The 72,089-nt window shown below is 43.6% G+C and overlaps 1 protein-coding gene across 1 annotated transcript; it reads right to left on the bottom strand.

Annotated features, from left to right (window-relative positions):
• Window positions 1-25,332: 25,332 nt before the first annotated feature.
• Window positions 25,333-47,330, bottom strand: LOC141048041 (uncharacterized). The gene is made up of 3 exons (XM_073543368.1): window positions 47,144-47,330; window positions 34,837-35,000; window positions 25,333-26,434 (listed from the first exon to the last, which is right to left on the bottom strand). The coding sequence occupies exons 1-3, from the start codon at window positions 47,328-47,330 to the stop codon at window positions 26,183-26,185; spliced, it is 603 nt and encodes a 200-aa protein (XP_073399469.1). The 3' UTR covers window positions 25,333-26,182.
• Window positions 47,331-72,089: the final 24,759 nt, after the last annotated feature.

Below are 72,089 nucleotides of genomic sequence, written 5' to 3'. Positions count from 1 at the left end.
CCCAGCCTATTTTGACCTTAATGACCTGGCCATTTTTTGCAATTCTGACCAGTGTCCCTTTATGAGGTAATAACTCTGGAACGCTTCAACGCATCCTAGCGATTCTGAGATTGTTTTTTCGTGACATATTGGGCTTCATGTTAGTGGTAAATTTAGGTCGATAATTTTTGAGTTTATTTTTGAAAAAATCAAATTTGGCGAAAATGTTGAAAATTTCTTAATTTTCAAATTTTGAATTTTTATTCTGTTAAACTAGAGAGTTATGTGACACAACATAGTTAATAAATAACATTTCCCACATGTCTACTTCAGCACAATTTTGGAAGTAAAATATTTTTTTGTTAGGAAGTTATAAGGGTTAAAAGTTGACCAGTGATTTCTCATTTTTACAACAAAATTTACAAAACCATTTTTTTTTTAGGGACCACCTCACATTTGAAGACACTTTGAGGGGTCTATATGGCAGAAAATACCGAAAAGTGACACCATTCTAAAAACTGCACCCCACAAGCTACTCAAAACCACATTCAAGAAGATTATTAACCATTCAGATGTTTCACAGCAGCTAAGGGAATGTGGAAGGAAAAAATGGACATTTTAATTTTTCCAACACAAATTTCCTTTCAGCATCAATTTTTTCATTTTCACATGGGCAACAGGATAAAGTGGATCCTAAAATTTGTTGGGCAATTTCCCCTGAGTACACCGATACCTCATATGTGGTCATAAACCACTGTTTGGGTGCACGGCAGGGCCCGGAAGGGAAGGAGCGCCATTTGACACTTTGAATGGAAAATTAGCTCCAATCGTTATCGGACACCATGTCGCGTTTGGAGAGCCCCTGTGTGCCTAAACATTGGAGCTCCCCCACAGGTGACACCATTTTGGAAACGAGACCCCTTAAGGAACTTATCTAGATGTGTAGTGAGCACTTTGAACCCCCAAGTGCCTCACAAAAGTTTATAACATAGAGCAGTGAAAATAAAAAATCATTTTTTTTCCTCAAAAATGATTTTTTAGCATGCTATTTTTTATTTTCACAAGGGTAACAGGAGAAATTGGACCACAAAAGTTGTTGTCCAGATTGTCTTGAGTACGCTGGTACCCCATATGTGGGGGGGGCGCTGTTTGGGTGCACGGCAGAGCGCAGAAGGGAATGAGCGCCATTGGACTTTTTGAAATGAAAATTAGCTCCAATCATTAGCGGACACCATGTCATGTTTGGAGATCCCCTGTGTGCCTAAACTTTGGAGCTCCCCCACAAATGACCCCATTTTAGAAACTAGACCCCCCTAAGAAACTTATCTAGATGCATAGTGAGCACTTTGAACCCCCAGGTGATTCACAGAAGTTTATAATGCAGAGCAGTGAAAATAAAACTTTTTTTTTTTTTCCAAAAAAAAAAAATTTTTAGTCGGCAATTTTTTATTTTCACAATGGTACCAGGATAAATTGGACCCCAAAAGTTGTTTTCCAGTTTGTCCTGAGTACGCTGGTACCCCATATGTGGGAGGGGACCACTGTTTGGGCACACGTCGGGGCTCGGAAGGGAAGTAGTGACATTTTGAAATGCTGACTTTGATGGAATGGTCTGCGGGCGTCATGTTACATTTGCTGAGCCCCTGTGTGCCTAAACAGTAGAAACGCCCCACAAGTGACCCCATTTTGGAAACTAGACCCCCCAAGGAACTTATCTAGATGTGTGGTGAGCACCTTGAACCCCCAAGTGCTTCACAGAAGATTGTAACGCAGAGCCATGAAAATAAAAAATCTTTTTTTTTTTCCTCCAAAAAATGAATTTTTAGCTCGCAATTTCTTATTTTCGTAAGGGTAACTGTTGTGAGTTCATTTTCCCCTTCACTACTGAGGCCCGAGGAACTCCCTCTTCTGGTAAAGAAAGGTAGTGAGCCTGATTATCAAACACCTGAGCCTGATGATGACTGGCTGAGTGGAGTTACTGACTGGATATAAGGCTGCCGACACCCTTCTGCCCTGCTGGTGATTTCTCTGTGGGATCCTTGGAGACCAGTCTGAATTCCTGCTCTTCTAAAGCTGTTTTCTGCTCGGCTTTTTGCATTTGTGCTTTGACTTTGTTTTGCTTTGTTTTTCTGGATTTCTGCCATTCCCTGCTGGGGTGTGCTAAATTCGTTTAGCTCTGTCTTCTGAAGATACCTGAAGATAGCCTAACCCCCTCTTCGAGCCTAACCCCCTTTTCGAGCCAAAAATATTTCTTTACTTTATTAGCTATGCCTACCTATGGGGGTGATAATCGGGCGGTTCATTTACTTTTTATTTCATTTTGATCACTGTGAGAGTGATCAAAATGAAATAATGGAATTTGCAGCCGGCAGATTCGGGCGGGTGCACTGCGCATGCGCCCGCCATTTTCAAAGATGGCGGCGCCCATGAACCGGTCCTGCCGGACACCGGGAGCGACATGGGGACTTAGAAGGTGCCGGGGTGGTGAGAGTGGGTGAGGGGGGATCGGAAGCTGGTGGAGGGAATGGGAGGGGGGGCAGATGATGACAGCGGCAGCAGATCGCCGCTGTCATTCAGTGGCGGGGGGCGATCGCCGGTGGGGGGGTCGAATCATTGTCTCCAGCCATGGCCGATGCTATTGCAGCATCGGCCATGGCTGGATTGTAATATATCAATCGCTCTGATTGGCTGTTTCACTTTTAACAGCCAATCAGAGCGATCGTAGCCACGTGGGGGCGAAGCCACGCCCCCTGTGAATTACAAAGCCCCCTGTATCTGCGGGTCAGGTGACCTTTCATTGACCCCGGTCACCAGACCCGCAGGGGGGCTTTGAATTGATGACACAGGGTATGCGTCATAGGTCTGATTGGCACCGACTTTCATGATGCATACGCTGTGTCACAGGTCGGGAAGGGGTTAAACCTTTATGTATCTTTTCCCCTTTCACCTCCAATATTTTCCTGGTCTGATTGAAGTGTATGAAAGTATATAGCGTTAATTAAATTCCCAGTTTCTAATCCCCCTCCCCCTCTTCTAAACTGTAGTGCTTTTCCCAAACCATTGTTCTATTCCCATTTCCATGTTAATGAGATGTGATTGACACTGGGGATGTCTATAAGAGGTTTTCCAGTTGGTAATAACAGTCCATATCATAGTATTATTATTGTTATTGTTAGTTATTCCATGGTGTTTTACATGTGAAAAAGGGTAAATATAGACAAGTGCAACAAACATGAGCAATACAAGACACAAGTACAGGAAGAGGGGTCCCTGCCTGCAAGGGCTCAGTCTACAGGGGATGGGTGAGGATACACTGAGGGAAGAGCTGGTCACGCGGCGGTGCAGTAGACTGAGGATCACTGCAGGTAGTAGGCTTGTCGGAAGAGGTGGGTCTTCAGGTTCTTTTTGAAGGTTTCCATGACGAGAGTCTATGTTGGGGTAGAGAATTCCAGAGTATGGGGATGGGAGGATCAAAGGTTGCATGTGGGTAAGTACCAGGAGACCATGTCACAGATATATGGAGGAGACAGGTTGTGGATGGCTTTGTATGTCATAGTTGGGGTTTTGAACTGGAGCCTCTGGGCGATAGGAAGCCAAGGATGTGCTTGACATAGGGGAGAGGCTGGGGAATAATGGGGAGACAGGTGGATTAGTCAGGCAGCAGAATGTAGCATGGATTGGAGTGGTGTTAGAGGGGAGGCCAGAAAGTAGGTTGTAGTAGTCGAGGTGGGAGATAAGGGTGTGCACTGTTGCTTTTGTGGTTTTATGGTCAAGTAATGCACCGATCAGGAAAATATTTTTGACTTTGAGACAGCAGGAGGAGGCTAGGATTTGGATATGTGGCTTGAAAGAGAGGGCAGAGTCGAGGATCACACCAAGCATGCAGAACTGGGGAAAGTGAGCAGCCATTGACATTGATGGATAGATGGGATAGAGGGGTAGACTGAGATGGGGGAAATTAAACAGTGGGGAATAAAAACAATATATCAAAATAGACAATTTATTTACGATATATATTTTTAGCATATATTTAATTATCGAAAACCTCTCTGGAACAAGTGGATGGCAAACCATCCGGTATAGAAACCACTATATACTCTGGGTATGGTGGAAGATGAAACAGGCAGGGTGTAGAAATAAAAGAATATTAAATATTATATGTATAGTAAGAAACCACACAAAATAAAATAGGAACTGATCAAAAAATGGCCTTTTATTAAGATATAGCACAACAATAAGTGTACACTTAAAATTAAATTAAAAGGCACCCCAAATGTGTACATGGTATTAGAAGAACATAATAAGCTATATAATAAAGCTTTCCTAATAACCATGCTGAACTGGCTCAATAATTGACAGGTAAATTAAATACATACAATAACCCAAAACACAAAAATATAGTGCAATGTGTTGCAAAAAATGTTGACACAAAAACCAACTTTATATAGTGCAATTGTGGTATCTCTCAAAGGTGGCAGTGAATGACTGAGTGATAAAATGGGACACCACACAATGGAAAATCACACACTAAAAAACCAATTAATTACCTAGTGAGCCAGCTAATGGTGCCAATGTAACGTGCCCCGATGCGCGTTTCGGCGTTGCTCTCCTTCGTCAGGGGGTGGGGTGGGAATATTTGATCTTTTATTTCTACACCCTGCCTGTGTCATCTTCCACCATACCCAGAGTATATAGTGGTTTTGAGATGGGGGGGGGGGGGGGGGAAGATTATGAATTCTGTTTTGTGTATGTTCAGTTTTAGAAAACAAAGAGCTGAAATGGCGGACAAACAATGTGTGGGATTTTGGTCAGTAAGGAGGAGAGGTCAGGTCCAGATATGTAGATCTGCGTGTCGTCAGCATAGAGATGATACTGAAAACCATGGAATTCTATGAGCTGTCGCAGACCGAAAGTGTAGATGGAGAAGATTAGGGATCCTAGAACTGAGCCTTGAACACCGACAGACGGCGAGGTGAGGAGGTGGTGTGGGAGAGGTAGACACTGAATGTTTGGACTGTTAGATATGATGAGATCCAGAATAGGAACAAGCCTGTGATGCCCAGAGATGAATCTGGAGCAGGAGGGAATGGTCCAGTGTCGAAAGCATAAGACAGGTCCGGGAGGAGGAGAACAGAGTAGTGTCGATTTGCTCTTGGCGGTTAGTAGGTCATTGACTTTAGTAAGGGCAGTTTCAGTTGAGTGATGCAGTCGGAAGCCTGATTGTAAGTGGTCAGAGGGAGCAGGAGGAGAGGTGGGAGGACAGTTTAAGATGGACATGCTGTTCCAGTAGTTTTGAGGCATAAGGGAGAAGAGATAGCAGGCGATGGCTAGACAGAGGATGGATCAAGTGATGTCTTTTTGAGGATGGGTGTGATCAAGGCATGTTTGAAGAATGAGGGGAAGACACTATTTGTAAGTGAGAGGTTGAGTAGGTGTGTTAGAGTAGGGATGAAGACTGTGGCAAGGTTAAGGATGAAGTGGGACGGGAGTGAGTCAACCGTGCAAGTGGTGAGGTGTGATCTTGAAAGGAGGGTGGAGACCTGATCTTCTGTCATAGTGGAGAAGTTGGTTTTTGAGGAACAGGGCTGAGCAGCTAAGAGGGGCATTGGGGGCTGCGGGCCAAAACTTTCTCTGATTGTATCAATCTTCTGCTTTAAAGAAGGCAAAGTCTTCAGCGGTAATGAGAGAGGTGCTGGGGGATGAAGTAGAGAATTTATAGTGTTTAAGAGCTATTTAGGGTTGTGAGACAGGGAGGATATGAGGGATGACAAGTAAGTTTGCTTTGCAGCAGTGAGCGTGGACTTGAAGCTGGTGAGGGTCTGCTTATATGTGGTTAAGTGCTTGGCAGAGTGGGATTTCTTCCATCTCAGCCCAGCAACCCTGGAATCCAATCTCTGTTCTTTGGTCAGGTTGGTCAGCCAGGGCTGCCTGTTTGTATGAGTTTTGCTATGTTTGAGGGGGGTGGCTGAATCAAGTGCTGCTGTTATTGTGGTGTTATAAAAGGTGGCAGCAACATCTGTCATGAAGTGAAGCTATGTCTGTAAGAGGGCCGAGGGTCTCGGAGGCATTGTAAATTGAGGTGTGTGAGATTTCTGTGAGGGTGAGTGAGCTTGTGGAGTGGGGTTTGTGCACTAGTAGAGGAGAGGAAAGAGAATGTCAGTAAGTTGTGGTCAGACAGGAGGAGGGTTGAGTTAGTGAGATTAGTATGGGAGCAGAGGTGAGCGAAGATAAGGTCGAAGCGTATGTCCGTGGAGGACCATTGAGTGAGGCCAAAGGAGGCAGTGAGCGATAAAACTTTGGAGGCAGCTGGGGTGGAATCATCAATGGGGATGTTGAAGTCACCCATGATGGAGGGGATGTCAGCAGAAAGGAAATAAAGCAGCCAGGTGGTGAAGTGATCGAGAAAGATGGAGATAGCTAGTTCTGGGAGCAGTAGATGACAGCCAGTTGGAGGTTGGAAGGAGGTAGCTGCAGATGGAGTGGACCTCCAACGAGGGAAGAGTAGTAGAGGGTGGTAGAGGAATTGGGCTAAAGGAGCAGGTATCGGGGAGGAGCAAGACAACTCCTACACCACGTTTGTTGCTGGGGTGTGAAAAAGATGCAATCTGCCATAAGAGTGCAGCTGGAGAGGCTGTGTCAGAGGGGGTGAGCCAGGTTTCAGTGATACTAAGGAAAGAGTTTGTTGGTGATGAAGAGGTCATGGATAAACGACCGTTTATTGCAAAAAGATCGTGCATTCAATAGTGCTCCAGGTAAGGGGACCGGTGTAGTGGGGGCTGGATGAATGGGTATGAGGTGATATCATTGCAAAAATGTGTAGAGAATTGTGACAGGGTGTTAAAATGTGTGGGACTGTGGTGAGGAGGGGCCCGGATTTGGGGATACATTGCTAACAATGAGGAGTAGCAGACAGTGTTAGAATGTGGGAGCAGAATAGGACATGATGTAGCCGTGTGTGTCTGGAGAAAGATGATTGACTATAGAGGAACAGTTGTGAGGAGAAGGTGAGGTGGCTGAGGAGGATGGAGAGGGAAGTGACTAGTTCCTTACTAGGTGGGAGGATTACAGGAGAGGGCAACATGGAGAAGTATGAGGGTGAAACTGAAAAGAAACTGAAATATTGTAATGGTTATCTATTCAGTTACCTTACAATCAAATTCCAGTCCAATTCTAGTCTAATTCAGAGTAGTTCAATTAGAAATCTACAATTTGAAATTCAGAATTTGAAATAAGTCTGGGCAGATGCATGGTCCCAAATATATCTGCGAATATATCTGCATAAACACTCCATCTCGTAATGGAGGTTTAGATTGGAATTGATTTGAAAAGGAGTAGATGGTTGAAATCTTGTGTGCACACATTATCTACTGCTGACCATATATCTACATTTACATCTTTACATTGTAGTTATTTTTCGTTAAAAATGCAACATTGATAAAGTCCAAAATCCTTAGGAGATGGATTATCTACAGAAAAAAATAATTCTGATTCAACCATCTCACATTAGTTGGACAATTTGAAAAACTTCCCAAAATCTATCTTTGATACATATTAGGCCGGTTTCACATTTGCGCTTCAGGGCACAGCGACTGCCTGCGCACGGCCGCCGCTAAGCCCCGCCATCTGCCGCGCCTCCGCCAGTAGCTCCGCCTCCAAGCGCATGACGCTGCATGTGTCATGCGTCCCCAATTTGGAGTAGTGGAGGTTTGTCCTTTTGGTCTTGGATTAATTTGAGCACAAATGAGACATGATTGAACAATACTTTATATAGTCTCTTCCATCTTTTTCCAGTGGAATTTCTCTGAGAATGCGTAACCTTTTCTGTTGGCCTAAATGACCCAAACTTTTATGATTACAGTCATATGTTAAAGTTTGGGCACCGCTATTAATGTTAACCTTTTTTCTTTATAACAATTTTGGATTTTGCAACAGCTATTTCAGTTTCATATATCTAATAACTGATGGACTCAGTTATATTTCTGGATTCAAATGAGGTTTATTGGTACTAACAGAAAATGTGCAATCTGCATTTAAACAAAATTTGACTGGTGCAAAAGTATGGGCACCTGAACATAAAAGTGACATTAATATTTCGTAGATCCTCCTTTTGCAAAAATAACAGCCTCTAGTCGCTTCCTGTAGCTATTAATGAGTTCCTGGATGAAGGTATTTGTGACCATTCCTGTTTACAAAACAATTCCAGTTCAGTTAAGTTTGATGGTCGCCGAGCATGGACAGCCCGCTTCAAATCATCCCACAGATGTTCAATGATATTCAGGTCTGGGGACTGGGATGGCCATTCCAGAACATTGTAATTGTTCCTCTGCATGAATGCCTGAGTAGATTTGTAGCGGTGTTTTGGATCATTGTCTTGCCGAAATATCCATCCCCTGCGTAACTTCAACTTTGTCACTGATTCTTGCACATTATTGTCAAGAATCTGCTGATACTGAGTTGAATCCATGCGACCCTCAAATTTAACAAGATTCCCGATGCCGGCATTGGCCAGACAGCCCCAAAGCATGATGGAACCTCCACCAAATTTTACTGTGGGTAGCAAGTGTTTTTCTTGGAATGCTGTGTTTTTTAGTCTCCATGCATAACGCCTTTTTGTATGACCAAACAACTCCAATCTTTGTTTCATCAGTCCACAGTTATTAGATATATGAAACTGAAATAGCTGTTGCAAAAACCAAAATTGTTATAAAGAAAAAAGGTTAACATTAATAAGGGTGCCCAAACTTTAACATATGACTGTATATCTTGTGCACTCAACCTGTAGATATTTTGGTACAACCGGAACCAACTCCCCATTTAACTTATGACACAAAACCCCGTTTAAACAAACGTGAGGTTATGGATCCACTTGGGAAGCAACAAGAGATGTCTTTTTCTTCTGCAAAAGGGATATGCGGGTCTGAGCATGAACCTCTCGAGGTTTCAGCAGTTAAAGAACAAACACTTTTCTTGTCACGGCTGCCTCTTTGGCTAGAATATCTGCAGTTGCATTTCCAACAGATAATTCATCGTATTTTTTATGGGAAGCAACTTTGACAATAGAATCAAAAACAAATAATGGTTTTGCTATCTCAAATTGTTTACAGCGTGTCACTGTCTGCAAGAGTCTTATTAAAAGAATCTACAAAAGACTTTTTCCCAAACTGGCAAATCTGTCAGTGGGTGATGGTGATAGTGCGCCGACATATTCCGCAGCACTTTACATTTGCAGGGACTTGTACAGATAGGCGTTACAGCATAATAGACACACAGATCATAACAATAGACACATAGATCAAAACAGATACCAAGAGGAATGAAGGTCCTGCATCATTCTGATGACCATGAACCATGTATTGGGTGCTTCACATTATCTGACCTTGTATCTAGTACAGATTTGCTCACAATTAGGAGCCATCTATTATCAATGATCTTGGTACCAGACAACTTTCACCCAGAACAGATCAGCTGCAGAGACCACCATAGATCTACATAGATCTAACATGATCCGAGAAACTTCACTTCCTGCCATTGACATCACATCAGCTCCTCAATGCTGCTCCTATGTGGTCACTGGTTATTGTGAGGCTCATTAGTATAATCGGCGTTTCCCATCACTTCAGGTATCAACTTCTCCCTAAAAGCCAAAAATTTACTTCTGCATTAGGCTGTTCGCCCCTATTCTGAGGTTGGACAAAACCTTATCCCAGGAGTATGCCAGTGTTGATTCAGTAAATTTGTGTCAATTGATTGTTATACATTCTAATAAACATTTTTCTCCCTCACCCATGACAGCACCACGGAGAGAGGGGGTCCGCCCATCAAGGACAGGAACCTACAGACAAAAGAGCGGCACCTCTCCTCCGCCCCCAGTAGGGTTCCTGTCCTTGATGGGTGAACCACGGCAGCAGGAGCGCAGCACTTACCGGGGGCGAAGATCCGGGACCGTCCCGTCCGAGGTCAGAGCGGGGAGGCCCCTGTCGCGGCGGGGTCGGTTGCCGAAGCCGCTGCAGCTGAGGGGCTGTCCAGGGTGAGCGGGCGGGGAGGACCGGGCCGCTGCTCCGGGAGGAGTAGGGGCCGGGGGACGCCGGTATAGGGGCAGCGCCGGTTACAGAGGTGTACCAAGATGGCGCTGCCCCGGAAGTAGGAGGAGGAACTTCCGGGTCCCTGCGGCCGGCACATGCGCAGTGCGCACTCCCCGGGGGAGGCAGCGGTGCAGGCCGGGAACAGGTGACGCCAGGGCGGCTTATTCAAATTTGGAACGCTGAAGCAGCTTCAGGGCTGGAAGCATTCAGGCGTGATGGATAGTGACCAGCATGAGGAGCTACAGCAGCCTAAGCAGCAGCAACATAGGCAGCATCACCAGCACCGCCAAAAGGATAAAGACGGATGGGGGAGCCGGTGTAGCAGTCACTCCACGCAGCATTCAACTGCAAGGAGCAAGTCACCTGCCGTGGATCGCCCAGTGAGGGATTTGGATCCACTTCCAGAACCGGTACCTGCAACCGCGCAAGGGGGGTAAGTGGATCTTCGTGAATGTTCCCCATTGTAATAGACTTCTTTCCCTTATCAGGGAAAGAAGAGAGAAAAAACCAAGAACAGGGAATGCCCCACCTGTAGGAAACCATTACCAACGCCCTGGGAGAAAAAATTGTGTGACTCCTGTATACAGGAGGTCCTCGGCGGTGAAACCCCGGATCATGCCGCAGACCTAAGGGCGGTAATCCGCGCAGAAATTCAGAGTGCCCTTTCATCCAAAAAATGGGAAAGGAAGGAAGGGGGACGTGGTAATAGAGTCCCAATCAGAGAGCTTATCGTCAGGGGAAGTCACTTCCCATACTGCAAATACCGACTTGTCATCCTCCGAAGAGGAGACGGAAGGTCGTCATTGTTTCCCCCTTGACGAAGTGGATGCCTTAGTAAAAGCGGTAAGATCCACTATGGGGGTGGAAGACCCCCGGACTGATAGATCAGTCCAGGACATTATGTTCGGGGGACTGAGTCAAAAGAAACGGAGGGTATTTCCGTTAAATAAGAACGTCCAAGGCCTCATAGATAAAGAATGGGAAAAACCGGATAGGAAAAGCTCGACGGTTCCTTCCATCAAAAGGAAGTACCCATTTGAGGAGGAAGCATCCACATCATGGGATAAGGCCCCCAAACTAGATGTGGCGATAGCCAAAGCTTCAAGAAGGTTTGCACTCCCCTTTGAAGATATGGGTACCCTGAAAGACCCGTTAGATAAAAAAGCGGATACCCTACTTAAGGGCACCTGGGAATCAGCAGGGGGAAACATCAGGCCGGCGGTAGCGGCAACCTGTACCTCCAGAGCTCTTATGGTATGGATAGACCAATTGGAGAGACAGATAAGGGAAGGGGTTCCCAGAGATAAAATCCTGGAATCCATGCCAATGATAAGAGGGGCGGCAGCCTTCCTGGCCGACTCTTCGGCTGATTCGATAAGATTGTCATCTAAAACAGCAGCCTTGTCGAATGCAGCTAGACGAGCTTTATGGTTAAAATGTTGGCCTGGGGATCTCCAGACAAAAATAAAATTATGCGCCATTCCCTGTGAAGGAAAATTCCTCTTCGGGGAAACCTTGGATGACATCCTCGAAAAGGCAGGCGACAAAAAGGCTTCCCAAACCTAGGACCAGTGACCGCCACAGGCTTTAAACGGTCCTTTCGGAACAAAAAGTTCTTCCAGAGGAGACCCCCGAGAGACCAAAAATGGGAAGACAGAAGAAGGGACAGGGGGTTCATCTTCGGTAACTCGTCCCGGGATAAAAAACCCGCCAAGTGACTGTGGGCCCAGGGTGGGAGGGAGACTAAGTTTTTTCCTCCCAGCCTGGGAGAAAATATCCAACAATCCCTGGCTGATAAATCTTGTAAGATCAGGATTAAGGATAAACTTTTTTTATTCTCTCCCGCCGCAAAAATATATAATTACCCCGATTAAGGTCGTCAAACGAACAAGACGCCCTCGAAAAGGAGGTCCTGAGTATGTTGGACAAAAAAGTCCTACAGGAGGTTCCCCCACAGGAGAGGCAGGGGGTTCTACTCGCCTCTCTTCCTAGTAACCAAACCAGACGGCACCTTCCGCACCATCATAAATGTAAAAAAACTGAATTGCTATATCAAGAACGAAAAATTCAAGATGGAGTCGATCAAATCAACCATCAAAATTCTCTTTCCGCAATGCTTTATGGTGGTCTTAGACCTCAGCGATGCCTACTACCATGTCCCCATTCACAAAGAATCCAGACAATACCTCAGGCTAGCAGTCTCGATAGCAGGAGAAATTAGAGAATTCCAATACAGGGCCCTGCCATTTGGGATCTCAGTGGCTCCACGGGTCTTTACGAAATTGGTGGCAGAGATGATGGCTCACATAAGAGAACAGGATGTTCTGATAGTGTCTTATTTGGACGACTTTTTAATAGCGAGCAACTCAGGCCAGAAATGCACAGAACAGAGGGACAGAGTGATGAGCACTCTAAAAAAAACCTCGGGTGGCTTCTGAACCTGAATAAGTCAAGGCTGGAACCAAGGAGAGTCCAGGAGTTCCTAGGCCTGACACTGGATTCAAACATCCAAGTGTGTTACTTGCCAGATCACAAAAGGGTCAGAATCGTTCATATGGTACAAAAAGCGAGGCAAAACCCTTCTATGACACTAAGACGAGCAATGTCCCTGTTAGGGTCCCTCTCTGCTTGCTTGCCGGCGGTCCAGAGGGATCTGCAGTGGGATATCCTGACCAACCAGCGGGCTTTAGGAGACCACTTGGAACATCATATTACGCTAGATTCAAAAACTATTCATTCCCTAGCCTGGTGGGAGGACAAACAACTTGTCCAAAGGGATTCCCTGGGAGGCCAAGATCACACATGTAATTACCACCGACGCCAGTCCGGTGGGATGAGGAGCACACATGGGCACCAGTGTGGCTCAAGGAGGATGGAGAAGTCAAGAACTAAAAGCCTCCTCGAATCAAAAAGAACTGCTAGCAGTAAATTATGCCTTGAGTCACTTTTTGCCAGCATTAAAGGGCCATCATGTCCGGATATTCTCGGACAACCGAGTAACAGTGGCCTATATAAACCACCAGGGGGGAACCAGGTCCAGAACGCTAATGGAGGCATCCTCCGAGATATTCAGGTTAGCCGAGGAAAACTTACTGTCCCTATCGGTGCTACACATACGGGGGGTAGAGAACCAGACAGCAGACTTTGAGCCGTACCCAACTACATCAAGGGGAGTGGGCTCTAAATCAGTCCGTTTTTCAGAAGATTGTGGAAATGTGGGGAACCCCAGACATAGACTTATTTGCAGACCACAAAAACAAAAAAGTGGAAGCATTCTGTTCTCTAAATCCCAAAGGGAATCCTCAGACCCTGGACGCATGTATGCTCCCATGGACACGGGGACTACTGTATGCCTTCCCACCAACCATTCTCCTCCCGGCGGTGATAAGGAAAGTCAGGGAAGAGGGGGCTCGGGTAATACTTATAGCCCCTTTCTGGCCAAAAAGAACATGGTTTTCATGGCTCAGAATAATGTCAGTAACCGACCCCTGGGTTCTACCAGATCTCCCCGACCTTCTATCGCAGGGTCCTGTGCTACACCCCCAAGCAGTGAACCTCCATTTAACAGCATGGAATTTGAAAGGTCACTGGTGAGGGAAAAAGGATTTTCAGAAAATCTAATTTCCACGTTGCAAAAAAGTAGAAAACCAGTTACAATCAAAGCCTATGGTAGAACCTGGAGGAAATTCCTATCCAGTTCGGGGCAAAGGTTCAGGATGGAATACAAATGGATAAAATCCTGGAATTCCTCCAAAGGGGGTTAGAACAGGGACTAGTGACTAACACACTGAGGGTACAGGTAGCGGCCCTAGGCGCCCTCTATAATCAGGAGGTGGCGAGCGACCCTTGGGTATCACGGTTTGAGGGCCGCAGCCAGGTCTAGACCAATAGCTACCTAGAAAGTACCATCATGGGATCTGAACTTAGTGTTGTCAGCCCTAACAGGACCCCCATTCGAGCCTATCCAGTCAGCCCCACTAAAGACCCTATCATTAAAAACGATACTGCTAGTGGCCCTAACATCTGCTCGCAGAGGGAGTGACATTCAAGCCTTATCGGCAATACCCCCATTCATTAAAATTATGGAGGATAGAATTATATTGAAACCTGACCCTGCATATTTGCCCAAGGTAGCAACACACTTACATAGATCACAGGAGGTAGTCCTTCCTTCCTTCTGCCCAAACCCTACGAATAGAGGGGAGGAGAAATTTCACACACTAGATGTGAAGAGGTGCTTAGTGCACTACCTAGAGGCCACCAAGGGATGTAGGAAGGAAGGATCTCTCTTTGTGTGTTTCCAGGGACCTCGAAAGGGGCTCGGAGCGTCCAAAAGTACCCTGGCAAGATGGATAAGGGATGCGATTGCCCTGGCATACTCATGCAGCGGGAATACCATCCCGGAGGGTCTAAAAGCCCACTCTACGAGAGCAATGGCGACCTCATGGGCAGAAAGATCAGAGGTATCAATAGAACAGATCTGTAAGGCGGCCACCTGGTCAACACCTTCTACCTTTTTCAAACACTATCGCCTAGATCTAGCCTCTGCGTCTGACCTGACCTTCGGGAGAAGGGTCCTTCAGGCGGTGGTCCCTCCCTAAGCTACCAATCTCTGAAATTCTCTCCGTGGTGCTGTCATGGGTGAGGGAGAATAGCTTAGTTACTCACCGATAACGGTGTTTCTTGGAACCCATGACAGCACCCGCTTAATTCCCCCCCTTTTTTCACGTGTGCGGTTAGCACGATTTAATGTGTGTAGAGTGTTCTTAGACACGAGGCTTCTCTATAAGTATACAAATTATAATGTTAGTTAACAACAAAAGTATATACCCTCTGATGCTCTGTAACCAACTGGGGGCGGAGGAGAGGTGCCGCTCTTTTGTCTGTAGGTTCCTGTCCTTGATGGGCGGACCCCCTCTCTCCGTGGTGCTGTCATGGGTTCCGAGAAACACCGTTATCGGTGAGTAACTAAGCTATTTTTAATTAGTTTCAGTTTAGTGATCTGATCAGTTTTCACCAGTGGAGATATCTGGCAGTAAGTGTTCCATTGTTATGTAGTGCTCCCAGTGGAATGATTTAGTATTGCAGTATCCAGTGACATGTCATGGATGTCCATAATGGTTATCCTTCCAAAAAGTCTTAGAAAATTTCCACTTCTGATGCAAGATTGTGTGATGCTTTTATGCATGGATCAATCTGGATTGTTGACTTCCGTCCCAAGATTCAGGTTCTGTTATAATCCTAAATTAAAGCTGTTGGCTGTCCTGCATCTATTACCAATTCCTCATCAACTGCCAAGTTAGTCTGAGTTGACAAGTTGAAATATAATCAAGCAAAAAATGGCACTCAGCTTGGTATTATGGTGACAACATTTATTCCAGGAGTAGTACACGGTAGTAAACATTTTGGTCAGATAAGTGACCTTCGTCAGTGTACTAGATAAACATGTGTAAATGTGAACGAGAACAGCAAAAATCCAATAATTGGTATCATCATAGCAAATGTCTCTTGCTTCCTGGATGATCATGAACACATGAGTTGAGACTCGGCAAGAAGCTGAATGAAGGTAATACTTACAAGCTGTATGAGCTCATTGATCACCCCAGCTTTGTCCTCATGCAGTCCAAGGACCAGATCACAGTGGGCAATGCAGCCAGGAAGGACCACATTGGGAGGAAAGCATCTGATGCGCATCGGAGGCCATGGGATACTTGGTACCGAGCCTATTGACTACTGCAATGGACATTGAAGTTGAGGTGGGAGATAATAATGGTGTGCACTAGTGTTTTTGTGGTTTCAGGAATGCGTGGATCCAGGAAATATTTTTGAGTTTGAGGCGGCAGGAGCAGGAAAGGGCTTGGATATGTGGTTTGAAAGAGAGGGCAGAGTCGAGGATCACCCCAAGGCACCGAGCTTGCGGGACTGGGGAAAGAGCAGCCATTGACATTGATGGATAGGTCTGGTGGAGGGGTTGAGTGGAATGGGGGGAAAGATGATGAATTCTGTTTTGTCCATGTTCAGTTTGAGAAAGCAAACAGAAAATAATGCTGAAATGGTAGACATTGTGGGATTTTGGTCTATAAGGAGGTGAAGTCAGGTCCAGATCGGTCGATCTGCGTGTCATTGTCGTAGCAGTAGTACTATAAGCCGTGGGACTTTATGAGCTGTCCCAGGCCGAAGGTGTAGATGGAGAAGAGTAGGGGTCCGAGGACTGAGCCTTCAGGAACACCGACAGACGGGGCAAGGTGAGGAGGTGGTGGTCTGTGAGAGGGAGACACTAAATGTTCAGTCCGTTAGGTGTGATGAGATCCAGGATAGGGCCAAGTCTGTGATGCCAAGAGATGAGAGAATCTGCAGCAGCAGGTAATGGCCCACGGTGTCGAAGGCAGAAGACAGGTCCAGGAGAAGGACAGACTAGTGTCGCTTGCTCTTGGCGGCTAGTGGGTTGTTAGGGCAGTTTCAGTTGAGTGATGCGGTCAGAAGCCAGATTGTAACTGGTCAGAGGGAGCAGGAGGAGAGGTGGGAGGACAGTTCAAGATATACATGCTGCTTCAGTATTTTTGAGGCGTAAGGGAGAAGGGATATTGGGCAATAGTTAGACACAGAGGATGTCTCGAGGGAGGGCTTTTTGAGGATGGGTGTGATTGATGCTTGTTTGAAGGATGAGGGAAAGACACCATTTTGTAAGTGAGAGGTTGAAGAGGTGTGTTAGAGTTGGGATGAAGACTGTGGCAAAGTTAGGGATGAGGTGGTACGGGAGCAGGTCAAGCGCACAAGTGGTGAGGGGTGATCTTGACAGTAGGGTGAAGAGCTGATCTTCTGTCATGGTGGAGAAGCTGGTTTTGGATGAACAGGACTAAGCGGCTAAGAGGGGCATTGGGGGCTGTTGGCCAAAGTTTTCTCTGATTGTATCGATCTTCTGCTTAAAGCAGGAGGCAAAGTCTTCAGCAGAAATGAGAGGAGATGGAGGAGGTGCTGTGGGATGGAGTAGAGAAATGAAAATGTTGAAAAGCTGTTTAGGGAGACAGTGAGGATGAGGGATACAAAGTAAGTTTGTTTTGCGGCAGAGAGCGTGTACTTGAAGCTGGTGAGGGACTGCTTGTATGGGGTTAAGTGCTAAGCAGAACTGTATTTGTTCCATCTCCGCTCAGCAACCCTGGAAGCCTGTCTCAGTTCTTTGGTCAGGCTGGTCAGCCAGGGTTGCCTGATTGTACCTGTTTTGCTACTTGTGAGGGGGTGGCTGAATCAAGTGCTGCTGTTATTGTGGTGTTATAAAAGGTGGCAGCAGCATCTGTGTCATGAAGGGAAGCTATGTCTGTGAGAGGGAGAAGGGACTCAGTGATTGTAGATCGAGGTGTTTGAGATTTTTTCAAGGGTGAGCAAGTTTGTGGAGTGGGGGTTGTGCAGTCAGAGGAAAGGGGACAATGTCAGTAGGTTGTGGTCAGACAGGGGGAGGGGTGAGATTAATGAGGGAACAGAGATGGGTGAAGATAAGGTCCAGTGTGTGACCATCTTTGTGACTCGCCACAGAGGACCATTGAGTGAGGCCAAAGGAGGCAGTCAGTGATAAAAGTTTAGAGACAGCTGAGGTGGAAGTGTCAATGGGGATGTTTAAGTTGCCCATGATGATGGTGGGGATGTCAGCAGAGAGAAAATGGAGTAGCCAGGGGGTGACGTGGTCAAGAAAGGTGGAGATGGCTAGTTATGGGGGGCGGTAGATGACAGCCAGATGGAGATTGGAGGGGGAATGGATGCGGACGGAGAGCACCTCGAACGAGGGAAGAGTGGCGGATGGTGGAAGTTGAATTGGGGTAAAGGAGCAGGTATCAGACAGGAGCAAGCCAACTCCTCCACCACATTTGTTGCTGGAGTGAGGGGTGTGAGAGATGGAATCTGCCATAGGAAATCGCAGCTGGAGAGGCTGTCAGGAGTGAGCCAGGTTTCAGTGATGGCAAGGAAGGAGAGTTTGGTGATAAAGGTCATGGATAAACGACAGCTTATTGCAGACAGAGCGTGCGTTCCATAAGGTGCCAGGTACGAGGACCGGGGGAGTGGAGGCTGGATGAATAGGTATGAGGTTATCATGGTTGCAAAAACGTGTAGAGGATCGAGGCTGGATGTTAGAAATGAGGGTGGGGATGTGTTGAGGGTGAGTATTTGGGGATACGTCGCCAGCCATGATTAGTAGCAGACAGAGCATTAGAAGGTGGGAGCAGGATAGGACATGATGTGGCTGTGTGTCTGGAGATAAAGGATTGTAAATGGAGGAACAGTTCTGAGGAGAAGGTTAGGTGGCTGAGGAAGATGGAGGGGAAAATGACTAGATTCTTACTAGGTGGGGGGATTACAGGAGATTGGACAAAATAGAGAAGTTTTGGGGGTGAAAGTGAGAAGAAACCAAAACATTGTTGTGGTTATCTATTCTGTTACCTTTTAAGTCAAATTCCAGTCCAATTCTAGTCTTATTCACAGTAGTGTAACTAGAAAGCTGTAATTTGAAAGATGGATTTTGAAATTCTCATTATCTAATGATCAGGCTTTCTGAAAGGTAGTGACCACATAAGAGCTTTCTAGAATGACGCTGTAGCTTGTGGCTGTGGTTTTAATAATGATTCACTATAATAAGGACACAGAATACTCAAGTATGAAAATCTTTATTTCAATTCAAAACAAACAGAATACAGAATTTCATTTTAAGTGAGCAGCAAACCCCATGTAATGAGTCCATGTACTAGCCCACACACTATACATTTTAATGCTACATAATTTGAAATACACACAAACTTCACACAAATTCTCATGAAGCTTAAAGATGTAATTTGTTCAATCATGACACTTTTTAGCTACTTGCACAATGTATGCTAGATAACTGAAAAAAAATAAATGATGCTCCAAAATCAGATAAAGATGCAATTTCCATAAGATAGAGAAGGGAACTGTCACAATTCAAATTAAAAACTGGATGTAATCACATTTAAAAGGAATCTCCACTTTTTATCACAAGATATTGTCTCGCTAAAAAAATGGAGAACCTGTGACAACTGTTCCACTTTCCGAACAATCATTTATATAGAAATGCTTTTTTTTTTTTTTTTTTTTTTTTTTTCGTCAAGTTAAATAAAAAGATAAATAAAAAAGTGAATACTGTGTTCATGTATTGTGTATATTCAGCCAGCAGGGGAAAGTGATTTCTCATTCAAACCATGATAGAGCCATTTCTTGTTTTTATATTGAGCCCCTTGCTTTAAAAAGTGCTGAAGAATTTCCCATACAGGTGATGTCAAATGGCTTCCCACAGCTCCTGAAGGTGACAGAACCAGGAATCAGGATTTTATACCCCAAACTAATGGGATGTTGTAAAGACTGAGTAAGTCATTACCTTTCTTGTGGAAATCAATTTTGTAGTTTTAGAGAAATCCAGTTTACATTGCATGCTAATGAGCTGCAAGTGCAGCGGTGCTGGAGAATGCACTTGCAGCTCTCTTGATCTCTCGTCTACTCCCTGCCTCCTGTCCTTGGCTTTCAGGTCAGTGACCTGTATGTCTGACGGGAGGTGGGCAGGGAATAGGGAAAGAGGCAGGAGAGCTGTAATTGCAGGGACTTAAAATAGCAGCAAAAACAGATTTCTACCAGAAAGGGGAGGATTTTCTCAAACAAAGTGCCTTTACTTAAATAGTTACATAGTAACATAGTTATTAAGGTTGAAGGGAGACTTTAAGTCCATCTAGTTCAACCCATATCCTATCCTAACTTGGCCTAACATGTTGATCCAGAGGAAGGCAAAAAAAACCCATGTGGCAACAGTAGGCTTCACATTGGGGAAAAAAATTCCTTCCCGACTCCACATACGGCAATCAGACTAGCTCCCTGGATCAACGCAATATTAAGTAGACTAGTGTATATACCCTGTAATATTATACTTTTCAAGAAAGGCATCCAGTCCCTTCTTAAATTTTAGTAGTGAATCACTCATTACAACATCATATGGCAGAGAGTTCCATAGTCTCACTGCTCTTACAGTAAAGAATCCACGTCTGTGAGTATGCTTAAACCTTCTTTCCTCCAGACGTAGAGGATGCCCCCTTGTCCCCGTCACAGGTCTAAGAGTAAAAAGATCATTAGAAAGGTCTTTGTATTGTCCCCGCATATATTTATACATTGTAATAAGATCACCCCTAAGCCTTCGATTCTCCAAACTAAATAACCCCAAGTGTAATAACCTGTCTTGGTATTGCAGACCCCCTAGTTCCCTAATAACCTTGGTCGCTCTTCTCTGCACCCGCTCCAGTTAAGCTATGTCTTTTTTATACACCGGAGACCAGAACTGTACACAGTATTCTAAGTGTGGTCGCACTAGTGACTTATATAGAGGTAAAATTATGTTCTCCTCATGAGCATCTATGCCTCTTTTAATGCATCCCATTATTTTATTTGCCTTTGCAGCAGCTGCTTGACTCTGGCCACTAAATGTGAGTTTGTCGTCCACCCATACACCCAGGTCTTTTTCAGTGACTGTTTTGCCCAGTGTTTTACAATTAAGCACATAATTATACAACTTGTTCGTTCTACCCAAGTGCATGACCTTACATTTATCCCCATTAAAGCTCATTTGCCATTTATCAGCCCAAGCTTCTAGTTTACATAAATCCTCCTGTAATATAAAATTGTCCTCCTCTGTATTAATTACCCTGCAGAGTTTAGTGTCATCTGCAAATATTGAAATTCTACTCTCTATGCCCCCTACAAGGTCATTAATAAATATGTTAAAAAGAAGCGGGCCCAAAACTGACCCCTGTGGTACCCCACTGCTAACCATGACCCAGTCCGAGTGTGCTCCATTAATAACCACCCTTTGTTTCCTATCCCTGACCCAGCTCTTAACCCACCTACACATATTTTCCCCTATCCCCATTGTTCTCATTTTATGTATCAACCTTTTGTGTGGCACCTTATCAAAAGCTTTTGAAAAGTCCATGTACACCACGTCCACTGCATTCCCTTGGTCCAGTCCGGAACTTACCTCTTCATAAAAGCTTATCAGATTAGTCTGACAGGAACGGTCTCTTGTAAACCCATGTTGATATTGGGTCATAAGGTTATTCTTCTCCAGATACTCCAGTATAGTATCTCTTAGAAAACCCTCCAGGATTTTACCCACAGTTGAGGTTAAACTTACTGGCCTATAATTTCCAAGTTCAGTTTTTGTCCCCTTTTTGAATATTGGCACCACATTTGCTATACGCCAGTCCTGTGGTACAGACCCTGTTATTATGGAATCTTTAAAGATTAAAAATAGTGGTCTATCTATGACTGTGCTTAATTCCTGCAGTACTCGGGGGTGTATCCCATCCGGGCCCGGGGATTTGTCAATTTTAGTGATTTGTAGACGCCGCCGTACTTCCTGCTGGGTTAAGCAGGTGACATTTAATGGAGAATTTTTATCCCTGATCATGTTATCCGTCATGGGATTTTCTTGTGTAAATACTGTTGAAAAAAAGTTATTTAGCATATTGGCTTTTTCCTCATCCTCATCCACCATTTCACCCAGACTATTTTTAAGGCGACCAACACTATCATTTTTTAGCTTCTTACTATTTATGTAGTTAAAGAATATTTTGGGATTATTTTTACTTTCTCTGGCAATGAGTCCCTCTGTCTCAATCTTTGCTGTCTTGATTTGCTTTTTACAGAATTTATTTAATCTTCTGTATTTAGTTAATGCCTCATCACTACCTACTTGCTTTAATTCTCTAAATGCTTTATTTTTGTCCCTTATTGCGCCCCTTACAGCTCTATTTAGCCATAGTGGTTTCCTCCTATTTCTAGCATGTTTATTCCCATACGGTATATATTGTGCACAGGTCCTATTCAGGATGCTAATAAATGTCTCCCATTTTCTTTGTGTGTTTTTATGTCTCAGGATATCGTCCCAGTTAATTGCACCAAGATCATCTCTCATCCGGTGGAAATTTGCCTTCCTGAAGTTTAGTGTCCTGGTAACCCCTCTACTACACGTCTTATTAAAGGATACATGAAAACTTATTAATTTGTGATCACTATTACCCAAGTGACCCTCAACCCTTACATTTGATATGCGGTCTGGCCTGTTGGTTAATATTAGGTCTAGCAGTGCCCCCCCTCTTGTTGGGTCCTGAACCAGTTGTGAAAGGTAATTGTCTCTCATCGTTGTCAGAAACCTATTACCTTTGCTGGAACTGCAGGTTTCGGTTCCCCAATGTATATCAGGGTAGTTGAAGTCCCCCATAATAATGACTTCTCCTTGAGTCACTGCTTTATCTATTTGCTTTATGAGGATATTCTCTGTAGCTTCCATTATTTTTGGAGATTTATAACAAACCCCTATCGGTAATTTATTATTTTTCCCCCCTCCCCTTATCTCTACCCACAGGGACTCTACATTTTCATTAGATTCATATATATTATCACGAAGGATGGGTTTTAAGGATGATTTTACATATAAACACACGCCTCCCCCTCGCTTATTTGTTCGGTCATTTCTGAACAGACTATAGCCCTGTAAATTAACCGCCCAGTCATGGCTCTCGTCTAGCCATGTCTCAGATATCCTCACCATGTCATAATTATGTTCCAACAACATTAACTCCAATTCCTCCATTTTGTTGGCGAGACTTCTGGTCTCATGTCATTTGATGTATAAAATCCTGAAGTCTCTGAAAATAAAGACTCCCTGTCAATCTACGCTCAGATTTCCATCAATAAAAGCCACTTTTCCATCTAATCGTAGATACAGTGAAGAGTCCTGGTTATGTCCTAAGGGTCCTACACAGGAGAAAAAAGTGTAAAGGCCTTTGGAAATCACGTAAGACACTTATTTTCTGCTTCAATATAGAAACCTAATCATACACACTTATTTTAGAAAGACGTAAGATTGTAGCTTGGTTTCATAAGCGCAAGACACACATATAAATCATTCACATAAAAGTATACTATTCACCATAGAAAAATTTCACAATTTTTTAAAAAATGTATGCTTAAAAAAAACACTTTACAAATTCAAGCTAGCTTAAGAGTTTTGGATTTCTCCAATGCTACATAATACATAAAGTGTAATAAATGGGGGAAGGGTGAAAAGTAGAGCTGGACATGGCAGAGCACTGGGTTGCCCTCCCAGGGCTGTGGGGTACTCTGTAGCGGGCCGGTATCGGCGAGATGTGTCACAGCAGCAGTGACCCGGTCCGTGGCCTTGGGCGCCCAAAATAGGGGAATTGCAATGGTGGAAATGTAGTTAATTGAATGAATAGTTTGACGCCCCCTGTGGTGTTTGGCAAGTGAGATGTTAAGCCGATGCTGCATGCAGATCATCCGGGACTGGTGGTGTATTGCAGCCAAGATGGTGGAGCTGTAGTCCCAGGGCAGTGTAGATGTAGAAGTAAAGGAGAGGCGTGGGCAATGTGGAAGCTGGTACCCAGATGTAGTGGTACAGGGTGTGTTGGTGCAGGAATAAATGGAGGACACCAGGGCTTGCAGTTCCAAAGCTTTACTCAGTCTGTAGTACACACCGGTGAATGCCTCTGTGCTGTGTCCTCCGGGTCAGGGACTCGGTCAACCTCTAGGCCAGATGGAATGCTCCCTTCCAATACTCCGCCAACATGTACCTTTCTGAACATCTCCTCTTATAGTGCCTTTGGTGTGAAGTCCTCCCAGTACTGAGTTACACTGGAGTTTCTCCTGACAAATGCTCCCATGAAATTTCCTTGTACGGCTGACAGCTGTAGCCTGCTTTGGGGACTCCTTGCTCCTGAGTCCCTGCTCACTATCAATGATGCTGTTGTGCTCCCAAGTCTGAGATGGATGTAGTGCATTTACAGCCTGCTACTCCTCCGGTGTCTGCTGCAGGACCATTAGTGTCCTTACAAACTCGAGGACCGGGCCCCGGCCTTGCGCTTAAAACTTCTAGGCAGGGTTCTCTCCTAACCCACGTCCTCTGTTCCCTTTTACTCCTTCGTTCCGTACTAATATCTCTCTTATGGAAGATCAGGTTTCGGTTCAATGTCTTTCTCCTTCTTTCCTTTCCTGTGCCAGCAGACCCAGGTCACTGTGATCTGCTGCAGCACCTCCTTCCTCCATCCCTCTCTCAGGGACCCTCTCTGTCACTCCCTCTGACTCTGAACTGAACTCCACTCCTAAACCTTCCTGCTCTTTTATGTATTCTAACTCCACCCGCCTCCCAGCACGTTTCGTGTTCCAAGCAGGGAGCCACTGAAGGTGCTCTGCTACACTCCAAGCAGGGAGCTGCAATGTGGCTTTGCTGAAATACTGTGCTGTGTGGGATGCAAGTGTTGGAGCGTGGTCAGAAGCCTCCAACTTACCTGGATGGTGGGGCACCACACCTCAGGAGGAGGTGCAGTACCTATGTGGCAGCTGAACCCTCAGGGGCGCCACAGCGCCATCATGGTAAAAAAAAAAAAAAAAAACTTGAAAATTTGAGGTTTGTATTGTGCCATCCTGTGGTTATAGAAAATGTTCACACGCTCAATTTTTGGTCAGTATTTGTAAGCCAAAATCATGAGTGGGTGATAAATGCATAAATGGTGACATGTTTTGATTAGACTTTTCCTTTGGTTTTGGCTTACAGATGTAAAATACTGAATGTGGGCACGTGGCTAAGAATTTGCACACCGCATTGCTGGGCATTAAATTAAAAAACAAAATACATAAAAAAAAAAATAAATCTTTTTTTAATCCTATTAGAACTGAAGACTGGCATCTCTGAAGCAAATGGAAAAGATTTTTAATACTGTTTTTTTTCTATTCCACATGGGATAGTAGATTTGGCGTCAAATGCCAATCACACTGGAATACAAAAATAAAGAAAAATACAATCTATTCACAGTATCGAATACCTTGGGGAAAAAAAAATAATTTTAAGTAAACAATGTTTAGAAGGAAGTCCATTAATGAGGATGAGTCCCCCCTCCTACCCATCAAACACTTAATAGCTAAACGGCAATGTATGATAAGGATGCTGAGCATGTCATGAGAAGGCTCGTGCAAGTGACCCTCTCCCTGCGTCAGCCAGAGTTGTTACATTGCCGGATGAGCCATGATCCATAAAGTGCAGAGGGGGGTAGCAGCATATTTGCAGAACACCATGCTGTAAGGGAACGTGCACACGTTGCGGATTCCATTGCAGATTTTTTCCACGTGAATTTTCCTAAATCCAAAGGTATAATGACCTGCGTTTTATCTGCGGATTTAGTGCAGATATCATGCGGATTTTCTAGAGATTGTGCGGATTTCCCCTGCGTTTTTACACCTGCGGTTTCCTATAATGGAGCAGGTGTAAAACGCTGCGGAATCTGCACAAAGAATTGACATGCTGCAGAAATGGACCCGCAGCGTATCTGCTCTGGATTTTTCTGCAGCATGTGCACAGCATTTTTTATTTTACATAGGATAGAATGGTAATGTACAACACAGGAGAATCTGCAACGTGTGCACAGGGCCTAAACGTTCCGATAACATGTCCACCCCACCTGCAGTGTTCCAAGGTGCTAATGCTCAATTATATGTCAATATGTAATGTAAACCTTAAGTACTTGAAGTCCATAAAAAAACAGAAAACAATTAAGGTAAGATTATGACCTGCCATTTCATCTCTTTGCAAAGAGCCCCCACAAAAAGGATGAGGGTTTGTGCATTCGTTGCAGATAGAAAAGAGTCACTTCTATCCTAGCTTGGACTGTCATTGAGGTAATCAATATTCTTTTAAAAAATGACAAAGGAAAAAAAAAATCGAGGCGTAGAGGCAAAGGAATTACACTTGGTGCTTCCATTATGATCATCCTTGGAAGGCGATTTCTGATGCTGGCCGCAAGAACGTCTCTCAGCATCAAGCTTGGCTGTTTCAGCTCTCAATAAAATCTTATACTCCCTGGAGGCTACCATTGCTAGGATATCCAATGGGCTTTTGTTTTCAATTTCCTCAAAGTCTGAAGGAGAGTGCTACGTTATCATCGGTTGAATAATTGACTGCTGAATTGTAACGTCTTTTCTTGGTGGGCCGTGTTGAAGTTGTGAGCAGTTCTGGAGATGAACACTCAGCTTTTATGCCTTGGGCCACATCGTTCACAGAGACATCATGACTCGCTGCAGTGACCGCATAAAACGGATGTCCAGCAGGGTAGATTAGAGGCACTGTTACCAGCCATAGTGGGGACAACCAGCATACGAGGTATGGTATGGTGCTCCATCGGTGAGAAGACAATTGGTCTAGGCTGAATTGTAGGGGACCTTGAGTTCTCGTTTTCCTTTCGAAAGAGCGTGTACAGGTTAGGGTCAACACCATCCTTGCGTAGCGTGTCTGGCAAGATCCGTCTCCGAGCATTTATAAACCATTAAGAAATCTACAAGTAAAAAGAGAAATAGATCAGCTCAACAGGGGGTGTATAATATAGGAAGCACTGCTAAGACTTTTGCTTGGTATTGCAGAGCAGCCCCATGTAAGGGAATAAGGCCACGCTGCAATCCAGATAGCAAAGTTAAGAGGGGGAAAATACTTTTTCTTGAAATTTATTTTTTTTGCAAGAAGTACAAAAGCATTGGCAGGTTCCAGAAAACCAATTTTTGATACCCCCAACACCACCACCACTGTGTCATTATTAGTGTTGAGCATTCCGATACCGCAAGTATCGGAATTCCGATACCGACTTCCGATATTTTTTCAATATCGAAAGTCGGAATCGGAAGTTCAAAGTTGATTGACAGCCTGACGTCATCATGATGCGCGGTGTGTGCGCATCATGATGCGCCGTCATTTCGGGCCTTCCGGGGGTCTCTGCCGGCCTGCCGGGGGGCTGTGTGGACTGCCCGGGGTCTGTACCGGCCTGCCGGTGGTCTGTGCAGGCCTGCCGGTGGTCTGTGCACCCTGTGGGGGTCTGTACCGGCCTGCCGGGGGGCTGTGCCGGCCTGCCGGGGGGCTGTGCTGATGTCCGGGGGTCTGTGCAAGCATCGTCCGATGGGACTACAAGTCCCATCTGGCGATGCCTGCTACCATGACAGTGATTGACACATTAGCCAATGATGGGACAGTAGTAGTCCCATCATCCGGCTAATGTGTTAAATGTTAAAAAAAAAAAAAAAAAAAAAAAATGCTACATGCATGCTACATGCATGCTCCATGCATGCCACATATATACTACATGCATACTACATACCATACATTCATACAGTACATATAACATAGAGTAACATACTTACCAATACTTGTCAAATTGTTCCCCGAAGCCATTGTCTTTTACGGAATAAATATTAACATAACAAACCACAAAAATACTCACCCACGATCCGAAGCAGTCCATGAGTGTGTCCCACGACGATCTTGGGTAGAGAACTGCAGCATCAGCTGTTGCTGCCGTTCTCTACGGGCTGCAGGAATCCAATGACGGAAGGTAGGTATCCTTCCGCACTGTATTCCTCCGCCACTTAAAAAAAAAAAAAAAAGTCCCTAGTCTCACTTTATGCCATTGCTGTGTGGGAATTTCCCACGCAGCAATGGCATAAAGTGAGACTAGGGAATTTTTTTTTTTAAGTGGCGGAGGAATACAGTGCGGAAGGATACCTACCTTCCATCATTGGATTCCTGCAGCCCGTAGAGAACGGCAGCAACAGCTGATGCTGCAGTTCTCTACCCAAGATCGTCGTGGGACACACTCGTGGACTGCTTCGGATCGTGGGTGAGTATTTTTGTGGTTTGTTATGTTAATATTTATTCCGTAAAAGACAATGGCTTCGGGGAACAATGTGACAAGTTTGGTAAGTATGTTACTCTGTTATATGTACTGTATGTCTATATGTATTGTATGTAGTATGTATGAAGTATATATGTGGTATGTATGTAGCATGCATGTAGCATGCATGTAGTATGTATGTAGCATGTAGTATGTATGTAGCATGTAGTATGTATGTAGCATGTAGTATGTATGTAGTATGTATGTAGCATGTATGTAGCATGTATGTAGCATGTATGTAGCATGTATGTAGCATGTATGTAGCATGTATGTAGCATGTATGTAGCATGTATGTAGCATGTATGTAGCATGTATGTAGCATGTAGCATGTATGTAGCATGTATGTAGCAAGCATGTAGCATATATGTAGCATATATGTAGTATATATGTAGCATGCATGTAGTATATATGTAGTATGCATGTTGCATGTAGTATATATGTAGCTTGCATGTAGTATATATGTAGCATGCATGTTGCATGTAGTATATATGTAGCATGCATGTTGCATGTAGTATATATGTAGTATGCATGTTGCATGTAGTATATATGTAGTATGCATGTTGCATGTAGTATGCATGTTGCATGTAGTATATATGTAGTATGCATGTTGCATGTAGTATATATGTAGTATGCATGTTGCATGTAGTATGCATGTTGCATGTAGTATATATGTAGTATGCATGTTGCATGTAGTATATATGTAGTATGCATGTTGCATGTAGTATATATGTAGTATGCATGTTGCATGTAGTATGTATGTAGTATGCATGTTGCATGTAGTATGTATGTAGTATGCATGTTGCATGTAGTATGTATGTAGTATGCATGTTGCATGTAGTATGTATGTAGCAATTTTTTTATTTTTTTTTACATTCAACACATTAGCCGGATGATGGGACTACTACTGTCCCATCATTGGCTAATGTGTCAATCACTGTCATGGTAGCAGGCATCGCCCGATGGGACTTGTAGTCCCATCGGACAATGCCTGCACAGCCCCCCCGGGCAGGCCGGCACAGCCCCCCCGGGCAGGCGGGCACAGACCCCAGAGAGGCTGTACAAGGGAAAAACAGGATTTTTCTTATTCCGATACCGGAAGTCCCATAGACTTGAATGGGACTTCCGGTATCGGAATCGGCGATACCGATACTTTTTTTAAAGATCGGCCGATCCATTCCGATACTTTGAAGTATCGGACGGTATCGCTCAACTCTAGTCATTATCCAATCACCCTAAAAACTGGCTTCAAAGGAGAAACCACTATCTTAGTGGCTATTCATATACAAATTGTTATGGGTCACACCTGGAGCAATGAGGGGTTGGTCTGGCTACATAAAATGGTTTTCTCCTCCTCTGTGGGTGTTAAATATTAATAATTCGTTAAATATTTCTTATTACACCTAGTTCTGTAGAATGCTTTAGCTTATATGACATAGGCTATTTTTAAGCTTGGCTCATGGTAGAAATGTCAGCTCACTACATATTTAAGTTTAGCCTTGAGGTAAATGTCAAACTCCATATATACCGAGATCACGTGCTTCAAGAGACGTATATAATTCATGGCTAACTGTAGGGGTCGCTGTCTTCTTCCCTCACCACCATGAGAGACAGACACGAAGATGTCGCCTGTGTTGGGCCATGACATGACATAACAGCTGGTATATTACTTGACGGCTATGTGAGAAGCCGAACTGAGACACAGCAGCCATTTGCCATGTGGGATCCCGGAGAGAAGAAGAATACATGTTGCTTTTGCCATGTGGGATCTCAGAGCATGATCTAATGGACAATCTCTCTTTCACTTATTTTTATTCACCTGTTTTTCTGTAATAACCTTTCTTTGATGGAAGAATTCAAATAAATCACTATATTTTTATCTGGTAACTAGTCCTGAGTATTTTACAGGATAAGCATTATTTTACATTGGAGAGCCAGCCAGATCTGAATTTTTGTATTTTTTTTTTGCGGATTTCCCTCAACTTGCCCACAAGGGGGATTGGACTTTGCTAACGTCAAATCATATGTGCAAGTTGTCAGGAATTCCACTATTCACAAGAATCAGACGGAACCTAGACGTGAGGACTAAGAAGTACCAGATAGATTGAGAAGTACTACAAGTGCCAAAAGTACCAGACGTAAGCCAGACGTGTGAAGACAGGAACCCAGCGTTGTCCATCAAAGGAACAAGCTGAGACATTTCAAGGTAAGATAAAATGGATGTCATTAATTGTCTTGCTAAGCAGAGTAAATTGAAATTTAAGTCTGTAGACAATTCTAATTCAGAAGTTTTATGGTTAAGTTTATATGCCGAGTGTGAACTCGAGAATCAGAGGTTAGACTGTAAATTCTTCAATAGAGAAAGAGAGAGATTAAAAAATATTCTACAGATGGTAGATATATTTCATAGATCTGTGTCAGAGAAATCCAAAAATGATTGTGTAGAGGATAGTGATATTCCCGAGATTCACTGTAATGTGGAGAAACAGTTACAAGTAGCGGCCATTGAAGGTGACCTTGCAGACGTGGAACAAGATGGAGAAGTAGGAGGAGACTTCAGAACTGACGTAGAGGACGTACAAGGGAAAGACGTACCACTAAAAATAGACGACTCACAGGCCCAAATCCGAAGGAAAGTAAGGAAAACTTTGCTACAGATATGCAAAATAATACCTACATATGACAAAATGCATGTTTGTAGAAACTCTGAGGTTTTTGAAAGTTGTGTTGACAAATTTGATTTATCTAACGAGGAGAAGAATCAGTTGTTCAAAATGTGGATCCCTGTAACCTTTTCCAGGAGGTTATCTTTAAAGTTATCTGGTGAAACACATGAGAATTTAACTGATAAAGACAGATTAAAAATTCTCATTTTTTGTTCATCAAATGAAAATCATCCAGATATTGATATTCTTCAAAAATTAAGGATTGGTCGGAAGGAATGTATTTTTACGTTCATGTCCATATATGAACGTTTGTATAGAATGCTGAGTGAGAATGTCAAAACATCGTCCCTCATAAGGAGTTTTGTAAGCAAATTTTGGTTTTTAAATCCTGCATCTCGTGTTATTGCGTCACAAAAAGATTCATTGTTTGAATGTGCGCAATCCCTTGATTTTGCCAGAAAACACGAGAATTGTGAGAGGAAAGTAAATTGTGCTAATTTTGTAAAGACAGGCAGAGTAAAATCTTATCAGAAGCCTGTATTAGCAAAACCTTCTAAAATAAGTTTTCCCCAAAACCAAATTTATGAAGAACAAAGGAGATCACATGTTTGTTATAAGCCATATGGAATGATGCAAAAGAACACCGAAAAGACACAAATTGAATTAAGAAAAATGATGAGTTTTGATCTTCTTTCTGTAACCAAGATGGCCGAATTTAACAGACAGAAACAGGTGGTGAGTGACATCATGGCCTGTAAACTGAATACTCTGCTCCAAGAATCTATCAGCTTTAAAATGGCAAGAACCTTTCAGGATATTTTTTGCAGAGAAATAAGTATGGGTGTAGGAATTGGCTAGAAAAAGTAATTATATATATATATATATATATATATATATATATATATATATATATATATATATATATATATATATATATATATATATATATTTTGTGTAACAGTGTTATACAATTAGTGAGTTATATGTAATTATTATATAGAGTATAATCCTGTAGTTTTATGGTTTGTGGATATATACATGGTCATACAGTATATATAGAGTGTTTGTAGAAGTAGAAATAGTAGAACTGTATTTTAATGAAAATTAAAATCTACATCAGTAATAATATTTAGAATATGAATATGATATTAACCTTATCTTTTATGTTTCCTTAGAATTTTCATTTCAAAGCAGGACTTAATCGGGAAAAATTCTCTTCCAAGGATTTATGCCTTTATTTACACAGGAAGTTGCAATAATAAGTATACCAGACCAGTATACTATGTCCCTGTTCCTTAGGGAAAGAATTTTTAAAGGTGGTCTCAACTTTTGCAAACCAATGGAATTTTTTTTTTCCAGGCCTAAATGTCAAGTATAGCTATACATATATTTATGTCATGTGTATTTGGGGAATATTCAAAGAAATATTAAGAGACTAAATTGAAATAGTTTACAGTGCATTGATAATTAGGATAATTTGGGTTAAAATACGTGTATTTATCACACCTTCGTATGTGAGGTATTTGGTTTAAACTTAAATATGTGACATAGTCTGAGTGACAGTGACTGAGTGTATGAGCAGCTGCTGAGCGAGTGATGTGATACGTTTGTGAGGCCTCAGGATTCTAAAAGAGGAAAAAAAAAAACCCCAAAAGCTTTTATCTTTAGGAGAAATATGCAGATCAGATAAATTATTAGAATATTAGGATATATAATGAAATATTATCTATACAACATATATTTCTGTATTTCTATAGTAATTATTTCTTGATTTAGTTAATTGTGGATAAGTGCAATCGCACATCAAAATGGTTTATGCAAATTAATTTTTCCAAAGGATAATTTTATGATATTCAAATTAATTTTGATGGTTACAAATCTTCAGACAAACAAATGGTATAAGCAAGTATAAATTCACATAATTTATACATTAATTAATTATTTTAATTTTGGTTTTGATAAATGAATTATTTCATAGAACAATATTTTTTGGTATTAAGGGGGAAAATATGTTTTTGATCCTGACTACATCATCACATTTGATTAATACCTCTTCTTCACACATTTTAATAGGAAAAAATATTAATAAGGTACAATGGTATAAGTATTGGGTATAATAACAAGTATTATAAAGAGTCATTTCTTTACACTAAGAGGAATTACATGCAAAGTTGCATAATTTGAATATTTTGGTAACACAAGTTTATGACAATTATGAAATAATCCAGATCATGGAAATATTAAGGGTATATGTTACTGAAGACATAACTACTCTGCATCAACATAAAGGCCTTATTCTTATTTTTATTTTTATTCTTATTTTTCATTATTTTTAATTCTTTCACCAATATTTATTAAAGTAATATCTACTGAGAATATTGCTTCATTAAATATAGCAATTATATGGTTCTTTTACTAAGGAAAATGTTTCACTTCTGAGTTATATGCAACAATTCTTTTATTCATTCATTCGCTCACTCATATATTCTTATTTTGGTTCATGGCTATACATTCCTACATATTAGTATAATAAATATATTCCTTATTAATAAAGATGAAAACACTGGTTACATAAAACACAGTGACACCTATGGGTTGTAAAAGGTAATTACACCTATGACATAAAAATGTTCTATCACATGAAAAAAATGGATAATAATGTATTATCACTTATTATTGGTTTATTATTTCAAATATTGAAATCCATATATGGTACAAATTCTGATAATAATTATATGGATATTACTGATTGCTATGGTACACTGTGATATTATAGGATAGGAAAATTACCAGATTTGGTATAGACTAGGGAATGAAGACTTCAAGCAAGATACTGAAATTACATTAAGAATCAATTTTAATATGAAAAGTCTTTATTATCAGTTGCAAGAAGAAGAATGCCGCGATCCAGAAGTCCCAGAAGGTAACAAAGCTATGATTACTGAGTAATAGACTGTGTTAATTACAAATGCAGTAGTCACCACTGACAGTCACGATTAAAGTGTCTAACCTGACAACCAGAGGACGATGATCCTATGATGCTGAGATGAACTGTGTTATCACATTCTTATCAAGTTCCGGAGGTTTTCAATCACCTGTAAAGCTTCCATGAAGGCTGGTGAACAATAAGGTAATTATCAGGAAGCTACAACCCTGACATATGTCCTGTGCATTAGGACAAGGACTGGTTATGGTGCTATGTTTAGCAAGGAAGAGTCATTTTAACCCTTGCTTTGCTGACCAAAGACGGCACACCTGTTCAAAGACCAGTGCCGATCAAGGATTCCAGAATATCCAAGGCGAGCCAATGTAAGCCCAGGTTTTTAAAGATGACACTGCACAGATATTAAAGCTGCATTTCATCTATAGACTTTGTTTCTTATCAACATTTGAACTTATGGACTTTGATTTGATACACAACACGATTTCTACAACATCTATATGCTATAGAAAAACTGTGGTTTTAAAAGAACTAAGAAGAAGACAGAAGACATCAAAATGAAGACCAGATGACATCAGATGATGATGACTGGACCTGAGATGCTTCAATTTAGACTTAGGGAAGTATAATTATACATATTTTATATGAATATTGTTCACGGCTTACCATAACATGAATTCACATCAATTATGTCATTGAGTACTTATAACGGTAATCTGATATTATTATTATTATTATTATTATTACTGATATTAAATTATTTTGTCAAAGAAGAAGAAAAAAGATCTTGTTATATTTGAGGGTCCAATTAATGTCTGTCTCCCTCAAAAGGGGGAATTGTTAAATATTAATAATTCGTTAAATATTTCTTATTACACCTAGTTCTGTAGATTGCTTTAGCTTATATGACATAGGCTATTTTTAAGCTTGGCTCATGGTAGAAATGTCAGCTCACTACATATTTAAGTTTAGCCTTGAGGTAGATGTCAAACTCCATATATACCGAGATCACGTGCTTCAAGAGACTTATATAATTCATGGCTAACTGTAGGGGTCGCTGTCTTCTTCCCTCACCATCATGAGAGACAGACACGAAGATGTCGCCTGTGTTGGGCCATGACATGACATAACAGCTGGTATATTACTTGACGGCTATGTGAGAAGCTGAACTGAGACACAGCAGCCATTTGCCATGTGGGATCCCGGAGAGAAGAAGAATACATGTTGCTTTTGCCATGTGGGATCTCAGAGCATGATCTAATGGACAATCTCTCTTTCACTTATTTTTATTCACCTGTTTTTCTGTAATAACCTTTCTTTGATGGAAGAATTCAAATAAACCACTATATTTTTATCTGGTAACTAGTCCTGAGTATTTTACAGGATAAGCATTATTTTACAGTGGGATAAGGGTTGTGACTGTGCTGATGCAACCATTCGTGTAGGATAGCCACAGACGCTTTCGGCAGATTTCCTCTGCGCTTCCTCTTAGCCCTGGGAACTTCCCACACCACCACCTCGCTGGCAGTCGGGGCACATTCCTTATTCTTAGCTATCATTGCTCCTGTGGGGAGAAACATTTGGTCAAGCAATGGTTGAGATACACAGCATGAACAATGAATGGTTTATATAGTGTAGAAATGGCAGTCATGGACAATCTACCAGGACTGAAAGACATAACTGCACTACAGGAGTCCGCTTCATTCCTGAAAATGGACTTCTCCAGAGATTGGTGAAGGTCTACATTTACACATAATGGTCATCCTACTTAGCATTGTTTATGTACTCTGGGAAGAAGCCTCCTTGTTTCATTCAAACGTCCTCTTCTCACCATTGGTAGACCCCCTCCCCCATTCCAAATCGTGATGAGCTACTTGAAGAGGTTATTCTAGGTTGCTTAGTCTGGACATATGGAGTCAATACTCCAAATATCCTGCACAAAAGACTTAAGGGTACTTCACACATAGCGAGATCGTTAGCAAGATCACGGAAATGTCACAGGTTTTATGACGCAACAGCGACCTCACCAGCATTCTCGCTACGTGTAACACATAGCGGCGACCGGCCCCCCGCTGCGATATCGCTGATCGTGCTCGAGTGTCCTAGGCCTTTTTTTTAAGATTTGGAGATGGCGGCTTCTATGGGTAAGATTCTATGTAGATGAGGGAGGGGGAGGAGCTCTGCCTGTAGCTCCTCCCTCCTGACATCTACATCAGAAGCCGCCATCTCCTATCTCAATAAAGCAGAGGAAGACCAGTGCACAAATGTATATATAAAAATATAAATCTTTATTCAAACCAGAGGTAAAATTGGCAATAAATACATGCAACAGTGACACCAAAAGAAAAATGGCAGCGTGTTAGGAGCACAGTGCACCTATACAAGATGGTATACAACAATCAGGATGTGCAGAGTAATAAATAGACGGTGTGTAAAAATCCCGAGGACCAGGGGTTAAATATATTGAATCGGTGAGTAGCCAGCAGAAAAAGTAAAGGAAAAATCCCAGCTGGCTCACACACAGACTATATTGGAGTAAATATACCAAAGTCCATAGAACCTCATAGGTCATGGTAACCCAAGTACATACCAGAACAGGTTAACACTGGGCTGTCACGCGCTGCCATAAGTAGGTGGCTAGGAAATAGCAAGGCCAATAGCATGAGAGAACACAGACGGCCCCCACCTCTCCCCCGGATCATAGCCACCGACAGCTGCATGGGGCCCCGTGGTGTCAGACGCCAGACAGAGACCAGGGGAAGGCAGAACAGGAAGTTGCGCTGGTCCGCGCATGCACAGAATGTGATAGCAGATACCGTGGCCATCTTGGGATAGGGCAACCATATGGGAAGATGAAAAGCGTAAATATATCCAATCTGTCAGTCAAACATATAAAAAATGACAGAAATGGGTATCCATAAGCAGAGTACCAGTGCCCAGAGCACAATAAGCAGAAAAATTAATTAACAAAATATTTTAAATATACAGCACATATGCAGTGAAAAGGACAATTGTTGAAAACATGTCAATAGGGACAAACAGCAAATGTAGAATAATTAGAATACTCCAGAGCAGAGAAAAAAAACACATTACAATGGCCTGTATGCGAGAATTCAATATGCACATATAAAAATATAGATTACATTACGTGTATACGCAATGGTACCATTACATATATAAAGAGGAGTTATAACAGACATATGTACATAAATATTATGCAAATTTAATAATCACTGCATTACAAGCACATTGAAGAAAAATCATAATGGGCTGAAATACCCCAAAATTGCCCCACAACCCATACATGACACATGATAAGTAACAGATTAATAAAAAAGTAGTCCATCACCAATGGTGATATCATCCTGAATCCGTACTCCCATTCTCAAAACCGATCCAGGGACGTGATGAAGGCCTTGATATTCATTCTTTGAAATAGATGAAACTAATATGTGTCCCACGAAGTAGAAGATGGCGTCACAGTAAAACCATGGCATCAAATGGGTAAATCACTAAAATAAAACCAAAGGTTAAAAACAATACAGAACTATCAATGTCACTATTATGACAGCAGCTCACAGAAGATTACAGAAATGGAGTGAAAGAGAAACACTCATTAAGGCCATGTGGGTGGACTGTCTTGAGTCTCCCTATTCACCTTGACTCTAATTGCCCCAATCTCTTTGATAGACCGCCACCCCTAATGTCAATATTCAACGCCTCAATACCTCTCACTTTAAGTAGAGAGGAGTCACATTCATGATGATCCTTAAAATGTCTTGGAATAGTCCTAAGGGTGGACGAATCCATGTGGCCCTGTGCCGCCTGTATCCCCAATACATGTTCTCTAACACGTACCTTAAGTTGGCACGTGGTTAGGCCAGCATAAATTAAATCGTAAGGACATGTCACATAGTAAATCACATATCGAGTAGTACATGTAATCCGTTGTCTGATGGAAAAGGATTTACTCCCATCAGAAGCACAAAAGGAGCTACTATGGATAATGTTAGGACAGGCAACACAATGGCCACATGGAGTACATCCCACCCTAGGAGTAAAACTATTCAAGAAAGTAGATGGTTGACTACCAACATGATGGCTTGAGACTAAATGATCTCTCAAATTTCTCGCACAGCGGAAGGATAGAGATGGTTTTTCTGTAATAAATTTACCAATGATTGGGTCAATACGTAGAATCTGCCATGCCCTCTGTAGGGCCTCATGGACTAAACCAGATCTTGCATTATAAGTAGTCACAAATCTGACTACCTGGTAATTAGTAGATGTTAATGATGCTTCAGATCTATATAAAAGATCCTGTCTCAAAGCGTATTTAGCCCTATTAAATGCCTTTTAAGTGATCTGCGACTATAACCACGCGACAAACTGTTGCCGAAGTTCTTCGGCCCTACGATAGAAATCATCATCAGTAGAGCAGATGTGACGAAGTTGCAAAAATTGGCCGACAGGGACAGCTTTAATTACATGCTCTGGATGACCAGATGTTGCATGAAGCAATGAGTTAGTTGCAGTTGTCTTCCTAAAAATGTCCGTCTGCAGCAACCTGGAGGAGTCCTTCCTGACTGTTACATCCAAAAAATCCATAGTATCAGCACTATACACAAAAGTCAGGTGAATATTACGGTCGTTGCTGTTGAGATGGGTGATAAGCTGCTCAAGGTCGACGGGCATGCCCTGCCAGATGAAGAATGTCATCTATGTACCACGTCCGAAACAGGACGCGGCACATTGACTCATCCTCGTCTGACAGAAAGAGGTCCCTCTCCCACAGCCCCAGGAATAGACCCGCATAGGCGGGTGCTTAAGTGGCCCCCATCGTGGTCCCCAGGAGCTGCAGGTAGAAGGACCCCTTAAACACCAAGTTGTGTGTGAGGGTGAACTCCAATAATTCCAGCAGAAGGTCCCTCCAGCCAATGGAAAGACCAGAGGTACTGAGGAAAAAATCTCACTGCTTTAAGGCCATAAGTGTGCCTAATGTTGGTGCAGAGGGACTCAACATCTGCTGAAACTAAAGTGTCACCCCCCGAGACACAGCCCGTCAAACCTGCGCAGCAAATTGCCCATGTCACAGAGAAAGGAGGGGAGGCTAGTTACAAGAGGCTGTAAATGATCGATCCACCTGTTTAATGTTTTTATGTACTTTTGGGAGGAGGTATAGTGTGGGGATCGCTGGTTCAGGAACCACCAGCGTGGAAAACAGTTTTTTGGTGATGCCATCCTGTAGATCTTTTCAAGATGACATCCAATTGAGAAGAGTACGCAGAGAGAGGGTTGTATATCAGTTTCCTATAACACACATTATTATTCAACTGACGAAACGCCTCCCTCTCATACATATCAACTGGCCACAGGATGACATTCCCACCCTTGTCCGCTGGTTTGATCACATCTGGTAGTTCCTGTAATAACCTCAATCTACACCTCTCCTCCCAAAGAAAGATTATCATTGCTAATAAACCTAGGGATTTGATAAAACTCCTTTGTGACCACCCGGACAAGCATATCTATGTTAGTACAAGTGGAAAGCAATGGAAATTTAGTGGATCGAGGGCGGATGGACTGAGGAATCTTGCCTCCAATATATTCAAAGCCTCTTGTTCCTCTTCTGTAGGAAATGGGGATTGAAGATCATTGTTAAAAAAATGTCTCCTAAACAGCAACGACCGCGTGAACAATTGTAAATCCTTGATGGGATCAAAATTGGATGCAGGACAGAAAGAGACCCCTCCCAAGAAGCCGCAGATCAACATCAGAAAGACAATTACTCAAATTAATCACATTATCACGCTTCATGATTGAAGAGACACTGTCCCTCTTATATGGATGAAAGGAATGGTCACGTAGTCTTGACACGTCACTAGTCCCAGTATTGGCAGAGGACAAATCAGAGCGGCCGTTCAATGATGACATGGAAGGTGAAGATTCCTTGCGCATGTTAGAGCGACTGGCAATTTTCTTCCTCCAAAAATAATAGATTTTTTTAGACTGATAGTCTTTGATATCGCTATTAAATTTAGATATTTGAGTCTCTTGAATTTTTTTTCACAAGAGTATCCATAGACTTATCTAGGTCTAATTCAAATTTCTGTAGTCTCTCAGCCGGGCAACCTGCTCTTAATTCACTCAATGTGGAATCAATCAATGTAACCAGACCACTAATGGTGGAGGTGTTATGGTCAATCAGGAGTTGTAGTAGGGAAAAAAGTTATTACAGGATTCCTCTAATTTGGAGATAATTTCATCCTCCATGGGAAAGGAAGGAATCACCCTGACCCTGGGATTTGGATGGTTCGCCCCCGGGTACATTTCGTCCCCAGCATTTGTCCCCCAGGATGTTTTGCCCCCAGCAGTTCACTCACAGCAGTTCGCCCCCGAATGTTTTGCCCCTGGATTTTTCGCCCCTGGATGTTTCGTGCCCAGATGTTTTGCCCCCCAGCAGTTTGACCCATCTGATGTTTTGTCTCTAGCATTTTGACCCCAGATGTTTCACCCTCAGCTTTTGGGGTCAACATGCAGGGAACTAAACATCTAGGCTGAACATACCTGGGGATAAAATATACAGGACCCCAATTGCTGGGAAGTCTTGTGGCTGCCTTTTCAGCAGCTCTACTGGCTGGCCTTCATCAGTCAATCCAGGGGGCAGGATTCCTCTCCTGTCACCAAAACACTGCTGCGCATGCACAGTGCCACGATGAGATCAGGCAGAAGAGGATGCTGGGAAGGAGAGGACTCGTGGTGGCCGCTGGATCCAGCATGGCGATCGCCAGCCCATACAGTCAGGAGAAGATCAGGCAAAGATGAGCAGAAGACCGCTAGGTAAATACCAGGAGGGCAAGATCAGCATCATGCTTACCGCAACATGATTGCTAAAAGCATGCTGCCGTATTTTGCTGTTTGGCATGAGAATACCCCTTTAATACAGGCTATGTATGGAAGCAGGGGGACTGTTGACTGACTACAGGGTTAATCCCACCCACCTTCTCTGCAGAACGGAGATATTGGCTTTGCTGAACTAAGGTGGTGGTTAACCAGCTTCTACAGAACCTCTTTATCAGGTTTTCAGAAGGGGGGTTTGGGGGGTTAGCCCTCACAGAACACTGCCAGTATACCAAAGAATGGAGCAGCAGGTAAAAGTGGTATTTTCACTTCAGGATACCTTTTTTCTAATGATGCCCAGTCCTCAGATTAGGCCAAGAATAGGGTCCAGTTGTATTCTGCATTAACCCCTTCACGACCTTTGACGCCATGTAGGCGTCATGAAAAGTCGTGTCAGAACGACCCATGACGCCTATGTGGCGTCATGACTTTAAAGCCCCCCCTGCGGGTCGGGTGACCTAGGTCACTGAAAGGTCACCCAACCCGCAGATACAGGGGGCTTTGTTCTTCGCCACAGGGGGCGTGGCTTCGCCCCCACGTGGCTACGATCGCTCTGATTGGCTGTTAAAAGTGAAACAGCCAATCAGAGTGATAGTAATATTTCATCAATGAAAATTGATGAAATATTGCAATCCAGCCATGGCCGATGCTGCTGTAGCATCGGACATGGCTGGAGACACCGATTCCACCCCCCCACACCGACGATCGCCCCCCCCGCAACTGAATGACAGCGGCGATCTGCCGCCGCTGTCATCTGCCCCCCTCCCATTCCCACTGCTCCCCGCCAGCCTCCGATCCCCCCCCTCTCACCTTCCCCGGCACCTTCTAAGTCCCCCTGTCGCTCCCGGTGTCTGGCGGGTCCGGTTCATGGGCGCCGCCATCTTAGAAAATGGCGGGCACATGCGCAGTGCGCCCGCCCGAATCTGCCGGCTGCAGATTCCATTCTTTCATTTTGATCACTCTCACAGTGATCAAAATGAAAGAAAAAGTAAATAAACCCCCTGATTATCACCCCCATAGGTAGGCAGAACTAATAAAATAAAGAAAATATTTTTATTTTTCCATTAGGGTTAGGGTTGGAAAGAGGGTTAGGGTTGGAAAGAGGGTTAGGGTTGGAATTAGGGTTAGGCTTGTGGTTAGGGATGTGTTAGGGTTAGGGCTGTGGTTAGGGGTGTGTTGGGGTTAGGGTTGGAGTTAGAATTGAGGTGTTTCCACTGTTTAGGCACATCAGGGGGTCGCCAAACTCGACATGGTGCAACCATTGATTCCAGCCAATTTTGTGTTCAAAAAGTCAAACGGTGCTCCCTCCCTTCCAAGCCCTGACGTGTGCCCAAACAGTGGTTTACCCCAACATATGAGGTATCAGCGTACTCAGGAAAAATTGCACAACAACTTTTGGGGACTAATTTCTCGTGTTACCCTTGGGAAAATAAAAAATTGGGGCTAAAAAATTATTTTTGTGGAAAAAAATGATTTTTTCATTTTCACGTCTCTGCGTTATAAACTTCTGTGAAGCACTTGGGGGGTTCAAAGTGCTCACGACACATCTTACATACGTTCCTTGGAAGGTCTAGTTTCCAAAATTGGGTCACTTGTGGGGGGTTTCCACTGTTTAGGCACATCAGGGGCTCTGCAAACGTAATGACGACCGCAGACTATTCCATCAAAGTCTGCATTTCAAAACGTCACTACTTCCATTCCGAGCCTTGACGTGTGCCCAAACAATGGTTCCTCCCCACATATGGGGTACCAGCGTACTCAGGACAAACTGGACAACAACTTTTGGGGTCCAATTTCTCCTGTTACCCTTGTGAAAATAAAAAATTGCGGGCTAAAAAATCATTTTTTGACGAAAAAAAAGATTTTTTATTTTCACGGTTCTGCGTTATATACTTCTGTGAAGCACTTGGGGTTCAAAGTGCTGCTCACCACACATCTAGATAAGTTCCTTGGTGGTCTAGTTTCCAAAATGGGGTCACTTGTGGGGGTTTCCACTGTTTAGGCACATCAGAGGCTCTGCAAACGTAACATGATGCCCGCAGACCATTCGATCAAGTCGGTATTTCAAAACGTCACTACTTCTCTTCCGAGCCCCGACGTGTGCCCAAACAATGGTCCCTCCCCACTTATGGGGTATCAGCATACTCAGGACAAACTGGACAACAACTTTTGGGGTCCAATTTCTCCTGTTACCATTGTGAAAATAAAAAATTGCGAGCTAAAAATTCATTTTTTGAGGAAAAAAAGATTTTTTTATTTTCATGGCTCTGCGTTACAATCTTCTGTGAAGCACTTTGGGGTTCAAGGTGCTCACCACACATCTAGATAAGTTCCTTGGGGATCTAGTTTCCAAAATGGGGTCACTTGTGGGGGGTTTCCACAGTTTAGGTACATCAAGGGCTCTGCAAATGTAACATGATGCCCGCAGACCATTCCATCAAAGTCTGCATACCAAAACGTCACTACTTCCCTTCCGAGCCCTGACGTGTTCCCATACAGTGGTCATCCCCCATATATGGGGTATCAGCGTACTCAGGACAAACTGGACAACAACTTTTGGGGTCCAATTTCTCCTGTTACCCTTGTGAAAAAAAAATTACGTGCTAAAATTCATTTTTTTTGAGGGAAAAAAATGATTTTTTATTTTCACGGCTCTGCATTATAAACTTCTGTGAATCACCTGGGGGTTCAAAGTGCTCACTATGCATCTAGATAAGTTCCTTAGGGGGTCTAGTTTCCAAAATGGGGTCATTTGTGGGGGAGCTCCAAAGTTAAGGCACACAGGGGCTCTCCAAACACGACATGGTGTCCGCTAACGATTGGAGCTAATTTTCATTTCAAAAAGTCAAATGGCGCTCATTCCCTTCTGCGCCCTGCCGTGCACCCAAACAGTACCCCCCCCACATATGGGGTACCAGCATACTCAGGACAAACTGGACAACAACTTTTGGGGTCCAATTTCTCCTATTACCCTTGTGAAAATAAAAAATAGCGTGCTAAAAAATCATTTTTGAGAAAAAAAAATGATTTTTTATTTTCACTGCTCTATGTTATAAACTTTTGTGAAGCACTTGGGGGTTCAAAGTGATCACTACACACCTAGATAAGTTCCTTAAGGGGTCTAGTTTCCAAAATGGTGTCAATTGTGGGGGAGCTCCAATGTTTAGGCACACAGGGGATCTCCAAACGCGACATGGTGCCCGATAACGATTGGAGCTAATTTTCCATTCAAAAAGTCAAATGGCGCTCCTTCCCTTCCGGGCCCTGCCGTGCACCCAAACAGTGGTTTATGAACACATATGAGGTATCGGTGTACTCAGGATAAATTGCCCAACAAATTTTAGGATCCATTTTATCCTGTTGCCCATGTGAAAATGAAAAAACTGAGGCTAAAAGATAATTTTTGTGAAAAAAAGTACTTTTTTTTTTTTTTTACGGATCAATTTGAGAAGCACCTGGGGGTTCAAAGTGATCACTTTGCATCTAGATAAGTTCCTTGGGGGGTCTAGTTTCCAAAATGGGGTCACTTGTGGGGGAGCTTCAGTGTTTAGGCACACAGCGACTCTCCAAACGCGACATGGCAAGCGCTAAATATTCCAGCATATTTTCCATTCAAAAAGTCAAATGGCACTCCTTCCCTTCTGAGCCCTGCCGTGCGCCCAAACAGTGGTTTTTGACCACATATGAGGTATCGGTGTACAAATTTTAGGATACATTTTATCCTGTTGCCCATGTGAAAATGAAAAAATTGATGCTGAAAGAAAATTTTTGTTGGAAAAATTAAAATGTCCTTTTTTTCCTTCCATGTTGCTTTAGTTCCTGTGAAACACCTAAAGGGTTAATAATCTTCTTGAATGTAGTTTTGAGTAGCTTGAGGGGTGCAGTTTTTAGAATGGTGTCACTTTTGGGTATTTTCTGCCATATAGACCCCTCAAAGTGACTTCAAATGTGAGGTGGTCCCTAAAAAAATGGTTTTGTAAATTTTGTTGTAAAAATGAGAAATCGCTGGTCAACTTTTAACCCTTATAACTTCCTAATAAAAAAATATTTTGCTTCCAAAATTGTGCTGATGTAAAGTAGACATGTGGGAAATGTTATTTAGTAACTATTTTGTGTCACATAACTCTCTAGTTTAACAGAATAAAAATTCAAAATTTGAAAATTGCGAAATTTTCAAAATTTTCGCCAAATTTCTGATTTTTTCACAAATAAACGCAAAAATTATCGATCTAAATTTACCACTAACATGAAGCCCAATATGTCACGAAAAAACAATCTCAGAATCGCTAGGATGCGTTGAAGCGTTCCAGAGTTATTACCTCATAAAGGGACACTGGTCAGAATTGCAAAAAATGGCCAGGTCATTAAGGTCAAAATAGGCTGGGTCATGAAGGGGTTAAACCAGCTGTTAATCAGCAGCTTTCAGCACCAACGACAAGGACAAGTGACTGGAAGCTGCAGCCATTGCTCACCATGATTTCAGTGAAATCCAGGGAAGATGTGACAGCGCCTAGTAAAGAGCTGATCGACCGTGACATGCCTTATACAGGGGCATGCACTGCTCTGTGCAGAGAAATGCATGTTCTGGATGGGACTCGGTTGTCTGCATCCGGTCTTTTAGTAACAAACGGCCCTTTGGGGACAACCTTTAAATTGGTGTGGCCCTTGGTGAATGAGTTTGACACCCCTGATCTAAGACAAGTGACCATCATTTTACTGTTGTGTACTAGTTGTTACACTTAATGGCTTCTTTTTGTCATCCATTATATATCATGCTGTATCTAGTGATGAGCAAACCCAATCTGGAAAGTTCAGGGTTCGTATCGAACATTGCCTACTCGGGTTCAACCACACTGACCCCAAACAGGCAATGTTCGGAGTTTGCTCATCAGAAAATAAAAATCTCTTCTCTCCCCTTTGCTGAGGTCCAGACCTGTGTGGAGAGTCTTCTTGACCAAGGGAATCCCTAGCTAGGAATTCTGAAAGGTAGTCCCATGGGTACGATGACCTATTCACACAATGTGGAAGTGCATGGAAGAGGACTGAAGAGGACCCTCCATGTCTGCCGCTACCTCAGCTTAGGGATATATATATATTTATACATTTTTTTTTTTTTTTTTTCTTTTTACTATCTGGTCAGTGATGAGGATGTGGTGGACAGATTCTCCACTCCACCGAGTCACCATACCCATTGAGTTCAATGGAGATGAACTGCCCAAACTGAACTTCAGCAGGTTCACTTCTCACTAATCTTATTTTGGGTCTAAGATGTATAAATGTGATCAAGTTATGATTTTTTCAATTCCAAAACTTTGACTTTTCTAGATAAGTAACTTTACAAACAGGCAGAAAAATATTAACAATTGGTCAAACCAACCAACATTTCAGAACAATATATTTAAAGTGTAACTCTAAAAAAACAAAACTTTTGATATGTTATAGTACCTGTGGCACTGATCTTTTCCAATGGAGACCCCCTTCCAGCAGCTTTAGTTTTTTAAATATATTTTTTTCTAAACTTTATTTAGTTTTGTGTGAAGTCCCAACCTAGTTACAGCAGCAGGCTCTATGTGCTGCAGGATTTCAGTGGTTACTAAGGAAGTTGGGCCCCCTTGGTAGCAGAAATTGTGGACAGATTCAGGCTTCCTGTGATACATTCAGGGCTGCTCATTCTCAGCCCTCTGGAAAGTTCCACTTCCCCCTCCCCTCATGTGCTTCATCCTCAACAAGAGGAGGGCTTCCCCCCTGTGTAAAGCCAGTAAAGGACTGAGCACATGGGGAGTTGGGGAGCTTTGCAGAGGGCTGTGAACCAGCAGCCCTGTATACATCAAAGGGAGCATGTTGATGCCTCTTTCAGACTTACTGTTTTCCTGGTGATTACCGTGGCAGTTTAAAACCACGGCGGTAATCGCCAGGAAGTTAGAACATGTTTTAAAATGGAAAACCACTTTCTGCTGCAGTTTTCCTGTGACTTGAGCCCATTGACTTGCATTGGGCAAATCGAGTGCTATCTAGTAGTCTTATCGGCGATCACCGCCGTGGTTTTAAACTACTGCGATAAACGCTGACAAAACCGCTTGTCTGAAAGAGGTCAGATAGTTGCACGTCCTGTGTATCCATGTCCCCTAGAGTCCATCCACAAGTTCTGCTACTAAGGTGAAACTACCTTCTTAGTAGCCACTGAAATCCTGCATCACATGGAGCCTGCTGCTGCAACTTGGATGGGACTTTTCACACAGAAGTAAAGTTGCTGGATGGGGGTCTCCATTGGAAAAGATCAGTGGCACAGGTACTATAACATAGCAAAACATGTTTTTCTTTTTTTTAGGGTTATGCTTTCACTGTAAAAATTAAAACTGGTAAACAAGAAGCATAAAGGGTATAGAGGAGGAAGGGTTGGAGAAAAAGAGGAAAGAAAAGAAAAATTGCAGGTGTTAATGTTTGAATTGTTTTACAGCTAAATATGTGACCTTCAACTAAAATTCAAAGCTGTAGGCGATGCCTCAGATAATCTATCATGCTTCTATTGTTGAAATCTTGCACAACACGCTTAACCCTTCTGAAATTGCAGCATATTTTTTCTCTTGCAGCGATGGGATTTCCTGCTATTATCTGAATAACTTCTAAACTGTGGAGCTCTTGCTGATGTTTCAGACAGTTAATGAACCGGTATATTTGGGAAAAGAGTACCACATGTTTCTTGAAGGCTACGGTGCCATCCTTCAACATCATTATTTGTTCTCTGTTGATCACTTAATGTTCGTTCATACATATTCCAAAGTTGAACTGGAAACACAGGAGCCTGACGTCTGCGAGTCATTCGCCCAATATAGGTATCTTGAAAATAGTTGTCAATGGGTATGGCTTCTTGTGGAAAGTCAGGATTTTCCACTAACTCTTCAAATGAAGGCACAACATTCTGTGGTGGTAGAAAGGCAAGGGCAGGTATCATGCATATCCAACGAGCAAATTCATGGTCACCTTGATATTGCATCTCGAGTCCTTCATTTTGAACTTTACGCCAAACTGACTGTGATAGGTGGAAGAAGCAACCGGTCTTCTCGAGGTTGGGGAATTCACTCTCAAATGCCTGGATTGCAGCTACTTCAAAATCCAACAACAGGTTGTGTGGCTGCAGTCCAGGTTGCATGTTCTTCAGCCCTTGTAGCAATCTCTGGTATGTTGAACGGCTCTTGTCTGTCAGCAAGGCGTAAACTACAGGAACAACAAGGCGGCTGTGGACTACATGGATTGTATAAAGTTGCTTGAACAGGGATGGTGTAGTGGAAAACATGCCATCAGCAAACCACTCTTTACTTTGGGCCAGTAGATGGAGTCTCTTGTTCCAAATATCATGATACGGCTGAGTCCACTTCCTAATTAAAGTGAAAGTATTAGTACAGGAAATGAGACAAAATAAAAACTAACAAGTAGCAGACAGAATTTCGGGATGAACTCACAATAAATTTTCCTAATCAGGAGCATCCATTGTTCATATCTCACATTAAAAACTCACATTTTGCTTCAGATTTTCTGATTTTATAACAGAAACGTAAAACTGAAGCAAAATCTGGTGTGATGGGGCTAAACAATAGCTTTTTTCTACGACATGTATTGCCCCAGCGGAAACTGATATATTCCTGCTTAAAAAATGTCACATTTTCAAAGTTGTGAAAGGATTAACGGCAGCAGAAACTAGCAAAATGCAGAATTCCATGATAATAAAAGGTTTACATCAGGAAAAATGAGCAAACATGTAAGTATTTGGGGGGAAAACAGCATACTAACTCAATGGTTCATTAGGTCAGGGTCATATGCAGTGTAAATGTCTAAATCCCATCCACATGCTGATGAAAAAATGCACAGTTAAAAAAAAAAAAAAAAAAAAAATGACCTGCAGTGGTGTACCTACCATGTAGGCAGGGGATGCCACTGCCCCCAGGCTGTCAGGGGGCCTGCCACCAAGGGGTGTAATGCGCCCATGAACAGTGGGCACCCTGGATCTATCATGCTCTGGAAGGTGCCTGTCACCTACTGGAGAATGGCAAGGATAAATTAATACTCACCGCCGGCTGCTGCGCTGCTTTCCTCAATCTGCTTTGATGCAGATCCTGAGATGTGAGCGATCACATGATTGTATACATCATTGCAGGTCCTGTATCAAAGCAGAGGAATGCAGCAGGTGGTGAATATTCACCCCCTGCCAAGCTCCAGTAGGTGACAGGCACCTACCGGAGCATGGTGTACCCTCTTCCCTGCACTAAGTCAGCATTGGAACTTCATTTCAGGCTGTTGGCAGGGGGAATGGCTAAAGGGGCAGGCCATCGTGGAGGAAGGGGGGCCCAGGCCCCTTCAAAACTTTGCTATGGGGCCAGGGCCAAGCTACTTATGTCCCTGCATGTGAATGTATGCTGCCATTATGCAAAAAAGATTCCAGCCATTCAGACAAGGGGCTAAAATCCTGCACTAAAACCTGCACCTAAATCCATAGAGCTAAATAGAGATTTTGGTGTAGAATTATCTACACCAGAATAGCTGTAGATCTACAGTTGTGAACTATCCACAGAAGTTAGGAGACATGAATCCTTAAGGTCCATTCACATGCACTAAGTAGTTGCAGCAGACTATCTGCAGCTAACTTATAGTGGAGCGCCCTCCCAGGGGCTGGTGCGGTACTCAGTACCGGGCCCGTGGATCTCAATAGGAGTTGTCACGGAAGCTGTGACCCGGTCCGTGGCCCTGGGGCTCCATGGCAAAAGGGGATGAATGAACAATGGAATAGAGTTTATGAATAGTCCATGACGCCACCTGTGGTGTTCGGCAAGTGAGGTGTTAGGCCGACGCTGCATGCAGATCCTCTGGGACTGATGGTGGGTTGCAGCCAAGATGGTGAAGCTCCCCACAGGAGGAGCTGTAGTCCCAGGGCAGTGTGGATGTAGTCACGGAGGGGAGACTCAGGCAGAGGAGAAGCTGGTACCCAGATGTAGCAGTGCGGAGTGTGTTGGTGCGGGAATAAGTGGAGGACACCAGGGCTTGCAGTTCCAAAGCTTTACTCAGTCTGTAATTCACACAGGTGCCTGCCTCCATGCCGTGTCCTCCGGGTCAGGGGCTCGGTCAACCTCCAGGCAAGATAGGATGCTCCCTTCCAACACTCTGCCAACATGTGCCTTTCTGAACGTCTACTCTATAGCACCTTTAAGTGAAGTACTCCCAGTACTAAGTTACACTGGAGTTCCTCCTGACAGATGTTCCTATGAACTCTACTCATACAGCAGACAGCTGTAGCCTGCTTCGGGGACTCTTTACTCCTGAGTCCCGGCTCACTATCCAAGTTGCTGTTGTGCCCCCAAGTCTTGGGTGGGAGTAGTGCATTTACAGCCCACTACTCCTCCAGAGTCTGCTGCAGGACCATAAGTGTCCATACAACCTTGGGGACCGGGCCCCGGCCTTGCGCTTAGAACTTCTAGGCAGGGTTCTCCTCTAACCCACGCCCTCTGTTCCCTTTTACTCCTTCGTTCTGTACTAGTCTTTCCTTCTTATAGAAGATCAAGTTTCTGTTCAATGTCTGTCTCCTTCTTTCCCTTCCTGTGCCTGCTGGCTCAGGTCACTGAGACAGCTGCAGCACTCTCTCCGGGATCTTCCTCTCCTTCCACTCTGAACTCCTCTCACTGACTGACTGACCTGAAATCCTAAACCTTCCTGCTCTTTTATGTATTCTAACTCCACCCACCTCCCAGCACGTTTTGTGTTTCCAAGCAGGGAGCCACGAAAGATGCTCTACTACACTCCAAGCAGGGAGCTGCAATGTGGCTTTGCTGAACTACTTTGTGGTGAGGGGGCAGGTGTTGGAGCGTGGATAGGAGTTCCCACCATACCTGGATGGTGGGACACTACACCTCAGGGGGAGGTGCAGTACCTCTGTGGTGACTGAAGCCTCAGGAGCGCCACAATAGCATAAAATTCTACACTAAAATTGACATCTAGTGATTCGATCTTGATGCGACAACCTTGTCCTCTGGCTGTGACTGACAATGGCTGGATACCTGCAAATCATGGTTGGTGGACAAGGTTACCACTCTGCTTATGAACATGGTAGACCACTGTATCTTAAAGGCAGGACTTCTACTTTGAAGATGAGCAGAGAATCAGACTGCAAATAAACAAGTGAGGCATAGCTGGAATCAGTAGGCCTCACCCTACATTACACTATTCTCAAAGTTTCCCTTTAAGGCAAAATCATCTAATAGTATTCTATATCAGCACTTTGTAATATATAATTTTTCACATTTGCGCAACAAACTTTGCAATAATTCTGCATAATGGAAATGTTAAATGCTTACCAGAGTCATGCAGAAGGAATTGCTGCTGGATACCATCAATATTGATCTCCTGAAACTCCTGGGGAATAACAAGTTGATCAAGAGTTTGGGGCAACCTTGGAATATTGCCAAGTTGCCTTGCTAATCGTATTGTCCTTCATTGATGCTTTCCTTGGGAGAAGTGCTAGAACATTAGAATGGGCTCCTGAAATGACTTCTGTGAGAATCTGTGGTGGTGTCTCCCATGTTGTCCTTGCCCTGGTGACCGCCTCATTGACAAGTCGGATTGCTTCAGGTCTTGCTGTTTGTGCTGCGTGGTTGTGGGGATTGGTTTCTTTCACCACTTCACCAGATGCTTCATTGGTCCAAACATGTCCCTTGCAAGTCGACCGTTTATCACACTCCCAGATGGAATGGACATCTTCAGCCGTTCGTTTGGAAAATACGTAAATGTGATTCTAGTAGAACAACTTCTTCCCACGTTTGGATAGAACTGATTTCATACTTGTAGAAAGTGAATTGCTGTGGAAGCTGACATTTTTTTTTTTTTTTTTGTGCTAGTACACCTCTTTTATACACTGCTATATTCTGATGTAAAGATGGAATAAGAGCTAGTCTAATATAACTTGCAGGACACCTGACATGAAAATTGTTACATCTGCAACAAAACTTGCAAAAAAGCAGGTCAGTGCTGGGTCAGGAAAAAGGTCACAAAATGTTTTGAGTTTAGAGTGGTTTACATTCCCCACCTAATCAGGTCTTATTCACACTACATTTTTTTAATCCGTTTATTTTTTTCGTGTTATGTTTTTGTAACACATGTTTTAGAAATGTTTTGGAAAATGTCTTGTTAAAATTGCAGGCAAAATGCTCTGACACCATAATGCAATCAGTTGTGAGGTTTACAGATGGAAACAGTTGATTTAAAATGTCACAAGTGCAGCACTCTATTCAGTCCTTTTGTGACATGTGGATTCATGACAGATGGGACTTCATGAACCACAAGGACAAACTGGCAAAACATCCAAACACAACTTTGGGGGCAAACTACCGGGGGCGAAAAATCCCGGGGCGAAACATCTGGCGGTGAACTGCTGGGGCAAACTGCTGGGGGTCAAAATGTGCGGAGGTGTAATGTACCTGGGGGCGAACTGCTGGGGGCGAAACTTCCTATAACCGGCTGGGCTGGGTAGGATCACCCATTGTGAAATATTGCTCCATACCCAGCTGCTGGGCATGCAAAGATTACATTTTTTGATTCTGCAGTAATTTTTTCAGCAAACATAGCATAGGGATGGTTACGCTGATAATGGCCTGATCACCACTCACAAGCTTGGTGCAGTACTCAGTTATCAAGCACCTCACAAATATCAGCGATCCACACCCACTCGGCAGTTGTGTCTAGGCTGAGTCTCAGTGTGACAGGCATGTTTAAGCTGGTATTCAGAAAGTGCCCTCTGCTGCTCACTTATCCTTGCCAACATATGATATGTTGAGTTCCACTTTGTTGGCAGGTCACAAATGAGTCTGTGGTTTGGAAAATTAAATTGCTTTTGATGCGCTGCAAGACTGGCAACAGCAGTTGAGGAATGGCGGAAGTGGGCGCAAATAAGGCGCACCTTCTGAAGTAGGTACGGCAAGTCTGGGTATGTTTTTATAAATTTCTGTACCACTAGGTTCAGCACGTGAGCCATGCATGGCACGTGTACCAGCTTCCCGAGCTTTAAAGCCTCCACTAGGTTACGCCCAGACCAGGTTGGAGTTGCAGTTGGGAGAGCCACTGATCGGTCTGCTTTATTCCTTGCCACAGCTCTGCAGCAGTGTGTGTGGTGTTTCACCTAAGCAGATCAGCTTCAGCAGAGCGTTTTGCCACTTTGCCGATGCGCTGCTGCATAGCTCCCAATGTAAGTGATGTGGAGGGTAATTCAGCATAGGATGACAAGGAGGAGGAGGAAGAGGGGAGACTGGACGCATATCATTAGGCAGAAACCCTGATTGAGGCTGTGCCCTCTATTCGTGGTGTGGGTAGGATATGTGTTGATGGTCCAGTTTGAGACTGTCCCACACTCCACCAGGTTGAGCCAGTGTGCCATGACAGATGTATCATCCCTGGCCACAAGTACTTGTCCACGTGTCTGTTGTAAGATGGACCTTCCCGGTTATGGCGTTGGTGAGAGCACGCTTTAGGTTAAGATGTGCTGGTGTAACGCGGGGACAGCACAGCGGGAAAAATAGTGCTGGCTGGGAACTGAGCATCGTGGGGCAGCCACAGCCAAAAGATCATGGAAAGACTGTCCCCCACAAGCCTAAACTGCAACATTTCCACAGCTAGCAACTTGGCAATGTGCGGGTTCAGTGTTTGTGCTTGTGGGTGCGTGGCTTGGTATGTGTCCTTTCATACATCTGGGGCATGGACAATTGGACACTTTCCTGGGACAAACAAGTGGATGAACTTGTGGCCTGTGTCTGTGCAACTGCAGCTTGTGAGCAAGAGGTATGATGTTCCCCTGCTTCCTGCCCAGCAGATTGGAAAGGATGTATCGCAGGTGACATGGCAGTGGTTTGACCCGCAGTTGCAGACACTGATTTGGTACCCTGTTGTTCAGCCCACCAACTAGGGTGCTTGGCTGCAATGTGTTTCTGCATACTGATGGTGCTTTGGTTGCCGTTGCCCTGGCCTCTGCTCAGGTTCCTATGGCATATGCTACAGATGACATTTTGGTTCAGAAGTACTATCAGAAAAAATTTCCAGACAGCGGCTGAACGCACCCTTGCCTTGACTTGGGGTACAGAGGGATTACTCTTGGCAACAGTTGACACAGTTCGCACTCTGCTTAAACCAGTAGATCTTGGTGCCTTTGTTGGTGCTGCGTATCCACCTTCATCCTCTGTGCTGCTGTGCTGGCTGTGTGCCAACGGTCAAGGTTGGATCGGTGGTCTCATCGACCACCTCATTGTCCATGTCATCCTCCATCCATGTTGATATTGGCAACTGGCCAAATGGCAACTGTCATCACCATCAGCCTCCACCTACCTCTTCACCTGGTATATCACGCGGATGAAAGTGGCTTTCTTCAGGCCGTGGCGTTCCAAATATTTGGCCATCTTCAACAGACGTTACCCCCTCACATTCCTATTCGATGTCATGCGGTGAGAGGCCAGAGGCAATGCAAGGAAATGGATCAAACAGATCCTTGGAGTGACTAAGGTTGGGGTCAAATGTTTCCTGTGACTCCTGACTGGGTGATGAACTAGGAACAGGTTGAGAATTGGATGACCCAGTGTTCTCTTTATGGACAGTAGACTGTCTTGTTATGGATGATTGGGTGCTGCTAGAACATTCCGTTGAGGCCTCATCAGCCATCCAAGACAGTATCTGCTCTTGTTCTTCTGGCTTCCAGGCCTGTTTATGTTCCAGACTGGGAAATTTCACCAGGAACCTAGATGCATCAACCTTCTTTGGTCTCCCAGACTTTGTGCCTTGTTGGACACCAATGACCTCACATCCACGTCCCTGTCCCTTCACAAAAGGCCTTTTTAGGAATTTTGGATTTTTCTGCCATAGTTGCAGATGTTCACATGCAGATATTGGGGAACAAGGAGCAGTTAATGCTTTGTGGAAGGTAGCCCTACAGCCTAGTACTGCTTTGTGTTTTTTAAACAGCACCGCAGCAGCAGAAAAAAAATTGCCCTGAGGTTTAAGGCAAGAAAGAATACGCATCCCAGACACCACACAAGACAGCGGTGCTGGCTGCGTGTCAGTTGTGCAGTACTGTGCGTGTGTGCTATTTGCTGTGATCACAGCACTGCAACAGCACAAAAAAGATGACCTGCAGGGGTCAATGTGACCCCAAAAAAAGCTGGGACAACTGTCACTACTCAGTCCCTGACCTTATACTTTCAGCTCTGAAAAGAGCTTTTGGCTTTTACAAAGGATTTCTGGATGATTTGCACTAAAATACACAACTCTCCCTAGCAGCTGCTCACTCTCCCTACACTGTGTTCTGCATGCAATGTGCAAAAAATGGCGGCGGCAGGGCTTAGTGCCAGGCTATGATGACTCATAGGACCCCACTGTCCATACAGGCCATTAACACCCAGAATCTTATGAAGAACTTGCAGTCTTCATTGGCCCCTATTTCCTCCCTCTCATGTCCTGATTCTGCATTGAAGCATTACAATGAAACACTTCAAAGTGCCCTGGATGAATTTGCACCCCCTATAAATAGAACACCACAACACAGACGGCGACAACCCTGGCACACCCTGCAAATGCGCTTACTGCAGCGGTGCTCCATGTGCGCCAAACGTCTGTGGAGAAAATCCAATCTACACGAAGATTTCATCCATTATAAGTTTATGCTTGGAACATACAACACTGCCCTTCAACTCTCCAAACAAACCTATTTCAACATCCTCATCACCTCACTGTCCAATAACCCTAAACGTCTGTTTGACACTTTTTATTCTCTACTCAACCCAAGAGTACAGGCCCCAACCATGGAGCTCTGAGCTGACGATCTGGCCAATTACTTCAATGAAAAAATTGACCAGATCTGACAGGAAATTATCTCCCAATCACCTCATACCATGCACTGTCCTCCCTCCCCCACTGCATCTAGCTCACTCTGATTTTGAACCAGTCACAGAAGTAGTAGTAAGCAGGCTCCTTGCATCTTCTCGCCCAACCACTTGCACCAGTGACCCATTTCTGTCACATCTCCTCCAGTCACTTTCCCCTGCTGTCACCCCTCTCCTAACTAAAATATTTAACCTCTCTCTTCTGGTATCTTTGCCTCCTCATTTAAGCATGCCATCATACATCCACTACTTAAAAAACATCCCTCGACCAAAACTGTGCAGCTAACTATAGACCGGTCTCTAATCTTCCCTTCATCTCTAAACTCCTGGAACGCCTGGTCCACTCCTGTCTTATCTGCTATCTCTTTGATAACGCTCTTCTCGACCCTCTCCAATCTGGTTTCTGCTCTTTACACTCTACTGAAACTGCCCTCACTAAAGTCTCTAATGATCTACTGACAGCTAAATCAAATGGTCATTACTCCATGCTAATTCTCTTGGATCTCTCTGAAGCATTCAACACTGTGGATCATCAGCTCCTCCTCACTATGCTCCGTTCAATTGGCCTCAAGGACAACGTTCTCTCCTGGTTCTCCTCCTATCTCTCTGACTGCTCCTTTACTATATCTTTTGCCGGTTCCTCCTCCTCTCACCGTCCCCTCACTGTTGGGGTTCCACAAGGATCGGTTCTAGGCCCCCTCCTCTTCTCCTTGTACACTGCCCCTATTGGTCCTGGAAACCAAATCTACTGATTGTTTGACCATCTCTATGCTAATGACACCCAATTATACACTTCTCCTGACATCATGCCAGCCTTTCTAGAAAACACTGGTGATTGTCTAAACTTGGTGTCTAACATGTCCTCACTATATCTGAAGCTGAACCTGTCAAAGACTGAACTCCTTGTGTTTCCTCCCTGTACTAATGTACCTATACCCGACATTGCCATTTCCGTGTGGTTCCACTATTACTCCCAGGAACATGCCCACTGTCTTGGGGTCATGCTTGACTCCGAGCTTTCCTTTGCCCCCCACATTCGATCACTGGCTTGCTCTTGTCATCTTCACCTCAAAAACATTTCTAGAATTCGACCTTTTACTTTTGACTCCGCAAAAACCCTTACTGTTTCTTATTCATTCTCGTCTCGACTATTGTAACTCTCTTCTAATCGGTCTCCCTCTTACCAAACACTCCCCTCTCCAATCTGTCTTGAATGCTGCAGCCAGGATCATATTCCTCACCAATCGTTACACTGATGCCTCTACCTTGTGCCAGTCATTACACTGGCTACCCATCCACTCCAGAATCAGTACAAAATTATTACCCTCACCCACAAAGCTCTCCATGGCTCAGCACCACCCTACCCGCGCCCTCTGTTCTGCTGATGACCTGAGGTTAGCATCCTCAATAGTCAGAACCTCCCACTCCCGTCTCCAAGACTTTAAATGTGCTGCGCCAATTCTTTGGAATGCACTTCCCAGGTCAATACGATTAGTCCCCAACCCACACAAGTTAAAGCGTGCCCTGAAAATGCACTTATTCAGACTGGCCTACCGCCTCAATACATTAACCTAATCTATCCCTGGGTGGCACAGCCAAAAGTTTTACCATAACCAGGTTCCCCGCATCATGTTCCCACATGCTTTATGCACCATTAGCCCTTTGTGTCTGTACTGTTACACACTTAACATTATGGCTGGTCCATACAATCAGGGCAACTGTTAACACCCACCTTTCGTGTCTACCTTTTCCTTCATAGATTGTAAGCTTGCGAGCAAGGCCCTCTTTCCTCTTGGTATTTGTTATAATTTATGATTATTGTTATGCTGTAATGTCTATTGTCTGTACAAATCTCCTCTGAAATGTAAAGTGCTGCGGAATATGTCGGCGCTATTGAAATAAAATTTATTATAGATAAGTTCCTTAGGGGGTTTAGTTTCCAAAATTGTCACTTGTGGGGAATTTCCACTGTGTAGGCACATCAGGGGCTCTCCAAACGTGACATGGTGTCCTATCTCAATTCCAGCCAATTTTGCATTGAAAAAGTCAAACAGCTCTCCTTCGCTTCTGAGCTCTGCCATGCGCCCAAACAGTTGGTTATCACAACATATGGGGTTTCAGCATACTTAAGTCAAATTGCACAACTATTCAGGTCCAATTTCTCCTGTTACCTTTTGGGAAAATAAAAAAAATGGGGGGGCGAAAAGATGACGTTTGTAGAAAAAATGTTTTCTTCTTTTCATAGCTCTACGTTATAAACTTCTGTGAAGCACTTGGGGGTTCAAATTGCTCACCAAAAATCTGGATAAGTTTAGGGGGTCTAGTTTCCAAAATAGGGTTACTTGTAGGGGGTTTCCACTGTTTAAGTACATCATGGAGTCTCCAATCCAAGCTCTGCCATGGACCCAAACAGTGATTTACCCCCACATATGGGGTATTGGCATACTCTGGACAAAATTCACATTTTGGGGGGGCCAATTTCTCCTGTTGCCCTTGGGAAAATAATTTGGATTTGCAGTAATTTTGTGAAAAAAATGTAAACGTTCATTTTTTTTTAAACACTCCAAAAATTCCTGTGAAGCACCTGAAAGGTTAATAAACTTCTTGAATGTGGTTTTGAGCACCTTGAGGGGTGCAGTTTTTAGAATTGTGTTACTACTCATCTATCGTATAGACCCTTCAAAGTGACTTTAAATGTGATGTGGTCCCTGAAAAAAAATTGTTGTAAAAATGAGAAATTCCTGGTCAATATTTACCCCTTGTAACTTCCTAATAAAAAAAAAAATGTTGGTTCCACAATAGTGCTGATGAAAAGAAGACATGTGGGAAATGTTACTGATTAAGTATCTTGTGTGACATCTCTGACTGAAGTGCATGAAAAATCAAAGTTGGAAAATCGCAAAATTTTCAAAATTTTGCCAAATTTCGTTTTTTTTTCAAAAATAAACACAACTCTTATAAAAAAAAATTACTATCATGAAGTACAATATTTTCTGAGAAAACTATCTCTGAATCATAGGGATCCATTGAAGTGATCCAGAGTTATGTTAACCTCCTAAAGGGACAGTGGTCATAATTGAAAGTCGGTGCGGTCATTAACGTGCAAACCACTCTCGGGGATAAAGGGGTTAATATAATTTTTTATTTATTTACGCTTTTCTCGGCATATCTTTTTTTTCATCTTAATTGCAAGCATTTCTGCAGGGTATGTTAGTGTTATGCAAATTAAATCCTAAATGTTATTACCCCTGGTTTTTCTACTTGGATGAAGGTGTTTTTATGTTTTATTGTTAACCATCAATGAATCACAATTTAATTTATAATTTTATATTGATCAACAGAAAATTAAATACAATAATAGCAATTATTTATGTTCATCCATAAATGTCCAAAAGCTTTGCTGTCCTAACTTTGAAAGGGTTGTCTGTTAGATTAGACATCAGGGCAGATTTAGTAAGGGTACATCTCATGCTGCGCTGCCACATCCGTCAGACAGCTATTCCCCACCTACATGGAGTAATGATTGCACAAGATTGTGGGAACACAACTTACAGCAATGTCTTTGTCAAAAACACAGTGAACGTGATGTGCCCTACTTAGTAGGATCCATCAGGTTTTTTGGGGATATGTTTGAAACACATCTATCATCTCAGTATCTGCTGTTTTTTAAAACATGGGTGTTTCTGTTTAGTTTCTCATGATGTGCACAATGCCTTGTGGCACATTGTTTAAATAGGATTTTTGGAAAATGCTATTAAAGGGGTTGTCCACTACTTTATAGTAACCCCCCAATGCATCCCCCTGAGGCTCCTAATGATTTTTCTAATTATCTTGCGCTGCCAATACAGCCTCTGAGTGGCGCTTTGCCAGCGGCTGAGTCTGGGTCACGTGACCCACAGGCTGCAGCCACCGCTAACATCCGCTGATGTCACGTCAATTTCCTGACTCTGGAAATTGACGTGACCTCATCAGCAGGCGTGACCAAGCCTCCACAGACTGCTGTCACTCATCAAGAGTGATGGGGCTGTGGGCGGTGCTGCACCGCACATCATAGACCTGTCACTTTGCAGCGTCTGTCTCTTCCTGTCATGAGTGATGGGTCTGTGCGGGGGGCTGCAGGTCTTTGCGGGCTGTCTGCGGGTCTGTGCGGGGGACTGTGGACTATGAGGGGGACTACTGGTCTTTGCAGGGGGCTGCTGGCTGTGCGGGGGGGCGGGTCTGCATGAGGGGCAGCAGACTGTGCGGACTGTCTGCAGGTCTGTGCGGGGGGCTGCGGGTCTGTGCAGGGGGTGCTGGCTGTGTGGAAGGGGCTGTGGTTCTGTGCGGGTGACTGCTGGTCGGTGTGGGAGGTAAATTCTCTTCCCGTAGGGTGGCAGCACCTCCAGGCATCAATCAAGTCAAGCCTGTTTAACAAGGTAGAAATCGCTCTGGATGGAGGATGAGATGCGGGCAGGGGGGTAGTTCTGTCCAAAAAAGTATCATGAAAGGAGTTTAAATTTCCACCCAATAATATATTTGTAGGATGCCAGCCATGAACCATCTCTTCAAGTTTAGCAAAGAAGGAGGGGCTAGTAGTATTGGGTGCGTAAATATTTATAAGGCAATATTCCCGCTGTTCATTAATACCTCTGACTAATATATATATCACTCTGCCTGGTCCCTCACCACATCCAGAATAGAATAATTGAGATCCTTATGAAGCAAAATGGCCACACCACGTTTTTTCTGTGTAAATGAAGCGTCCAAGCACTCTGCATAATATCTATTACGGAGCGTTGGGTGACCCCTGCACAGCCAATGGGTTTCTTGTAAAAAGACAATATGGGGGCGTAGACGAGTAATGTCGAATAGACGAGTAGATTAGCCACATTCCATGATAGAAGTTCGATGGAGCAAATATTTGTGTGAGAAGCTATGCTATTAGGGGCGGCCATCCCACATTGGGGCCAGAACAAAGAAATGGGGAAAAAAAGTAGTTGGACAAAGGTCTGTCTCAGCAAGCAAACCTACCAACCCAAATTTGCCAAAAAGACCAGACAGTGTGCCCAAGGAGAGGGAAACCACGCCCACCCCCAAACCCCAACCCAACTGAGAAACAACATATAAACCTAAAAAATTTAAACATCGAGTTAAGTTATCTTAACTAATGGTATCCCTTAGAAGGAAAAACATGAGCTAAGAACAAAAGTTCAATATAGATCAAGCCAAAAGCTCAAAATCAAATCTTAAAGAAAAAATATCACATGGCTACAAATCAGTCAAGTGACCGGAGAGGAGCGTTCGGGAAGAGCGCTCAACTTCCTCTAATGCTCTAATCAGGGTAATAAAAAAAAAATACCTGTTTTCCTTGAAGCACCATCCAAAGGCGTGCAGGGTAGAGAAGAGCAAAACGATTGCCTTTGTCATGTAATAGTTTACATACTGAAGAAAAAGCACGGCGCTTTGTCACCACTAAGGAGGAGAAATCTTGAAACATAAGGAGGGAATGGCCCTCGGATTTCAATGAGGAGGCGGCTCGGTACACCCGGAGCAGCTGAAGTTTATCCTGGTAATGGAGTAACTTGAAAATTACTGGGCGTGGACAAGCTTTTGGAGTAGAGCGCTCAGGTCCAATCCTGTGCGCTCACTCCACCACCATAGAGCCAGGCATTTTAGGCAAATTGAGTGCTCGTGTGAGTCATGAAGTAAGGTGGTGTAGGTCCTTTACAGATTCAGGAATGCCGATGCTGCGTAGATTGTTACGACTCCGGTTTTCCAGGTCATCAAATTTTTCCCGAAGCTGCTCTCTCGTGGTCTCTGTCCTTTATCTGGGTAACAAAGGATTGTACCGTGTCCTCCATGTCAGAAATCTGCTGTTCTGCCACTGAAATTTTATTGGTGTGTTCAGTTAGCTGTGATGTGATTTGATTCCAGTGATTATTGAAACGATTGAAGTCTGGCGTCAATCACCGGCATGAGCTTCATTGTAATAGAAGCAGCAATTGCTTGCAGGGATTCATTAGACATGGTGGTGTTAGTCAGGTGTTTTAGGAGGAGATTTGGCAACCTGAGCTCTGGTCTTGACCGATTTGGAGCCACCCTGATTCACGAATTTATCCATGGATGGTGGAGCAGAATATGCAGCCATGAAGTATACACAGAGAGGGGGAGATACCACAGCCAAGATATGGCTTGGCGTAAAGGCGGTTCTCCTTCAAAAGCAGAAGTACTTGGCTTGCGTTCTTTCTGTGGGCAGACAGGTCTGGAGCAAACATGAGGATATCATCCAGGTAGATCACTACGCAGGAATACAGCATATCCTGGAAAACGTAGATCACGAACTCCTGGAATACCGCTGGGGCACTGGAGAGGCCGAAGGGCATAACCAAGTATTCGTAATGACCATCTCGGTGTTAAAGGCGGTCTTCCACTCGTTGCTGGAATGGATACAGACCAAGTTGTAGGCTCCATGAAGATCCAGCTTGGTGAAAATTCATGCTCCCCTTAGCCGGTCAAAGAGCTCTGGGATTCGATGCAGTGGATGCTTGTTTTTGATTGCGATATCGTTCAGCACTCTGTAGTCTATGCAGGGGCAGAGGGAGCCGTCCTTCTTTTAGACAAAGAAAAACCCTGCACCTGCGAGCGAAGAAGACTTGCGGAAAAAACCTCTAGCTAGATTCTTCTGGATATACTCTGACATGGCTTGGATTTCGGAAGGATATAACTGGTATATTCTACCCCTAGGTGGTGTAGAGCCAGGGATGAGATCAATCAGACAGTCGTATGGTCGATGTGGAGGCAGGGTCTTGTCCTCGTCGAAGATATGTGAAGGGCCAGTAATCCGACGGAAGACCTGTAGGTGCCGAGGACTGACAGGCAGAACTCATCAGAAGGTCGGGCAGCAGGCACTTCTGACAGGATGGTCTCCAACTGAGCACATTTCCGGGTTGCCAATCCAGAGTTGGCTCATGCGTCCCGTAACCAAGGGAGACCAAGAAGAAGTGTGAGACAAAGTTGACAGGACATGGAAGGAGATCTTCTCTCAATGGAAGGCTCCAATTTGCAGCTCAATTTCTTCAGTGACCTGGGTATCTACCTCCTGCAAGGGTTAACCTTTGACCGAAGCTATCAGCAGAGGAGTCTCCAGGGATCTGACAGGAATCCTATATATTTTTAGCTGCCTCAAACCTGATAATGTTTGCGGCCACACCTGAATCTATATAAGCCTTCTCAGAATAATGCTTAAAACCAAAATTCAGCAAAACGGACATGGTCAGGGGAGGAGAGGAATCGCGTATACTTAGGGAGGCCTCTCCTACCAATCCTAGGTGGAGAAGTTTCCTGGCTTAGAATAGGAGTGAAGGAGATAAGGACTCCCACAGTAAAAACAAAGTCCTTGTGCAAGCCTCTCCCTTCAATGCCATTCAGCCATCTTGATACGGTCCACCTGCATAGGCCCAGATGCGGGGACTGCAGAAGGCACAGGTCACGAGTTGATAGGACTATTGGTGGACGAGGAGAGACGGAGTCTTCTCTCACTGGCTGCTTCACGGGTACGCTCTTGGATGCGCAGATCAATGGGTGTCGCAAGAGAGATTAGATCCTCTAAAGAGGTAGGGGTATCCCGGCCCGCCAGTTCATCTTTGATCCGACAGGACAGGCCACGCCAAAAGGCCCCTACGAGGGCCTCATTGTTACAACCTAGTTCGGAGGACAAAGTGCAAAAACGGATGGCTTATTGTCCAACAGAGTACCCTGATGGAGGTTGAAGAGGGACTCTGTGGTAGAAGCCAGACGACCCGTCTCGTTGTAAACCTTGTGGAAGGTGTCCAAAAAGGTGGAGAGCTGAGAGACAAGTGGATCATCACACTTCCAGAGGGGATTCACCCATGCGAACGCCTCCCCCTCTAAGTGGGAAACTATATAGGCCACTTAAGCGCGATCAGTGGCATATTTCTGCAGCGGGAGCTCAAAATGTAAGCGGCATTGGCTCAAAAAACGCCGACACAACTTATGGTCACCACTATATTGGGGCGGTTTGCATAAATGGGGCAACGGGTGCGAGACCGAGGCTTGGGCAGAAATGGAGACAACAGATTGTAGGGAAACTGGTAGGTTATCTACCAACGCCATATAATAACGAATGGGTGTCGTGTTGCTGAGTGAGCTCTTGTTGGAGACTGGCTAACTGGGAGGCATTCCAAGGATCAGGGGATTGTAACGCCGACAAGTGGGACTCCATAGATTCCAAAAAGGACATAATCCTAGTCTGATTCTCCCATAGAAACAACAGTTCCTTTTGGGTGGAGGCCGTGGTACCAGCAGGGTCCATGGCCTGATTATACTGTGACTCGTGGAGTGGATCCTCTGGGTCGTGATATCAACCCATCCAGCATGAGCTGACCTAGTGAAGACCACCCCCTATACGGGGAGTGTCAAAGGCAGACCTAGGAGGGTAAATTACCACGACTGCTGGAACCAGGTGGCCAGCTCACAGACGCAAGAGAGTATGACCAGCAAGGTGCAGGAGGGAACATGCAGGATACAGGAGTGTGCAAAGCGTGGACACAGGGGCATGCTGGGTATAGGAGAGTGCAGGGTGAGTACACGGAGGCACTCGGGGTACTGGATAGTGCAGGGCGAGTACACGGAGGTACGCTGGGTTCAAGACAGTACAGTGTTTCCAGGGGCACGCTGGGTACAGGAGTGCATGTAGCGTGCACTGAGAAGCACGCTTGGGTATGAGGCAAAGTAGAGTGAGTGCTGGGAGGCACACCTGAGTACATTGTGAGACATTAATGGACACTGAATGGTCAGATTTTGGCAAGACACAAGTTTTGTCACCTGGTCATATAATGCACCCAATCTAAGTTTACATCATCACCTGTGCTCAGTAAATTGTTAATTAGTGGGTGTATAAAAAGAAACCCAGCACCCCAGACCTTCACTTGAGCATTCTAGCGTGCAACCTGCACTAGGAGGTGCTGTTGAGGGGAAAAGGTTGTACTAACAGCAGAGCATCACAATGCCACAGCACAAGCACCACTAGGTGGCAGAAGAGGTGGGACAAACCAGGTTAGGAACCAACTGGAAACCAAGTACCACAGGTCACAGCAATACACGTGGTAAGAAACACGCCAGAAAAGTAAGCTGATCAGGAGCAGGAACGCGAGAGATGGAAGACAAACAGGTCAGAAGGCAAGACAGGTCAACTACCAAGGGGTCACATTACAGAGAGCAAGCACGAAGATGAGCATAGTCACAGAGGAGAGTGGTAACAGGACCTAGGAAAACAGGCAGAGGACAAATCTGGGTATAACTGGGTCAGACGTTTAAGCCATAGGCATGAACTGTAACAGGCATAAGTGTACTGTAATGGCTTAACAGATCCCAAAATGAGGCAGGGAATGTTAACCCCCACAGGACCAGACTGGGTTTAAGATTACCAGAAACAAACCTCAACCTGGATCATGACAAATTCAATAGTTCTTACATATGGTCTTGAGGCATGATGTGGTCCATGTTGGCGATTCTCAAGGTATGAGAGATCCTGTCTTAACAGGAATTGGGCCAGCTTATATACTATTTTGACCAATAGACTTACATTGGCATCTATTTTTCCTGTCTCATAACCACATATGGTGATCTGCCGCTATAGTTGTACCTTCTACCATATTAGAACACTAGTAACTAATGGAATATGCATATTGGTTATTTGTACATGACCTCATTTTGAAATACTTAAGCTGAAGACCTCTGGGAACCACTTACTATCTCCAAGTAGACACTTATTGACAGTTCTGTTTGTCACTACTATAGGTCTTTTGTCAGAACAGATGTATCTACCAAAATCCTCAGAATAACTCTGTAAACCACTAACCAGAGTCTGTTTGCTGGTTAGACTCTGTGAAGAATCTGCTGAGTTTTGGGGTGCCAGTTACTAGTAATTAAAAGGAACTACTGGATCTTAAAAAGGGGGTTTATTACAAACAAGGTATTTACAATGACATACATAAGGGAAGTCTAACTAAAAGGAAAGGGTATAATTAAAGGGAAGAGGTTATAGGAGAGGGTAGTAGAAGCAGGGATGTGGGGAAGAGATATAAATCTGATCCTTACATATATTAAACCAATACACATCCACACCCACATACAAGCCATGACTCCACAGTTGCTCCGGTTTCCTTTGTAGTAGAGTGTCCAATCATCTTCCCCTTGATGGCGTCCTTGGATTTAGGATAAAGTCCTGGCGTCAAAAGGCCTGAGGGCATTCAGTTTAGGCTAAGACTAGATGTCCATCTGAAGAAAAATGGCTTGTACTTCACCTCCACATGGAACGTGTGTCCAAGATAAGATGTTCAATTGAGGAGTAATAGCTTATACTCCCAACCACACAGGGGTTATGTATCCTCCAAGAGGTTGGAGACACAATGTCCATCTACAAAGTAGATTGCCTTTGTTGAAATATCAAAGGACTTTTCAATCCTGGACATAATTGCCTTCCTGTGCAATCACATCTTAGATCTTATGGTCTGTCCCTTTTGATATAGGTTTTAGCTGTTATGTAGAGCTCAAAGAATGCTCATTGCCCTTATAATATATAAACAGTCCATGTTGGCTCCAACACTCTGCATATGTTAATTAAGCTGTATTCATTATGGTAATATTAAAATATTAGTTCCCCTGACTAATTTGAGAAATATCATAATCAATACTAAACTCATTCTCCCCATTCATATCACATTCATTATTCTGAAAACCTTGTATCAACATCTGTTTTGAATGTCCTTTGATTTGATTTGAATTTTTAAAACTATTGTAAAAGTAAAGTTAAAATGGAAAAATGTAACATCTCTTAAAATATCATCATGCTTTTTAATTTCTTTATCTCTCTATAAGTTCTCTTAATTTTGCCCAGCTATTTCATATATTACTCACAACAAAACTATAATAAACATCGGATTAGATAATACATTTCCTGCTGCCATTTTTGCTGTGGACTCTGACACACTAGTTACACATTTTTCTAAATTTCTCCAAGATGAACCTGACGTACTTAGCAAAAAGCAGCCGACAGCACAGCAGGGACTAAAAGGATGCAAGTTCAAAAGTTCATGAACCCAGATGAACAAAAAAATCCATATAAGAAAAGGAACAGCATCCAATCCAGGTGAAAGTCGTATCAAAGATTTATTCTGCCAATATAAAATGCAATGTTTCGGCCGTACTTGAAAAAGGCCACAATATGGCTGAAACGTTGTATTTTATATTGGCGGAATAAATCTTTGATACGACTTTCACCTGGATTGGATGCTGTTCCTTTTCTTATATGAACCTGACATACTTGTCCATTCATGTTCAATATTTAAATTATCTTGCTCATGTCTGAATACAATTTCAGCTTTTTTTTAACTGTCTTTGTTAACAAATTTAACAATCCTGATCTCTCATTTGTCCACATATCCCAGGGAAGATTATTTATTTGGGACAAATTGAACTATATTGGAACTTCTTTCTGACATAACTTGGAAACAAATCTAGTTTGTGCTTACTGGTGTCAGTCATGTATTCTGTGTTCATTTTCAACTCTGGCATGACATGAGGTATGATTGTGGAAACATGAATAAATATCTTTATCCTGTCCAGGTAGACACATTACCTTAGAAACAAAATTTAAGCATGAATAACTGTCTAATTTTTCAATGTTTATGCCATCAAATGCATAATCTGTGTACTGTAACTGATAATATAGCAATTGTGTATGACTAACAAGTCCCAGAACAATTATAGGATCCAGGGTTTCTTCTCTTCCCGACACTGGAATCAGTGATGTTCCTACACAAACGTTCTGTTCACATCCTAACCACTTATTTACCCACAAATCTGTATGATTTAATGCAAAATTATATTCTGTAGGCAAATTTCTCATTAATCCTAAAGGTGTAACTCCACTTTGAATATTCCACCAATCTGAAAATGATTGCACAAGCATTACAATTTGAATTTCAAGACTGTTTTAGCTACTTAAGATTCCTGTTCACTCTCTATTACAGCTAAAGTAGCATCTTGTAGGTGTAATACAGAAGATCCCAATACAGCAGCAGTCTCCAACACCATCTTTTCAAGGACTTGATTCAAACTTGTCTATCTTTACCCCTTTACCTCCAATATATCCAATATTTTCTAGGTCTGATTGTAGAGTATGAATGTCCATAGTGTTTCCAATCCCCCTCTTACTTACAAACTCTAGTGATTTTCCCAAACCATCATTCCATTCCTCTATGTTAATGAGATGTGATTGACACTGGGGATATCTGGAAGAGTTTTTCCAGTTGGTCATGTTAAAAGTCCATATCATAGTCATATTATTTATTATACATTTTTATAGCGCCATTTATACCTTGGTGCTTTACATGTTTAAAGAGGCAAATATAAACAAGTGCAATAAACATGGGCAACACACGATGCACATAAGGACAGGAATAGAAGGGACCTTGCCTGCAAGGGCTCAGTCTACAGGGGATGGGTGAGGATACGCTATGAAAGGGAAGAGCTGGTTGTGCAGCAGTTCAGTAGATTGAAGATCACTGCAGGTTATAGGCTTGTTGAAAGAGGTGGGTCTTCAGGTTCTTTTTGATGGTTTCCATGGTAGACGAGAGTCTAATCTGTTGGGGTAGAAAATTCCAGAGTAAGTGGAAAGCATGAGGGAAGTCTTGTATGCGGTTGTGGGAACAAGAGGGGAGTAGAGAAGTAGATCTTGAGAGGATCAAAGGTTGCGTGTGGCTAAGTACATGGAGACCATGTCACAGATGTATGGAGGAGACAGGTTGTGGATGGCTTTGTATGTCATAGCTAGGGTTTTGAACTGGAGCCTCTGGATGATAGGAAGCCAATGAAGGGCTTGGCATAGGGGAGAGGCTGGGAATAACAGGGAGACAGGTGGATTAGTTGGGCAGAAGAATGTAGGATGGATTGGAGTGGTGCCAGAGGGGAGGCTAGAGAGTAGGAGGTTGTAGTAGTTGATGCAGGAGTTAAGGGCTTGCCCTAGTGTTTTTGTGGTTTCATGATCAAGGAATGCATGGATCCAGGAAATATTATTGGGTTTGAAATGGAAGGAGAAGGCTAGGGTATGGATATGGGGCTTGAGAGGGCAGTGTCAAAGATCACCCTGAGGCACTGAGCATGTGAGACTGGGGAAAGTGAGCAGCCATTGACGAATAGGTCTATAGGTCTTGTGGAGGGGTAGAGTGAAATGGGGAGAAAGATTATGATTTCTGTCTTGTCCATGTTCAGTTTTAGAAAACGAGCAGAGAAGAAAGCTGAAATAGCAGACAATGTGGAATTTTGGTCAGTAAGGAGGTGAGGTCAGGTCTAGATACGTAGATCTGCGTGTCGTCTGCATAGAGATGATACTGCAAACCATGGGGTTCTATGAGCAGTCCCAGACTGAAGTTATAGATGGAGGCGAGTTGGGGTCCTGGAACTGAGCATTGAGGCAAACTGACCAATGGGGCGAGGTAAGGAGGTAGTGTGGGAGAGGTAGACACTGAATGTTTGGACTGTTAGATATGATGAGATCCTGGATAGGAACAAGCCTGTGATGCCCAGAGATGAATCTGGAGCAGGAGGGAATGGTCCACAGTGTCGAAAGCCTAAGACAGGTCTGGGAGAATGACCGTGTAGTGTCAATTTGGTCTTGGTGGTTAGTAGGTCGTTGGTGACTATAGTTAGGGCAGTTTTAGTTGAGTTATGCAGTCGGAAGCCTGATTGTAAACGGTCAAAGATGGAGGAGAGGTGGGAGGACATTTCAAGATGGACATGCTGTTCCAGTAGTATTGAGGTATAAGGGAGACGAGATATCAGGCAATAGCTAGGCACAGAGGATGGGTCAAGGGAGGACTTTTTGAGAATGGGTGTGATCGAGGCAAGTTTGAAGGATGATGGGAATACACAATTTGTAAGTGAGAGGTTAAAGAGGTGTGTTAGAGTAGGTATGAAGACTGTGGCGAGGTTAGGGATGAGGTGGGACGGGAGCTGGTTAAGCATGCAATTGGTGGTGTTATCTTGAAAGGAGGGTGGAGAGCTGATCTTCTGTCATGGTGGAGAAATTGGTTTCTGAGGAACAGGACTGAGCAGCTAAGAGGGGCATTGGTGGCTGCGGGCCAAAACTATCTGATCGTATCAATCTTCTGCTTAAAGGAGGCAAAGTTTTCAGCAGTAATGAGATGAGGGAGGAGGTGCTGGGGGACTGAGTAGAGAATTGATAGTGTTGAAGAGATGTTTAGGGTTGTGAGACAGGGAAGATATGAGAAGTTTGCTTTGCAGCAGTGAGCATGGACTTGAAGCTGGTGAGGGACTGCTTGTATGCGGCTAAGTGCTCAGCAGAACGGTATTTCTTCCATCTCCACTCAGCAACCCTGAAAGCCCGTCTCAGTTCTTTGGTCAGGCTGGTCAGCCAGGGTTGCCTGATTGTACGAGTTTTGCTACGTGTGAAGGGGTGGCTGAATCAAGTTCTGCTGTTATTGTGGTGTTATAAAAGGTGGCAGCAGCATCTGTGTCATGAAGTGCATCAATGTCTGTAAGAGGGAGGAGGGACTCAGAGCGATAGTAAATTGAGGTGTTTGAGATTTCTGTGAGAGTGAATTTGTGGAGTGGGAGTTGCGCACTAGAAGAGAAGGAAGAGAATGTCAGTTGGTTGTGTTTAGACAGGGGGAGGGGTGAGTTAGTGAGATTAGTAAGGGAGCAGAGGTGGGTGAAGGTAAGGTCCAGCGTGTGACCATCTTTGTGAGTGGCCACGGAGGACCATTGAGTGAGGCCAAAGGAGGCAGTGAGCGATAAAACTTTGGAGGCAGATGGGGTGGAATCATCAATGGGGATGTTGAAGTCACCCATGATGGAGGGGATGTCAGCAGAAAGGAAATGAAGCAGCCAGGTGGTGAAATTGTAATATATAATTATTTGACCTGTCTCTTTAAGAAAAGGAAGTTTTGTGACTAGAAAGTTATAGACAAAGTGGGATAGGGAGTTTCAGTTTAGTCTAGGGAAAATATGCTGTGTGCTGGAGGAAGAAGAATAAAATACAGTTTAAAGTGTTCTCTTGAATTCCTTATACCGTGTGGACATTACAGAATTGATCGAGAAAGGTGGAGATGGCTAGTTCTGGGGGCGGTTGATGACAGCCAGCTGGCGATTGGAAGGGGTTAGATGCAGACGGAGTGGACCTCCAATGAGGGAAGAGCAGCAGAGGGTGGTAGAGGAATTGGGGTAAAGGAGCAGGTATCAGAGAGTGGCAAGCCAACTCCTCCACCACATTTGTTGCTGTGGTGAGGGGTGTGAGAAAGATGCAATCCGCCATAAGAGTGCATCTGGAGGGGGTGAGCCAGGTTTCAGTGATGCCAAGGAAGGAGAGTTTGTTGGTGATGAAGAGGTCATGGATAAACAAATTTATTGCAGACAGAGTGTGCGTTCCATAGTACTCCAGGTAGGGGGACTGGAGGAGTGGGGGCTGGATGAATGGGTGTGAGGTTATCATCACTGCAAAAAATGTGTAGAGAATAGTGACAGGGTGTTAGAAATGAGTGTGGGAATGTGTTATGGAGGGCCAGGATTTGGGGATACTTTGCCAGCAATGAGGAGTAGCAGACAGTGTTAGAAGGTGTTAGCAGGATAGGACATGATGTAGCCATGTGTGTCTGGAGAAAAAGGATTGTATGTGGAGGAACAGTTCTGAGGAGAAGGTGAGGTGGCTGTGGAGGATGGAGGGGGAAATGGCTAGTTCCTTACTAGGTGGGGGAATTATAGGAGAGAGCGCAAGTGATTCCAGTCCATTTCTAGTCTAATTCAGAGTAGTGCAATTAGAAATCTACTATTTGAAATAAGCCTGGGCTGACGCATGGACCTGAATATATCTGCGACTGAGAGGGATCAGCTGTGTGAAAATGTGGTCTGGCCACACACACCTACCCACATCTCTAAGTTAACCAAAGGTGATAAAAAGGGGGAAGGGACAGCCCACTCAGATATGCATGGTAGACAAAAGAGAAATTCAGTACATTATGCATGCAAAAAGTAGGGTAAGCAATGCATACCAGGGATAATAAATGCAATTCACAAAACAGTCAAGAGCTTGGGATATTCAATGCAAACCTGTGGGACGAGGAAAAACAGCTTGATTAGATGGTACAGATGATGATATTGTAGGAGTGATATGTGGCCAAATGCATTCTAGAATTCTAGTCTAATTCAGAGTAGTGCTATTAGAAATCTGCAATTTGAAAAAAGCCTTGGCAGACTACGTCTGGGCAGATGCATGGTCCTGAACATACCGGCAAATATATCTGCATAAAAACTCGATCTTGTAATAGAGGTTTAGATTAAAATTGATTGATTTGAAGAGGGTTGAAATTGTGTGTGCGCATACATTATCTACTGCTGACTATACATCTACACTTACATCTTTACATTGTAGTTATTTTTTGTTTAAAACGCAACATTGGTAAAGCCCAGAATCCTTGGGAGATGGATTATCTACAGAAAAAAATTAAATTCTTATTCAACCATCTCACATTACCGGATTGACCTCTGTGTATAACATTTGTCTGACCATTTGAATAACTTCCCAAATATCTACTGTATCTTTGGTCCATATTAACAGATTCCGAAGGTAAATCTAACATTGTGTTGCATTCCTCTCCTTCTGTAATGAAGAATCCAAAATTTTCCCCAAATTGTGTCCTTAACCACATATCTGTTTTGGGTGTTCCAACTTTCCCATTTTGTTATCACATTTGTAATATCACCTGACCACATGGCTTTCTCTTCACCTCTTATCTCTATTCCAGTAAAACACATCTGTAGGACTGCATTCCCATGTG

Source organism: Dendrobates tinctorius, unplaced genomic scaffold (genome assembly GCF_039654945.1).
Source record: "Dendrobates tinctorius isolate UK_male_01 unplaced genomic scaffold, ASM3965494v1 ptg000131l, whole genome shotgun sequence".
Lineage (NCBI taxonomy): Eukaryota > Metazoa > Chordata > Amphibia > Anura > Dendrobatidae > Dendrobates > Dendrobates tinctorius.
This window is presented reverse-complemented; position numbering and strand designations above follow the sequence as displayed.

Excerpts from the sequence above, each read along its gene's own strand:
- LOC141048041 (XM_073543368.1), bottom strand. The coding sequence starts at position 47,330 with ATGCAATATCAAGGTGACCATGAATTTGCTCGTTGGATATGCATGATA. Across the intron at positions 35,001-47,143 it reads TGGGCGAATGACTCGCAGAC|GAGCAATGATAGCTAAGAAT; the intron begins GTCAGGCTCCTG and ends TTCTCCCCACAG. Across the intron at positions 26,435-34,836 it reads GTCACAACCCTTATCCCACT|ATAAATGCTCGGAGACGGAT; the intron begins GTAAAATAATGC and ends TCTTAATGGTTT.